The 72,089-nt window shown below is 36.8% G+C and overlaps 1 protein-coding gene and 3 long non-coding RNA genes across 4 annotated transcripts; all 4 read left to right on the forward strand.

Moving 5' to 3' along the window:
• The first annotated feature begins 6,373 nt into the window (after window positions 1-6,373).
• Window positions 6,374-8,008, forward strand: LOC113317001. The gene is made up of 3 exons (XR_003343172.1): window positions 6,374-6,756; window positions 6,971-7,070; window positions 7,251-8,008. It is a non-coding gene; the product is annotated as an uncharacterized LOC113317001 (long non-coding RNA).
• Window positions 8,009-8,712: 704 nt separating this feature from the next.
• Window positions 8,713-10,406, forward strand: LOC113317002. Its single transcript, XR_003343173.1, has 4 exons — window positions 8,713-8,787; window positions 9,065-9,155; window positions 9,693-9,838; window positions 10,050-10,406. It is a non-coding gene; the product is annotated as an uncharacterized LOC113317002 (long non-coding RNA).
• Window positions 10,407-26,497: 16,091 nt separating this feature from the next.
• LOC113316231 lies at window positions 26,498-31,611 on the forward strand. Its single transcript, XM_026564450.1, has 7 exons — window positions 26,498-26,723; window positions 27,013-27,246; window positions 28,314-28,319; window positions 28,601-30,248; window positions 30,631-31,068; window positions 31,170-31,224; window positions 31,320-31,611. Exons 1-7 carry the CDS (start codon window positions 26,556-26,558, stop codon window positions 31,609-31,611), a joined length of 2,841 nt encoding a protein of 946 aa, XP_026420235.1. The 5' UTR covers window positions 26,498-26,555.
• Window positions 31,612-42,700: 11,089 nt separating this feature from the next.
• On the forward strand, window positions 42,701-43,718 carry LOC113317003. Its single transcript, XR_003343174.1, has 3 exons — window positions 42,701-42,755; window positions 43,441-43,561; window positions 43,653-43,718. It is a non-coding gene; the product is annotated as an uncharacterized LOC113317003 (long non-coding RNA).
• Window positions 43,719-72,089: the final 28,371 nt, after the last annotated feature.

The following is a 72,089-nucleotide window of genomic DNA, read 5'->3' on the forward strand; positions in this document are numbered from 1 at the left end:
AAGTTGGTGTTCTTCCATTTCTAGTTGTATGCTTAGGAACAAACATAACCTAGAAACATGTCATTTGATTAGGACACAAGGTGGATCATAAGCCTTGGCTTACCCACCAATTCCCTTTCAGTCACTTATATTTTCAGTCCTGTGTGTTTTCAATTCAGTTATTTTCTTGCCTTTTATTTTCTTGCACTTTGTAGCTACTGTGCACTGAAGTCAGTGCACAAACTCACCTTGCCCTTGGCTTCCAAGCCTTGGTTCTTTGCTGATTTACCTTGTCTGTTATCTTTCCCTGCTGTGGTTCTTAACTGTTTCTTTATTGCTTTACCTTGCATCTTTGGTTCATGCCATTTCCCTTGCTTTGCTCACTGCCATAGTGCATTGTCACCATTGTTAGCCTAGGAAAACTTCTTATATGCTCCTCTCCCTGTGGACAAACCCCTACTCATCATCTTATTACAAATCTTGGCCTTGTATACTTGCAAGTGTTTTGTGTGCTTCCCATTGTCACACCAGCAGTCGTGTATTGCCATTGGTAAATGCCTAAAGTTTGTTAGCTTATACTTTTTTCCTTTTATTAGCATTTTCTGTGACATCTCAAAAATTTCCTTTGCTTAGCTTTCTATTCATCATTTTGGGAGAAGTAGTACATGAAAAAATAGAAACTCAACATGATCCATGTGCATTTCACTAATTTAGTTGGTGTTGGTATTCCTAAGGCTGCACAGGAACCGACCCGAAAAACCGGACCGTGCCGGAACCGGTGGAACCATACCTGTTTTTGTACCGAACCGACGAAGGGGGTACAGGTACCGGTTCTAAATATAAGAACCGAGGCTAGGGAGGTACAGGTACACGGACCTATTCAAGTACCGTCCCGTCCCGATTGTACCGAGCAATAATAACCCTTAGATTTAGGGATTAATCTGAGTATCTGATGGACGCCGATATATATAGAAAAATTACTAGGGTTTCTCTTTTTTTTTTCTCCATCTTCTTTGCTGCTCCTCTCTCTGAGCGAACACCACACCAGTTACAGGGTGGGGATTATTCTCTAAATCCACCTTCTTTGTTTCGATCATTTGATTCATTTCTCTAGAGTCTAGATCCATCTCTTAATTTGTGGGAGATCACCAGAATTCTTGGTCATGGATGATAAAGTTGTCTCACTAGTGAAGGAATTTGGAGAAAAGAATAAAGTCATCTCTGGCATTGGCAATGGGAAGTGGCTCTTGACTGCTGATGGTCTTTTAGAGGTAAACCTTATTTCTCTCCGGAAGTTTCTTCTTTCTGGGTGTTACTGAAGAAGGTAACATCAAATATTTTTATGTACATACTGAAATGAGGTTATTGTTGTTTTAGGGCAAGAATTGCGTAAGTGGCTATTCGATGAAACCCATTGTTAAGGTTGCTGGTGGTAAGTTGGTTGAATCAGCAGAGGCAATGGCTCATGAGAAGCTGTTGACAGAAACAGGATGGCCAGCACTACCAACCTTCATTTCAGAACTTATTAATCTCTTAGGAATTAGTGTGGTCTTCTGAATTACTTCTCTGCTTGTCTGATCATGAATTTGTAATACAAAGGCCTCCTTTGGTGTGTTTTAAGATAGCGCTGTATCGGCTAGAACACCAAAATGAATCTTAAAATCTGAAATTAAGAGGTGGATCATCTACACAAAGATTAAGAGAAAAATTAAGGACCGAGACTAGTACCGAATTGTCCCTGATACCGTACAGGTCCCGAATGGTACCGGAACCGAGGTACAAGGTACAGGTACCGGTCCAAAAAATAGAAACCGAGGCTAGGGAGGTACAGGTACTCGGCCTCGGCAAGAACCGAGCCGAACCGTACCGTGTGCACCCTTAGGTATTCCATTTCCATGCAGGATTATGGTCATCAGGTTAACTCCAAGGAGTTTACCTTTATTGCTGGCTTTCTATCCTTTACGTGGGGATCCAAAAGTACTTGCCGTATTTATATGTAATCACTGCTAACATCTACTGTAGTGCCCATTTCTGAATCATCATCTCAAACTTTTAATGGATACATCATATTTGATTTTAATGTTTAACACATATTTAAATATTTTAGCCCCTGAGAATATCAAATGATATATGGCATCTGTATTATTTGAATCCATTGTAGGTTGCGAGAATTTGGAGTCATTGGCTTTTAATCTTACGTTGGATTTTTATAGGTTTTTTTCTTCTTGAATTATCTTTCACCCAAGGGTTAGTTCTCCCACGTCAAAAAGAAGGATAATGCCTCATACAAGGGAAAAAGTTGGCTATTGTAAATTTGCTATAAAATAAAATAAGAATATGCAGAATGAAATGTGTAATAACTGTAAATTTAAATCACTTTCTTTTGATCTTTGGTCGTAGAACATGAATATTTAAATTCGTTTTACTTTGTTCTATGTAAGTTTGCAACTGTCTATTTATTAAGTGGTTTATTGCTATTAGTATCTTTAAATTTAATACATAGAATTTTTATTTTTTTGCAAAGTGTAAACAGTCTTTTTGCCTCAGAGTTTTGGATCGGGGAAAATTATTTCTAGTCCAAATAAAATATTTTGTATATCAAAAATTCATAATTAAGATTATATATATAAAGAACCCATAATTAGTTACAATAATATATGATTCCTAAAAGGTCCTTTTATATCTTATAAAGGAAAATAAATTTGGAAATTTTTTTTTTGCTAGAAAACGTGATTAATCACAAGTATAATTATCCCTAAATTTACTCCCAAGAAAAACTCTCCTAAAATAACGACATGTATAGAATTCAAAATTTCTAATTAGATTACTCCCTAAAATTACTCAAAAAAAAAAAAAACTCTCTCATAATAACTACTCCACAATAATTTCCGTAAGAAACTATTTTAACTAATTCCTAAAATAACTAAGGGATAGGATCCGTTGACATGGTAATATTGACATAATCTTCACATTTTAGCGCTATTTTTTTCTACTAAGCCCAACCTGCAATGAATTTCAAGCTTATTTTCTGGTGACATGTTCATTATATAAAACTCTACATTTCTACCAAAAAATAAGCTTCAAATTCCTAAAAATAAGCTAACATCCATCCACTTAAGAGATTTAGAAAACTTTCAACTTTTCACGAATTTGGATTTTCATTAGCTTGTGAAAATTCTAGTTTCATAAAATTACAAATTCTCACGAATTATATGAATATTTGGATTTTTATCGGCTTGTGAAAATTTTAGTTTTTCATAAATTTTCAAACTTTCATGAATTATAGAAATTTATTGGCTTGTGAAAATTCTAGTTTTCAGAGTTATATGAAAATTCGGATTTTCATAACTTAATGATCGGTGATAATTGCAATTTTTAACTTCACCTTATTACTTCTAGTGAATATCTCAATTGTGAAAACTCCAGTTTTCACTTGTAATTACGTAAATTGTGAAAATTTTATTTTATCAAGGGTGAAAATACATTTTTCACATGAATATAAAAGGGTGAAAATACAATTTTGGTGAAATATGATTTTTTCCACGTAAAAATCCAAGTGAATAAAGAATTTTTCACAATAAATGTGACATGTAAACCCAAATTTTCACTCAAAAAATAGGTGAAAAATAATATTTTCACCGACATATAATAGGGTGAAAATTCAGTTTTCCAGGGAAAAACATACGCATATCAATAAAATCCGTTGGAGACGAACCCACATCTACATGGCTAAAAATCATGTGCTCTACCATTTGAGCTAAGATAGCATTTGAGAGACATAACCCTATTCATGAACAAGCACTTTTTGGGGCGTTTCAACCTCACGGTTTACCTGCCATATCACCCATCAGATACGGAACTATCCATAAAAAATACCTTATGAAAATGAAATAGAATGTTAATATAAAGTAACAAATCAGCAACTGCTTTAACATGAATCAAAAGAAACAAACACGTTACAAAATATAAGGGTGCTTTTACATCGGCTTTTGAGCTAGAAAGATTTTGAATTTTTATTGGCAACAACTGGATGATTTCCAATCATGTGTGGTTGTCGGTTGACTAAGCCAACTTCAATACGCAGCATGTTTGCGACGAAAGATCCAAAAAGGAATTCATAAGTTGTGACGGAAACTCATATTTTCACAACTTTAGCTAATATTACAAACAAGAATGAAATAGGTTAACTAAACTCACCTTGATCCATGATTACCAATCAAAAATCACATAATTGAAAAATAAATTTCGAAAGAGATGACCTGAAAATGATCGATAGCAGTGTCGCTTTTCTTTTCTTTTTTTTTTTTTTTGTGCAGATTAGAGTTTAATCTGGAGAGGAAGAAGAGTACAAAGAGGATAATAGGCCGTAAAGGTTGGAATTGGGAAACAAGAAAAGAATAAAGTCTAACTTGTCGAAAATAATGGTACTCGAATTAGTGGTGGCTTTAATATCAGTAAATTCGCATTCTTATTCTCAATGAATGAGAAGGTAGAGAAGAAGAAAAAGTAACCATAATCACCTGAAATTACCGGAAATTATGGTATGAGATTAATTGAACGTAAAACTGGTAAATTCCAATTACAAACCCCACAAAATGCGCGCATGAGTATTTGACCGTAATTAACGGAATTTTATTAGAAAATATTTATTATTCGTACGTAATTACTTAAGGTTAAACTAGTCCATCTCAAAATGTGAACTATAAATCTAAACTAAAACTATTAGTTCAGATTATATTTTTTTGAGCTATGTATATATACTATCTTAATGATGTGTTTATAGATGAGAGAGGAATTAAAATTGGGTTCCTCATAAATTTTCACGTTTTGGATTTATCGGTTCTTTTAATTTATCTATTTAGGGATGATTGGTTTCAAAACTAATTAAAGATAAATCTGGAATAGAAGTGACTAAGTATTTGGATACTCAGTCATGTAGTGGTCTTTTTTAAGACAGTGACTAAATACAACCCTTATAAAATTAAATACAACCCTCTTTTTGAAAATAGATTTTTAATATACCTACCTAATGAGTGCCGGGCCTGATAGGGAAGCAGGCAACAAAAGCTCAGGGGCAACAAAAACCCTTTCAACAATAGGGGGTTTTCATCGAAAAAGGAAAATTTTGGACTGAACTATAAGTTACATTAATTTAAAGGGTTTAAAAAGTTTATCTATACAATTTAATTTTGAGAAGCAACGTTTTAATTTCTTTTTATCTGGTTCTTTCCTCTTCACCTCTACGGCTCCTCCTTTCTTCCCGGATCACGGCGCATATAGTTTTTTTTTCAATTCTCTTTCTTACAAACCCATAAAAACAACCAACCGGAATCTAGATTGATGCCCTAATTAAATGTTTCTATAAATGTAAAAGGTACTGATATTGTTTAGGGGAAAAAATGAATTCACTTCGGGGCAAATTTTTCTCAGGAACGGCCCTGCTAATGTAGGTAATCAAATCGTACCTTTTTCATCACCATCTTTATACTTTTGCTGCCATATTATTTTGAACAGAAACGTGATTTGATTGTCCTCATCGGCTATTGATAAGTGGAAAAGGAGTGCTCCTTCTCGGATGATTTCATAACCAATGCTACCAGATCTCCTCCACAATTGCGATCATCAACCAATAGAATTAAGTTTAGACAAATTGGGATTATTTAATACGTAGGATCAAAGAAAATAATTATCGACCTCAAACCAATTTTTAGTAATCTCTTGATTTTATCGTGAATGCACTAAAAACGGAAGCTAATTAAATTTTACTATATATTTATTTTAATAATTAAATTTTACAATATAGTTATAGATGAACAAGACTACGACGATGCGAATGTTAGATTCTTTTTCTATGTTTGTTTAAAACAAATTAGGATTTGGAATGGTTTTGATTTTTGTCCTTTGGATGAATTTTGTTTTTGTAGCTTGAAGTAGATGAAGAAATAATAGCAAGTTTATTCCAAAGAAAGCTATCACCGATCGACAACATCAATAATTAGAAAACATGGAAGATTAATGAAGATCAGCCATGAATAAACAAGTTCAACGGAAGGTTTTATCACCCACATAATTAAGCTTACCAAATTTGTTGTTATTAATTCGGGGTTGTATATATTCAAAACTAAGTTGTATTTAGTCACCGCCTTTTTTAATGTACGTACATTTAAGAGGCCCGGTGATACTTGGTCATCAATGTTATAAAAAGACGTGCACTTTAACTTTGATATTTATGTCATAGAACGGTCAGGATTTATTAGGGAGTCCCATCTTGCGGTCAAAATCCTCCAGATGAAAATTTTGGTTTTGTGAAGGGGTGGGGTGCGGGTGAATAGAAATAGGGTTGGGTGGGAATTGGTCATGGAAAACTTTATTTTCTTTATTTAGATTTCTCTTCCTTATTTTGCCTCCTGAAACTACTTCGAGCAGCTTTTCGTCTGTTTGATCCGTAGGCGTTAACATTGTTAAGGGTAAGGTGATGTAGTGCTTCAAAGAGGTTTGAAACTCGAAATAGTGGCAGCAACAAATCCTTCTCAAAGATAATTTAGTGAAAGCATCAATACCTAATCTTTCGATTGATTAGGGTTGACATATTGCAAAAACTGAAGATCTTACGATATTTAGGGTTTTTGATTCGTTGTTATTTTGAATTATTGGAGTTCCTCCTGTTTATTGGTCCTGATAAGATTCGTCCTATTCTAGGTTAGTGTTTTTTAGTCGGTTAGCTTCCGTGATTTCAGGTGATAAATTCTGTTGTGTTAAGCGGGATAGCCGAAAAAGGTAAGCATGCAGAAACCCTGTAATTGTATCCTTTCTTTGCTTTTTTTTATATATATATATTTAAATTCATTAATCTCATAACCATGTTTGTTTGGATTTTGCAGCCATCGACCCTATAATCCAAAGAGTATTCTTCATTAACAAAAAAGAAAATCACATCTTATTACATGATTTTGTTCAACTCTAAATATCCGGTTTGCTTCTGTGATTTCAGGTGATAAATTCTGTTGTGAATTGTGAGTTGGAATCCAATGGGAGTCGAACTAGGGCGTGTGATTCAGCATAAAGCAAAGTCATTTATTTGTCTAGACTTGGTATGTAGTGCCTAAAAATATTTGTTTTGTCCCAGCAGCCATTTATTTGACATTGGTTATAAACCCTTCATATATTGTAATTTATACAATGCTTCACTCTCTGATTTTGGCATGTTAACTTTAGTGTTTAGTTAAGTAAACCATATGAGCATTTGACAATATATACGTCAAATTTTGTAGGAACTGAGTACTGATGTCAGTTGGAAGAATGCCTCCAACCAATGATACGCAACCAAAAAACTAATAAGTACAGTCAACAAATTCTAGCTTGATTTTCGTGCTCCGTAAGATGAATCTCTTAGGCATGTATAAATGCAAATGATGCAGTTACCTTACGCCAAAAACTGGGTGAGAAATTGAGAGAGATATCAGAACGAGTTGGAGGAATGCATCCGCCACCCCACCCCCCTGACTACCACATTTGCTCTACGGAGAATGGAAAGGTCTTATGAGTAGCTGTGTTATTTGTTATCGTATCATGTGGTAATCCAGAATTTCAATTTTTTCCTATTTTGTGCCCTTTCAATTTGCTACGCGGTTAGGCAAATTTCTGAAACAATTGAGGCAGGCCTATAGTGGTGAAGGCATATGGTAGCAGTCTAACAAGAGCAGGAAAACAGTAGTATTCCCATCATAAGAAATGGCAGCACAACTGGATGTTATAGATGTACGCAACTGTGTATATATCTTAATTCTGATGAAGTTAATTTCCCTTCCATTAGTTATGGATTTCAGGAAAACGGAGGAAGATTCAAATTTAGAGCCTTATGCATTTGTGCAAATGCCCAACTGAAATTAATGTTTAATGTTCCATCATTTTCAACATCAACCGAGTTCGGTCCATCTTTTTAAGGTTAAGAATTTATTTATGTATTTATTATGATATAAAGAGTTACCAAACTAACCAATATGAAATCTCGGGGTATGAGATTTTTCTGTTGAGTTTTATGTGTACCTTAAACTCCATTTCTGTAATCGGTAATAGTATGAGATGAATTCAAAACAGAATATAATGTGCTTAGTCTACGCAAGATTAGTACACATTGGAATAGTACGTACTGCAGATGGCTACATATTGCTTTATGTTTTAGACTTCTTTAAATGTGAAAGCTGAAATTATGGCATTTTTAGGTGCTTGAAATGGATGATATGGGATGCTTTTATGGCGCAATGGTGATGGTTGAATAAATCATATCTGTTTTCTTCGATATCAATGAGTCTGAAACACTTGCGGTGATTGTGCGGTATTTAAATGAACGAGAAGTGGAAGAAAAATGAGATATACCTTCAATGAAAGAAAAATATGTGTATTTTTCATGGATCAAGCCTTCTTCCTTTTGTATGTATTTATCCACAGCTATCCTTAGTGGTTTTAGTGCACGCGACCAGAAAATATAGTAATATGACATGGATAATAACGAAAATATAGTAGTGCTCACTGTTTGAAGAAGTGTTTGAATTCTTTCTCATCGTTGCTGTAAAGTATCTCGGACCTTAGGGAAGACTGGCTTGGTTTTAGTGCACGCGACAAGAAAATATAGTAACAGGACATGGATAATAACGAAAATATTGTAGTGCTCACTGTTTGAAGAAGTGTTTGAATTCTTTCTCATCATTGCTGTAAAGTATCTCAGGACGTTAGGGAAGACTGGCTTCTAAATCTTGGAGACGGGAGGATTACAAATTAATGAATCTCGCTCATAGGGAAGATAAAAAGGTAGAGCTTAGCAGAAGCACCGATAGAAGCTGTTCTTTTGATTGCATACTACAATTACGGGTTATTTGTCCCATTAATATGCATTGTTTTTCAACCAAAATTGATTCATTTTCAAGGTGTGTTTTCTAAAAGGTTGTACACATCTTAAAATAAATAAAGTTGTACATGTTTTTCTCTTTGATCCACGATCCACTTTTATTGCTGTATTTAGTATTGGACTATGACACATCTTAAAACAGAGTACTTAAATTAATTTTAGCTTAAGTTCTGATTGCAGGTACTGGGAAAAGCTCAGAGATCTTGGCAGCTGAAGGAAACAGAAAAGAGATTTGATCTCCTGTAGTCTCCATTGCATGGTTGCCATGGAGGTAAGGGGGTTGTTTTCAGTCCTGTGATTTTTTGTGTTATTGAATACAACTTATTAGGTGGAATATATTCCAAAGAATTGAGTTTTGTTTGTTATTCATTACTCCTTAGTGTCACTTTGAAATTTGATCAGTTCCCTTTGAATTTAGATGTTTACAATAATTTGAAATCGTCTACTTTAATGTACATTTTCATTATCGGTGTTTACAATAATTTGATAATAATTGAATTTAGATGTTTCCTTGGATTTAGATATTCAACATAACTTAAAGATGAGCGAAATTTGCTGATATTCGCCTTCAGATAACAGTAACACTCCTAACTAAATTGGTTAGTGTTTATACATCTAATTCAGCTTCAACAGAAAGTATGGTTAGGTGTATCAACACTAACCCATTTAAGTTTGGAAGTAAAGATACTGCCAACTGTGTTACTGTGGAGAATTACATTGATTAATGATGTGCAACGCCATTGTAAATAGATAGCCCCATCGCTTAATGTAACACGTACAAGTTATGTCGGCTTTTTCTCAATCACAGCTGCACAAATCATGCGTCTTGGCTAAGGTTGGGTAACTGGGCTCAAAGGTGTTTCGCCGACTCAGCTAACAAGGGAAACAAGAGCCACGATGAATCAATAAAAATGCAGGGCCGTTAAGGGTTGGTTTTCTATCTTGAAGGATTAGGTAAAATTTATCATTTCTTTACTGTCGTCGTTGTATGATATACGCAGGATAGTTGTGTTTAACTAAAAACTTAGTATTGTGTTGCTCAAATTTTATTGGATCAGAAAGTTTATATAGGTTGAGTTTAACTAAAAACTTGCACTGCTCACCCTTTTTTTTTCTTATTAATTTGGTTTTCTAATTTTGACTAAAGATCTTTGTTCCTTGCCAGTCGCTCAACAGTTCAACGCTCATTCGATGGGTTGTTCACCAGTTTGTGGATCCCATCCTGAATGCCCCGTTGTTTTCAGTTTGCTCATTTGTTCGTCATTCTCCAAATGACCATACACCTGGCGGTTCTCAAAATGACCTTTTACCAGTTCGTCGACCATTCACCTGTTTGGAGATTGTAAGGATTTGAATAGTGGGTTGGAAGGTTATCTCAAAAAGTTTTAGTTCACTTTTTATAATTTCTTATTAGTAAGTTGAGTAAAATAGCTTCACTAGGGCGTTCCTGATAATTAATAAGAATGTAATTTTTGGGTTGACATTTGGGTATGGGGTTCACATGGGATGATCACGTTCTACCAGGTGGAAGTGTTATGTCTTATGATTCTCAAAATAAAACATTCCTACAATTTAAATATTTATCACTGATATACTTTATGTATGTAAACATTACTTTTGTTTTTCCCTTCTTTATGCATACTTTTCCCACGCTTTGCGTATCTGTAGTTCAGCAATTGTTAGATGTTTAGGATTGTGATCTGATACCTATTAAAACGTGGTCGGATTTGTTTGTTTTTCCTGCAAAATAGTGTGTTTGATGCTATAGTGTGTTGGTTAAACTTCAACATAGAAGTCACTAACAAGCTGGTTAGGACAAGATTAGGAAATTGATGTAATCCTAAGGGAATTAGAAGTCATCTAGTTCTAAGAAAAGGAAAGACATGTAATAAGGTAATAGGACTAGGAAAAGGAATTCATAGTTCTATATATATATGATCACCAAAGTTGTGGTTGATCATATGAGCAAGATTAGAGCTTGTGTTTAGTTTTGAGAGATTTTCTAAACATCAATAAAGAGAGTTGTCTTTATATAAGCTAAGTTTCATCTTGCAGTTGCCATTAATTGGTAACAGAGCTTGTTTCTGAGCCATGGAAAACGAAACCACCATTGTGGGTGCAAAACAGTTCACGCCACCATCAATACAAGTTCCAATCTTCAACGCCACAAACTACACAGTATGGGCCATGAGAATGAAGGTACTGACGAAAATCTTCAAAGTTTGGGAAACAATTGATCCTGGTACATTGGACCCAGACAAAAACAATGTTGCCATTGGATTACTCTTTCAAGCAATACCAGAATGTCTTGTTCTACAAGTTGGTGAACATGAAACTTCAAAGAAAATTTGGGATGCAATAAAGGCACGTAATCTCGGAGCTGATCGAGTTAAAGAAGCCCGTCTGCAAACCTTAATGTCTGAATTTGAAAGAGTGAAGATGAAAGACACTGATACTATTGATAGCTTTGCAGGAAAGCTATCAGAGATAGCCTCAAAAGCTGCGTCACTTGGACAATCCATTGATGAAGATAAACTGGTAAAGAAGTTTCTCAATAGTTTACCAAGATCCAAGTATATTCATATCATAGCTTCTCTCGAACAAGTCTTAGATTTAAAGAAGACTAGCTATGAAGATATAATTGGAAGATTGAAAGCATATGAAGAGAGAATCCTTGATGAAGAAAACAATGGAGAAACTCAAGGAAAGCTCTTGTACACAAACTCTTACCAACAAAACTCTGCGACAAGAGGAAGAGGTCGTGGAAGAGGTGGTAGAGTAAACAGAGGCCGAGGAATGGGAGGAAAGTTTAACTCACAAGATAGAACAACAAGTCAGAATGATCAAAACCAAGGGAAAGAAAAGAAGGATAGATCAAACATTATTTGTTACAGATGTGATAAACCAGGACACTTCTCCTCTGCATGCCCTGAAAGAATACAAAAGATGGAAGAAGCAAACAAGAATGAAACAAGGGAAGCAGATACAGCTCTTTTCATGCACGAAGTTGTATTCTTAAACGAAGGGAAACTAATACCAAAGAACTACGAATCAAAGGATGGAGAAGAAGAAATCTGGTATTTAGATAATGGAGCCAGCAATCACATGACTGGTAAGAGACACTACTTTTCTGAACTCAATGAGAAAATCAAAGGACAAGTGAAGTTTGGGGATGGATCTTCTGTAGAAATTGAAGGGAAAGGATCAATTCTATTTCAGAGCAAGACCGGAGAACAGAAGCTTGTCACAAACATCTACTTCATCCCAAACTTACAAAGCAACATTCTAAGTTTAGGACAAGCTACAGAAGTTGGATGTGATGTTAGAATGCGACAAGATTATCTAACAATTCATGACCCAAGTGGAAGACTTTTATTTAGAGTCTCACGCTCACAGAATAGACTCTACAAGATAAGTCTCATGATTGGAAGGCCATTGTGTCTGAATATGAGACTGGAAGATCAGACATGGAAGTGGCACGCAAGGTTAGGACACATAAGCTTTAGAACTTTAAAGGCAATGTCTCAAAACAAGATGGTTCGATGACTACCACAGATAAATGATGAAGCAAAAATCTGTGAATCATGTTTAGTTGGGAAACAAACTCGTCAAGGTTTCCCAAAAGCAACAACATTCAGAGCCTCAAAGCCATTAGAGCTTCTTCATGCTGATTTATGTGGTCCTATTACACCACAAACCCTTGCAAATAACAAATACATATTTGTTATTATAGATGGCTTCTCAAGATATATGTGGTATATTCTTATGAAAGAAAAGAGTGAAGCATTTGACAGATTCAAAGCTTTCAGAAATCTGATAGAAAAAGAGTTAAAAGAGGAGGTCAAAATGCTTAGAACTGATAGAGGAGGAGAGTTCACTTCCGTAGAGTTCAACAAGTTCTGTGAGTCAAATGGAATCAAAAGGAAACTCACAACACCATATACACCACAACAAAACGGAGTGGTGGAGAGGAGAAACATGACTCTAATGGAGATGATAAGAAGTTCTTTAAAGGCTATACAGGTACCTAATTATCTATGGGGAGAAGCTGTACGACACTCCACATACCTAATAAACAGGATACCTACGAAAGCTCTGAAAGACATGACTCTATATGAAAGTTCGCGAAAGAGAAAACCAAACATAGATCATTTAGTGTTTGGTTGCAAAGCATACGCAAAAGTTGATTCTGCAACTCTTAAGAAACTGGATGATCGATCTCAGACTCTTGTGGATCTAGGAATTGAGCCTGGATCCAAAGCTTACAGATTATTCAATCCAACAACGAAAAGAGTAATAGTGATTCGAGATGTGGTATTCGATGAAAAAGCAAACTGGAACTGGAAAGAAACTAATGATGGACCAAGTAGGGATCCAGGAATGTTTCACATGAGATGGGGTCAAGTAATTGATGAAGGCGAAGGACCCATAATCATCAATACCAATGGAAACAATGATGTTAATCAAGAAGAAGAAGAGAATAATGAAACCACTGAGAATAACGAAGAAGTAGAAGAAGAAGAAGAAGAGATCGATGAAATAAATCAACCCATTCCACTACGAAAATCAACAAGACAGATACAAAAGCCACAGTATCTGGAGGATTATGTTCTTCAAGCTGCATAAGAATGTGAGATAATGCTACTTTATGTTAATTATGAACCAAGGAATTTTCAGGAAGCAAAGGTCTCGACTAAATGAACACAAGCATGTAGAGAGAAATTATTTCAATCAACAGAAAAAAGACTTGTTTTCTAGTTGATAAGCCAGGTGGGGTAAAAGTGATTGGTCTTAAGTGGATCTTCAAAATAAAACGGAATGCTGATGGTACTGTCAGCAAATATAAGGCAAGACTTGTAGCTAAGGGATACGTTCAATAATCAGGCATAGACTTTGATGAAGTTTTTGCATCAGTTGCTAGACTAGATACAATTCGTCTCTTAATAGCAGAAACATCATCAAACTCAGGGGAAATTCACCACTTAGACGCTAAGACAGCATTCTTACTTGGTGAATTGCGAGAAGATGTGTATGTTGAACAACCAGAAGGTTTTGAAGTAAAAGGACAAGAGCATAAGGTTTATAAGTTATCAAAAGCTCTATATGGTCTAAGACAAGCTCCTCGAGCCTGGAATACAAAGTTAGATCAAATCTTAAGAGAAATCAGATTTGTTAAGTGCTCTAAAGAAACATCAGTATACAGAAGAGAACAAAAGGGAACACTTCTTGTGATTGCAGTCTATGTAGATGATCTATTTTTGACTGGAAACTCCCTTAAGGTGATCAATGAGTTCAAGAGAGAAATGTCATCAAAGTTTGAGATGTCAGACCTCGGAAAACTCACTTATTACCTTGGCATAGAAGTCCATCAAGGAGTAGATGGGATTCAGATTAAACAAGAAGCTTATGCAAGGAGAATTCTGAAAGAAGCAGGACTTGAAACTTGTAATCCAACTAAGATACAAATGGAGTTTGGACTTAAAGTTTCAAAGGCACAAGAAGAAGCTGAGATTGATCCAACGAGTTATAGAAGAAATGTTGGATGCCTAAGATATTTATTACACACAAGACCAGATTTGGATTTCTCTGTGGGAGTAGCAAGCCGTTATATGCAGAGTCCACGCAAGTCTCATGGTGATGTAATAAAGCAGATATTGAGATATCTAAGAGGAACAATCAGCTGTGGATTGAAGTATGGTCGAGGAGGATCAAAAGGAATTGTTGGGTACAGTGACAGCAGTCATAATATTGACCAAGATGATGGAAAAGGTACAACTGGTCATATATTTTATCTAGGTGAAGCATCTATTACATGGTGTTCACAGAAGCAAGACATTGTAGCCCTCTCATCCTGTGAAGCTGAGTTCATGGCCGCAACATAAGCGTCTAAACAATCAATATGGCTTCAAGAATTATTGGGTGAAATCAAAGGAAGAGAACCTGAAAAAGTTCTCATCAAGATTGATAATAAGTCTGAAATTGCACTCACTAAAAATCCAGTGTTTCATGGGAAGACGAAACACATTCACAAAAGGTATCATTTCATACGAGAATGCATCGAGAAGGAGGTCATTAACGTAGAACACATACCTAGAACTGAGCAGAAGGCAGATATATTGACAAAGGCATTAGCTCGGATCAAGTTTGAAGAAATGAGACAACTGATTGGAGTACAAGATATGTCACGGGTAAGGTTGAAGCTTAACGGGGAGAATGTTGGTTAAACTTCAACATAGAAGTCACTAACAAGCTGTTTAGGACAAGATTAGGAAATTGATGTAATCCTAAGGGAATTAGAAGTCATCTAGTTCTAAGAAAAGGAAAGACATGTAATAAGGTAATAGGACTAGGAAAAGGAATTCATAGTTCTATATATATATGATCACCAAAGTTGTGGTTGATCATATGAGCAAGATTAGAGCTTGTGTTTAGTTTTGAGAGATTTTATAAACATCAATAAAGAGAGTTGTCTTTATATAAGCTAAGTTTCATCTTGCAGTTGCCATTACAGTGAGCCTGTATAATATATAGCTCATCTGAGTTGCGAACTAAAATGAAGATATTTCTAGGTAATGTTTTTTCTCCTGTACCTGCTTATGTTTAAGCTTATTTTGATCTTTTTATTTAGATAGAATAATGGTGTGTACGGGTTAAGATTGAAATTTATTAGTATGATATAGTGATTTATGATTTAAGATGCCTTCAGTTTTTTTTTTTTGGAACAGATTGGTCGAGGAGAATCCATTGGAGATGCTGAACTTTGAGCGAATGCCACTGATAACTTGGAACTTCAATTTTAAATACTACCTCCGTCCCACCTATTAATTGACCTATTTTATAACTGAATTTAGTTATTATAAAGTATTACCTCCGTCCCACTATTAAGTGACCTAGTGTATAACTAAATTTAGTTATACACTAGGTCACTTAATAGTGGGACGGAGGTAGTAGGTCAATTAATAACGGGATGGAGGGAGTATCTTATAGTGGTCAGACTCTAGCTAGGACAACTTAGTTCTGCTTGATTTTATAACGTGTCTTTAAATATTGAATCACTTCACCTGGGAAATTTAAGGAATCTTAAGTGCTTTATATGTACTTGCAGATATATAAGTAACAAAACAGATATATATACAGAGCATGATATATACAGAGTATGATAACATGATTGTTTTCCCAAACCATGCATGGATCCGAAAAGCAAATAAATAATTTGGGGAATATTATTACAAAGATGAACAAAGGGTAAAAATTACAAGAATGTAGCATGTTGACATTCAGAACATCACAATAAAAATAGAATGTAAACATGGATAAATTTGGTATCAGATAACGTGTAATATTTTGAATGTCGATGTGTGTTTTCTTAGGTATATGCTTCTTTAGTTCCTCTATCGGAGTAGTTAGACATTTTCTTTCGTGCAAGATAGTATTCCAATGTTATACGATGCACAAATATAATGTCCATCACTGAGGATTTCACTGATCCAAGTAGAAGCATTTGTACATTAATAAGGTCAGGAACCAAGGATCTCAGTAAGCACATATTTGTCCCATCGCCTTTTAGTTTTACATAGGTGATGTTCACCAGCATATCTTACCCTGGCCACTTCTCTCAACCCCAACCAAAAACTTTGAATTGATAGGGTTAGTTATGGTGGCGAGGATAAGGTGACTCAACTAGATGATATATACACCAACAACCCTGGTATACAAGCGCACCTGATAGCATTTTAGACCGTGCAAGCCATGTGAAACAAGAATGTCTTCAATTCATACAAGAATGCACATCTCTAACAATATCGTGATTCAGTTCAAGAAAATACAGATTTCAATAGCACACATAATATATTAATAATATTCAATTTTAATAAACCATGTTTGTGATTCCTTTATTAAGCTCAATTTTAAGATTTTACAATAGTAGTTTTGAAATTCGATGCTCTAAACTAAATTTGATCAACGGGTCACACTAATTCCAAAATACCTAAAAAGATACAAAAATGCGTCAAACAATCTACAAAGTTTCCTGAAACTCTACGATTTCCAAAGTCAGTTATAATAGAAATCCAATTTTAACTTAGTTGTGCATTTTTTTGAAATCCAAATAAGAAAGAACTACAAATTAGATTCAGCGGCTTAAGTTATCCCAGGAAACCAATTTCCTTAATGGGGAAATTACTACAATTTAAATGATATGGAAATATTAATTTCCTTAACTAGGCTTCTTTAAAACCTATAAATAGGACACAAGACCGCAGACATAGGACATCTATGAAATACATTCTTGCAAGTTAAAGCACAAAACTCCCAAAGTGCGCTTCTCTTTTATTTTCATTTCATAAAATCATGGGATTGTATATCTTTTTGATACTTAATATCAAGGTTATGCTTAGTAAGAATAAAAAACTCTGTAACAGGTGAATATGTCAGGAGGAAATACTCCCAGCAATAACCAAGGTTCGAGATCATTCATTTGCGTTATAGTTATAATATTTTAACTTGTTGTCTGAATATTTACTTATTACATCTCTGTCTAAGGTATTATATGCAGAGAAAAGATTAGGAACATCTTGAACTACCCTCGAGATCATATACGTTCATATTTGTTGATTGGCGATAAAAATGATGATGTTGAAGTGGAAGATAAAAGTATAATTACAGAGCCACCTTCACGTAAATAAGTTATGGTAACTGGGAAGATATTGAATAAATATTTTATTACATGTAATGAAACAACAACATGAAAAACTCTTTTAGTGCTAAGAAACGACCCAGATGAAATTCATCAATTTCAAAAAAAACCAAGTCAATTAAGTCACTCTTTATCAAATTAGCATAACGTGGAACTTATTTTATATAATTGGAGAGTTATTATCATGAGGAACTTACATAAAGTTTTAAAAATATATTAATTTATAAATTTAGTGAATTATTAATTTAGCATGTTGTCCCCGACTCGGGACCGACAAAAACTATTATTTTAGCATAATTATTAATTTATCGCGGATTATCTATAGGGGGTTCTACTGTACAACCAAAAGAGAAGACAAAAATATGAGCTGACAAAGTTTAGACACTATTGTGAATGACATCACATTTAGCCAAATTTTAGAATTTGATGACACTGATGAATCAAGAATGCAGGAAAAAAAAGTTCTATAACTCATCTATTATCGAGTGACAGTAAATGCTTGAAGCTTATTTACCAGGGAATTTTTTTCAAAGAAGATTCAGAGTCTAATGAATGGTCAAATTAAAACGAACTATGGAGACATCTTTGCATTATTAAAAGAGGCTTCAGATATTGTTTTGAAGAAGAAAATACTAATAGAAAGAGACAGAGAAATGATTCTATTCACGGGAGAACAAGTAACATAATAAATACATAGAGAGCATGATAATATGAGTATTTTCACGAACCAAAGTGCAAATAGAAGAGTTTGGGAAATATTATTACAAAGATGGACGAAAAGTGAAAAAATAAATAAAACTAACGTAGGATGTTAACATTCAAAGAACATCTACAACAAATACAATGTTAACATGGATAAAATTGGGATCGAGAAAGAATGAAAATGCAAAAAAGGTATTATAATGTATAAATCTGAACAAAGAATATGAGATTCTAAGACATAGATTTGGTTTCAGATTAAATGACTAGAAGATATCAAATTGGATTAAAAGGTAATGTCATACTACGTTTTACATTAAACTTTATGGTTGTTTCCATGTTGTTTTTTAATCAACATATATTACTGCTTTCTTATTTTGGTTGAACGTGATACATGTAATAATGCAGACTATAGTAGGTATGAATATGTACCTATGTATAATTCTTTCTTTTTGTTTGGGATTATTGATTTACTCTTTTAGAAGGGTTACACTTTTTCATATGTTGTCCTATTTTAATGATATTTAATCCAATCTATTTTTTATAAGCAAAAACAATATTACATTATTTTTTCCTATCGACATGTATTTCATAAAAAAACTTTTTATTCTTTTAATATAGATGTGTTTTAGGCATGTGTTTCATGAAATACATGTGAACATCATGGGGGTCTTACTAATTAAACTAATTACTTAGTAGTCTTTTAAAAGTATTTGTATACTATAACTAAGTTGTGGTATGTTTTAATGTATGTACAATTATTATTAATACTATAACGAAAGGTTGAGCCGGGGCCTTACTACCTAGTTCCATGATAATATCTTATGGTACCTGGATTCATGCTATCATTTGAGACTGGAGTTATTCCTAGCATCTTCTTCTCCATTGAGTGAGACGAGGTTAGGATAACATATTTTTAGGTTGTTTAATTCATTTCTCGTAGACCATCCGGTGGTGGATCTTTCACGAATATTTCCACTACGGACGCAGTATCTGGGGAAGTGAGTTGAAGCAATCTTCTTCTTTATGTTGTGTGTAAAAGATGTTTTATCGTTTTTATTTAGTAGAACTATGAAGCATGTTAGTGATTACTTGGATTTTATAATGGTATCCACTGAGCCCCCTTTTGGGATGATGTGCTCACTCGTTCCCACTTCGGTTTCATTAATCAGAAGAAATGGTGCGCACGCAGATATATGTTTTCTTAGCTTAAAGCTTTATCGAACATTAGATATACTTGTATATCTTTTATTATGTGTATTATTCTTTATTCTGTAAAACAATACATATCACATTGAGAGACTTTTATTTATATAGTATCGGAGATTTTGGGTTTTGTTACTAGCACTTTATGTAAATTATGATTCTTAAAATCAATAATATAGGTTTGCTGCTTTAATTAGATTGTAATCCTATTGGCCAAGCAGGTTATATATTTGGGGCTTCACAGAAAACTATAAATAGAGCATCCCTGTCAATTGGGAAAATCAATCCCTGACACTTTGTGTCCTAGTTGATTCCAGAGTCGTCCTGATTGACATAAGTTTCCTCAGTGAAACGTTATTAGGTCTACGACTAAAAGACTTCTCTTTGGGGATTCGCGAATCCAGGTACGACTATCTTTACCTTGATAGTTCGTGAATCCTGATCTTGCTTTTCTGTTATCGAGGTTCTCGTAATCTCTTTTAGTCAAGATAAATAGTAATCGCAAAGTTCTCTTCATCTCAGACTTTGTGATTCCTCAAGATAGATATCTAAATACTGATCTTAGTTGATTTTTGGAAGATTGTTCTTGAGAGGTGGTTAAGAATCTAGGATGCTCTTCGGGAGTCGTAAGTTCCCGATTTGTGAGGTTTGATAACTTTGTCTATTGCAAACAGATTTTCATACCTTGATCTTTTATCTAAACATAAATCAATTAGGCTTATATGTTAGAGTCAGATTGGTATCAAAAGTCTTTACTTCAGCTGAAGCAACTCTTAGGTTGTATAGGATGCCAGTTAAGGATGCAAGTGCATAGAACCTTGCAAGGTTCAAGAGACGTAAGGAGCGCGACTGTAACTGAATCGCTTGGAGGATGGACTCGGTCTCAAATAAATTCCAGTACGAAGTATGATAGTAGGCTATTGTTTGTAGCGACTTAGTACAATACGGCGTTCAAGATGGACTAGGCACCGAGGTTTTTCTGCTATTGTGGTTTCCTCGTTAACAAAATTTCTGGTGTCTTGTGTTTTTCCTTTTCCGCATTATATTGTTTATCTTTATAATTGGATTTACACAGGTTTGTACGTATTCAATCTAAGTAGATACGTCCATTTAATTGTAATCGATTACAAGACTAGTTTCTTGTAGAATTCGTATCTTGAAAGATAGATAACAAGTTTAAAAACTTGGCAGAATTCTAATTGAATTATTTGGATACGCCTTGATTGATTTTTGAGATCGTCCAAGTACGTACTATGCTTAACAATCAGGTTCATGGACCTTGTGTCTATATACATACTGATTGAGTAGTGGTTGAGATATTAACTCTATATACATCTTTTCAAGGATCATTAAGTTGGTATACTTTTTGTTGTATTAAATTTTGTCTATACATGTTGCCGAATGTAAAAGTTGGGAGTATTTGGTATCCCTACGTTTTCAGGAGATCCCTTGGTCTAGGTTCAAAATGGAAAACTAAGTTGTGACGTATTCGCTAGATAACATTGAAGAGATTTTATCTTTCTTATTCCTATGATAAGAGTCTGTGATTTCTATCACGTAGGAGATTGAGATTTTCTCTTAATGATTGTTGTAGCTTAATCTAACTAATAGGAGAGCACCTATATGAGTGAGAAGTGGGACGCTTTTGTGATAAGGCTGGGTTAATGTAGATACTCATAAAATACCAAAAATATTCAAGACCGAAATGAACACAACCGAGAATTTGACGATTATAAGAAAATATAATGTGTGAGATTTATTGTATCAATTTACATCAACAGTTTACATCTTAAGACATCGTTCACTGATTGACTGGTAAATTCGGTAAATTTTGGTTCAAATCCAAAAGCTACAATTTACCGATGCATTGTACTTTTTGGTTGTGCTCTTAAAAGTTTCTAAGTTCTATTGAGTCGGTTTTTTTATTCATGTGGAGGACTATTGAAATTTTGAGTTAAGATTTATTTATGTGAGTGAAAATTATTTTCAAAGTTTAAAATCCAAGAGGTAGTTTAGGATCATCCCTTTTCACCATAAGATACCTAGTCATGAATAGGTGTCATAGAGGGTCACCATTAGACATGGTGAGTCACTTATGAATGAAGAGACACCTTGTATAGTCACCATTGACTATCTAAGTACCCATATATTGTTTTAGTTTTGAACATTTTTTTTACCAGTTTTTGAGAAGTTGAAAATAAGTTTTGAAGTTAAGAGTCAGAGTCATATTTAAGAGCGCAATAATTGTCAACATTCGCCAGTGAAGTAGTATTATAGTGTTACTTACTACAAGGCGTGGTCATTGTATCTTGGGAGACGACATCCGTGAACTGTGAGCACCGTATACAGAGATGAATTGTCTTTAAGGAAAGAGGATTACCTTGCCTCGATCAACCAATTCAATAAACATTTATATCTTTCTTATTTACTAGTAGTTTATTTGTCGCATGAATATGATTTCCGAATGTTGGTGGTGGATTTTTAACAAAGATCATATTCGTAAAATCACATTGGAAATTATGTATCTCTGACCACATCAGAATGCATAAGAGGTTATTCTTCACTTTCTGCAAGAGAAACGAATCGCAGTTCCATGACCTCGATACATAATGGCGATATCAGAGCCTCTTGATTAAGAGATCCCGATATTCCATGTATCTCACACTGAGGTTATATCTTCTCTTTCCACAAGATAAACAAATCGCAGTTCCATTACCTCGATACATGACGGCGATATTAGAGCTTCTTGCTAAAGAGATCTCTATATTCCATGTATCTCATATTGAGCAATTCAGTATCCATTTCAATATGTGCAATGCATTTGAAAGATGTCTGGCGCTACAACCATGCCCAGAGTAATATTCAGAATAAATATGATACTGATCACATCATATCTGAATCAATTAAATACTCCTAGACATATTGCATGCAAGTATAGAGCGACTAATTAATTCTAGTTGCCGTATTCATCGGTCGAATTCTTTAAAAAAATACACTAATACTCACTTACTCAGGATCCATGGCTTTTCTCAGCTCAATTCCATGGAGCAGTAATGAATATTTACCTTTCGGGCATATATGGCACCCACGAATAAGCCCCGAGTAAAAGACGCGGGTTCCTTTAATAATAATGCTCAAAGAGCATCCAAAAACATGGAAGAGAAAGGATAGGGAAGTTTGATCAAAGGGAAAGGTAAGAGATATAAATGTATTGTTCTCAGTCAAATTACAATCAAGATCCAGTAAGGAGGAGTGTATTAGAGTTAGGCAGGGAAGATTAGACGAATTAAGAGAGGAAACTAGACGAATTGAAAAGAAGAGATGAAGATAATATGGTTCAGGTGAACACAGCCGTAAAAAGAAGTTCATTAATCATGCTTACCGTCTCACTCTATCTATTACAGGTTAAATACCAACTAACCAGAATCCCTAAAATCGACCACTCTAAGATAGACACGCGACAATATCTGCTAGGCCAGCCAACCATCTAAATGGACCAATGACTAACAGATACATAGGTACCCAGAATAGTGCTTTGGGAAACTCAGGTACATAACATTACTCCTCCCTTAGAGAATTATCCTTGTCCTCAAGGATGAAATTTGGATAATGAGCTTGGATATTCAACTTGTCCTCCCAAGTGGCATCCTCAGGAGCAGAGTTAGTCCGTTGGATGAGTAGCTGAGTATATTCCTTCCTTATTGTTGTGAGTGATTTGGTAGCTAAAACTTATTAGGCATCATAATAACCTCTCCTGCATGATCAACTACAAGAAGTACTGGTGATGGTATATGAGCCTTGCCAATTTGCTTCTTCAACTGAGAAACATGGAATACGGGGTGTATTCTAGCATTGGATGGCAAGTCTAACTTGTATGCTAGGGACCCAACCTTCTACAAAATGGTGAAAGGACCATAATATTTAGCTGATAACTTGAAGTTCTTGTGCAATGAGACTGAAGCTTGTCTGTAGGGCTGTAATTTTAAGTAAACTCTATCTCCAACTTCAAAGGACCTATCAGTCCTGTTCTTGTCAGCAATGAACTTCATTCTCTCTTGAGCTTTGTGTAGACTCACTTTAAGCAAGTCCATCATGGCATCTTGATGAGGTTGTCAACCTATCAATAATAATTCTCTTAAGCTACACAATTATATAAAAAAGTAGTGAGGCAAGTCGAGTTCAAGTCCACAAGGAGGTGTGAGTTTTAAGTTATTATTTGTAACAAGTTTTTGTTGTCGAAAAAACAGAAATTCTGAAAATTGCAAAGATTGTACTTCAAATTATGATATGGAATTGACTAGAGATTCATTCGCCACTACCAAACAAGATATTATTAATCATACAAGTTCTATATTCAATAAATTTTGATTGTTAACAACTTTTAGACAAGTTATAAGTTCAACTAATCTTTAGATTCCTTAAATCACCGCATATACTAAGTTCTCTAATAGATTCTAATCAAGTGAACCACCTAGAATACACTAGTGGAAAATGGGTGTTTACCGACCCACATCAGAGACCCCCACTAACGGTAGTTGGACCGCTGACCCGTAAAAGCGGTCTCTGATATAATAAAAAAACGGAAAAATTCTGGGAGGTTAATTAGCTGTCTCTGAATAACAAAATTTATGTACCATTTTACCCTTCCGGGAGCTCCGATTGAGAGACCCCCGCCGTGAGCTGCAGTTCTGATAGTTTTGTTGGGCGCGAAATTTGGCGCCACTTCCCACGGTCAAGATCTTTCTAACTATGAACGGCTAGATCTCAACTTTGTTTTTATCGATCCTATATAAATCCCCTCTCATTTTTATCTCTCTTCACTTCTCCTTCCCTAACCTAGCCGCAGCAGAAAAACACAGCTGCAAGTCCAAGATTATCCAAAATCTACTCCACCATTAAGTTTATCTAATTAGCTAATAGAAAGTCGATTAACCTTCCACGTCTGTGAATTTAGTGCTTTTATGGTTTGATTTTCTAAACAAAATCAGGTACAGTAATTAGGGTTTGAAATTGAGTTTTGAAATTTTTGATTTTGTTTTAACTTGTTTTGCTATTTGTTTGATTATCTTCATTGGGTTCTAATTATTTATCGTTTTTTTGTTGATTTCGGTTTGATCTCTTAGTTAGGGTTGGAGTTTGTTCATCAGGTACATGTAGGTTTTAATTTTTGTATCTTCTTTTAATTGGAATAGATTTTTGGTTGATTATCTTCAGTGGGTTCTAATTATTTATCTTTTTTTTGTTGATTTCAGTTTGATCTCTGAGTTAGGGTTGAGTTTGTTCATCGGCTACAGGTAGGCTTCAACTTGATTTTTTTTTTTTTTAATTTCTTTTAATTGGAGTAGCTTTTTGATTTTGATCATATAATTTTTCAGTGGGTTTTAATTATTTATCATTTTTCTGTTGTTTTCAGTTTGATCTTGAACAGCTTAAGTTGCAGGAAGATCTTCACAGGTATAATGAATTTGATCTCTCATCTATTATATTTTTGCAAGGATAAACTATGAATCACCCCGTCTATCCAAAGCCTGCCTAAAATGGTGTTTATGGGGAACAACCACCACCTGTACCTACATATATAAACCCTTCAAACCATTGAGCCTGACTTATATCTTCAATCCAAGTTGACTAAGATTTGTGTTATGTTGTCCTGTATACAGATATGTTTTCCTGTAATAGCTCATGTTAGTCGGATTTGTTTATTTAATCCAAGTTGACTAAGATTTTGTGTTATGTTTTCCTGTATACAGATATGAGAATTCATGTTGGAGGTACCAGCCGATTCCGTTCTGCAAGTACTAGGTCTGCTAGTACTAGGTCGCCAAGTACTACTCCTACCTCAAATGAAGTTAACTGGCCGAGGGGTTTGCTCAGTTCACAAGGCTCTCCATCAACTAATGGTGCAAACACAACTGCAAGTCCAAGTGTAGGGAGTCGACGTTTGTCTTTGTCACATGGTGACCATTCTCCAACCCAAGGTAATGGGAATCAACCCGAAGGACATGAATGGCATGAGGCTTTTCATCAGGCAGATGATGATCCTGGCGAAACCGAGGAAAGCATGAACGGTATAATATGCAACTCTGTTTTTTCAGTTTCCTTTATGTGATATATATGTTATGTTATAAATTGACATTTAATTTGTTGTGTTTTCAGTAGATGATCAACTTCCAGAAATCCCATTCAACTCCTTGGGCCAACTAATAGAAGATATTTCTAAGCCATATGCTTCCAGACTTGGGGTGATAGCCAGGAGTGTCGTCTCACCACATTAGAGGATTGGAGGATAGTCCCTCTGGAATATAAGGAAGAAATTTGGAGGAGCCTTAAGAATGAGTACAATGTACCTGAAATCATCAAGGCAAAGGCTTTAAGGATGGCAAATAAGTCATGGAAAAATAGAAAGACTAAACTAAGAAATTGGTGTGATAAGTTTGATACTATTGCTGCGAAAAAGCACAATCGACCAGTAGGTGTGAGGAGAGAGCATTGGGAAGCCTTTGTTGATATGTATGCTTCTCCCAAGGATAAGAAACTAAGGGAAATAGGGAAGGAATCAAGAAAGCAACTGAAAGTTCTGCATACTACTGGAAGGGATGGCATTGCTCGTCGGCGGCATGTGATGGAGCAACAAAGTCCAACCGGCAGTGTATCAAGATCTGCTGTATACTTGGCAACCCATGTTTACCAAGAAATCCCCCAAGAAGACCTTGATTTAATGGACCCAAATTGTTATGAAATAAAATGCAGAGAATATGTTGTAAGTCCTGTGATTTTTCTTTGTTGGTTTTTGATTGACTTAAATATATTTGTCTTTTGGTTTTATTTGAAATTTGTTTTCCACTTACATATCATCTGATTAACTTTCCAGGCAAAGATAAGGGAGTTGAACGAAATTGAGCAGTATAGAGAGGAAACCAATTTGGACAAAGATGCAGTCGCCACGGTGGGTGCATATGATTTTGTATTGCAGTTTGCAAAAAAAAAAAACTTGTCAGTTGCTAGATAAATGATTTTTTTTTTAATTCCTCGTAGGTGCTTGGAATTGATAATAGAGGATTTGTTCGAGGAATGGGAGGTGGGATATCAAAGACTGAACTGATTGCTTCCGCAGTTCCTAGGGAGAAATTACGTCAACAGGAGCTGAAGACTAGATCTGTCGAAGATCGTGTTCGTTCTCTTGAGAGACTAATGGCTGGTTTAAGCTCCAATCCTAGCACCAGCAATGCTAATGCTCAGGTAGAATTCTATAACTAGTTAATGATCAATTGCATAAGTTGCTTTTTGATTGATTGTTGTTTTCAAGAACGTTTGTTCAATACTGTTTTGTTATTTCATGTTTGATTAACCAATTAATAGTGAACTAGAATCTTACTAGGTTTTCATAATTAGTCTGTGTTTCTCTTATGATTTGTTTCTCTTATAATTAGTCTGTGTTTCTCTGTGTTTCATAATTCCTCTGTTTGCACTGTTTTTATTATGCACCTGTAATTGTTATTGCCATAATGGATGTGTTTATGATCTGCAGGGAATGAATGGTGGTGGTGGTTATCAAACTAGAAGTCAGGGGGTAATTTTGAGAAATATGAGAAAGAGATGTGTTGCCTTGGGCCATATAGATAGGAGTAGGCCTCTAGTAAATGATGAATTTCATTTGGTCCAAATTGATGAAGTTTGTCTAGAATCTGAGGCTCTCTGTGATGGCGATGGAACTTTTAAGGATGTTATCATAGGCCAAAAGATTTTGTGGCCGCAACACTCTGTTAGTCTAATTGCCACTGATGGTGTTGGGTTTTAATAAAGTTGGAGTTCTGGTTTTTTGTGGAGGTACTGACTTTTTGGGATTTGTTTTTGGGTATATATACATGGCTGGTATACATGTAAGTTTTTCGGATATGTATTTAGGTACTGGGTTAGTTTTTCGGATATATATTTAGGTACTGGTTTTATATATGTAACTATTTTGGGCAAGCTTAACTTTTAGATGTAACTATTTTGGGATTTCTTGCAAGTTTGTATGGTTTTGAGTCTCATCTCTTTTTTTTTTGTTGTAAAGAAGAAGATACTCAAAACATGTAAAGAAGTGTCTTGCAACTTCTATATGAATATGTAGCTTCAGCATGTTTTGGAGCCATGCCTTATCTAACGATATATATATTATTAACTTTCATATTTTTTTACATCATTTCAGTTTCAGTATTGTTAATAACTTTTAACTTGTTGTCTATCCTCAAATTTCAATCCAGCAAGACCTATTTTTCTTTTCCAAAATGAAAATACTTGTTGATACTGCATACTTAACCAATATAATGAACTAATACCAAAATACTAGATCACTTGAATTATACTGAACTAAAATCTTCAAAAATATAAACAAAAAATGAGCAAAACAAAGAAAAAACCCAGATCAAAGTTCTTAAAAAGACAGAATCCATGACTGGAAAAGATAAAATCATTCTCACTTCAATTTCTGAGCTTATATCTTAACCCCAAATAAAATCTGACTCGTTTAGAGGCGATTCAGCCCATTCAGATGAGTCAGTTATCAATCTGACTCTTTCTACACCATAATTTCCTTATCCATCCGAGAATAAAAAAGAAAGAAAGGAAATATATTCTCTCTCTCGTAATCTAATTCAGATGAGTTGACCAGAAACTTATTCAGCAGAACCAACTCTTTCTACACCATGATTTGATTTCAGAACTCAGATCTCCAGCTCACCAATTTATTAGGGTAAGTACTGTTTTCTAAGTTCAAATTTGTTAGGGTTTAGCCTAATTGATTTCAGTTTCAGTTGGATATTGAATTTGTTTTTTTTTTTAAATTAGGTCAAAGTAAGTAGTGTACTTGTAATCAATGAGTGATGTTCTTTCTTTCATACTTTTGTATGTGGATTTTTGTAATTGTATCTGACTTTGGGTACCATTGATTTATGTGAGTAATACTGGTTTCATTTATATTGGTTCTTTTGTTTTTTGTTAATTGCTTGATTTGATGAGTTCTTTCCAGTTATGATTTGGATTTTGAATAAGATTTGAATGTTTACAGAATATGTTTGTTGAATTGCCTCAATGAGTTGGTTCTGATTTATATATGTATATCCTTTGTTTTTCAGATGTCTCAACATCTAACTACTCCAAATAAAGACTGGATGTTTGCACGCAAGGGTTCACCTCCATGGATTCAAGGTGTTCAATATTTCATCCAATTTGCAACAGAGAGTCTTGGTGAAGGTATCAAAGAATTTCGTTGTCCTTGCATGAAGTGTAAGAATTACAACAGTTTACCAAAATCTCTAGATGATGTACATGGGGATATTCTTGATTATGGGTTCGACAGGCAATACCGAACATGGATCCATCACGGAGAGCAACCTCGTGTGAATAATGTTCAAGCTCGTTCTTTACCTGCCAATAATGCTATGAATCATGGAGATGCTGCATCTTTTCCGAGGATATTTGACTTGTTCAATGAGACACTAGGACGTGTAGGTGGTATTGATAATCCTGAAGACCATCCGGGTACTGCTGTTGAAGACGGTACTGCTGTTGAAGATGGTACTGTTGTTGAAGCTGGTACTGCTGCTCAAGATAAGGCTAATGTGAATTGCAGGAAGAGGTTGGAGGATGCAGTCCAACCCTTATTTCCAGGTTGTGATGCTGATCATACAAAACTATCAGCAACAGTTGAGTTGCTTAGTATGCAAGCAAGGTATCAATGTTCTGATGTTTTCATGACTGAATTATTTGGATATTTGAAAATTATTTTACCAGATGGGAACACATTGCCATCTAATTGTCGTAAAGCAAAGGACATGATTAAGCCATTTCAGTTGCCGGTCCATATCATCCATGCTTGCATTAATGATTGTATTCTCTATCGCAAGGACTATGCTAATGAAGAGAAGTGTCCTAAATGTGGTGAAAGTAGATGGAAGAAACCACCCGAAGGGAGTAATCCATCAACTAAAAAGGTTCCAGTGAAGAGACTGAGGTATTTTCCAGTTACAGAAAGGTTGCAGCGTATGTATGGTACAACATGGATAGCTGAGCTGATGACATGGTATGCTAAGGTTGAAGAAAGTGCTACACATATGAGACATCCGGTGGATTCGTCACAATGGAAGTCAATAGACATGAAGTGGCCTGAGTTTGCTGAAGAGAAACGAAACGTACGTCTGGGACTAGCAACTGATGGTTTTAACCCTTTTGGAATGATGACCTCGCATAGTACTTGGCCTGTTATGCTTACTTGTTATAACCTTCCGCCATCTGAATGCACGTCAAAGGATTTTACGATGTTAACACTGCTGATTCCTGGTCCACTTGGTCCTAACCACAACATAGATGTTTATTTGCAGCCCTTGATCGACGAGTTAATTGATTTATGGACAGTCGGTAAAGTAACGTACGATGCGCATACAAAGACTTCCTTTACAATGAAAGCAATGTTATTGTGGTGCATACACGACTTTCCCGCATATGCTCATGTTTCTGGTTTGCGAACTTCTGGAAGATTTGGTTGTCCTGTGTGTGGAGAAAATACAGAGGCGTTCAGGCTAAAATGGGGTTCTAAGTATGCTTATATGGGTCATAGAAGGTTTCTAAGAGATAGGTTTCACCCTTATAGACTGAAAACATCTGAGTTCAACGGATTTGAGGAGACAAGGGGTGCACCAAGACGTTTGAGTGGTGCCGAATTATTCGACAAGACAGCAACCGCAGATAAAGAGTTTGGGAAGCTGGTCAAGCGGCCGGTCGTACGTGAGTCTCCGTGGTCGAAGAGATCGATCTTTTTTTGTCTACCATATTGGAAGGTAACCTCCTTTCTAACTTTATGTCATCTCATCTCATCAGTTACTTGTTATATATATATATTAATATTTTGATCTCCATAGCTTTACTTGTTATATTTGTTTTGCTCGGCATAATTTTACTTGTTAGAAGCTTTATATCTACCAGCATGCATCCATGAATCCATTTCTCAGAAACAGGCCTCATCATAGTTATAGTTATGTTTGTTCTGTTTGTGCTGAAACAGTTACTTAAATTCAATTCAATATGTGTTGTTTGAAATTCCTTTCTAACATAATATCATCTCATTAGTTTATGCAAATCCGGCACAATGTGGATGTCATGCATGTAGAAAAGAATTTTACGGAGAATTTGTTTGGAACTTTTATGAGCCATAAGGATAAGAACAAGGATGGGAAACTGGCGCGTAAAGATTTAAAACTGCTAAACTTAAAGCCTTGCTTGTGGTTGACGGAAGAGAATGGAAAAGTAGAGATGCCTCATGCACCTTATTCTTTGTCTAAGGAAGAAAGGGAAGTCATCTGTAAAACTCTTAGCACACTTAAAGTTCCAATTGGTTACAGTGCGAATTGGAAACGGAAAGTATGCTTGAAAGACTTCCAATTGAAGGGTTTGAAGTCTCACGATTATCATATTCTGATGCAGGGGTTAATGCCTATTTTTATGATGCATTGTTTCAAAGAACATAAGCCTTTGCGTGAGGCAGTTCGACACTTATCGTTGTTTTTCAAAGTACTAACTTCCAAGGTTATTGATCGTGCTGAGCTTCGTATAATGCACGAACGTGTGGTGGAGTCACTATGTGTGTTTGAAATGTATTTCCCGCCTGCTTTTTTGTTAGTATGACTCATGTTGTCGTACACTTGGCAGAAGAGGCACATCAATTGGGGCCTGTTCAGTTTAGGTGGATGTACCCTTACGAGAGGTATAAACAATTCTTTAGTTACTTATGATCCCTTTAGTTTATTCTTTTTTGAACTTAGCGAAACTTATATCTTTGTTTACTAACTACATGTGCAGGATGATGAGGTACTACAAAGTACTTGGTCGCAACAAAAATTATGTAGAAGGCTCTATTACAAAACAGTATGAGATTAATGAAGGAGCGCGCCATTGCGTCGAGATACTTCCTGAAAAGAGGCGAAAGTCTCTTAAGTGTCGTGGAAAGATATCAATGCCCAGTGATGTTTATGAAGGTCCATACCCACCTAATTCACAAGGAAAGCCACATTCATTGACCAACGTAGAGCATGAACAAGTTCGTTTGTGGATATTGAGACATTCAGATGAAAATACTGAATGGGAAGAGTAAGTAAAGCCTACGTTGATTTCTTTTTAGATCATTTCATCACACTATGCATTGGATTTTAAGTTCAAAGACATGAATGTACGATCAGTGATAGATCTTAGTTTATTACTTTATCACATCTAATGAACTTATACCAGCAGTTAACTACCCACATGCTACAACTGAAAGTGTCTTAAACTAGCAGTTCCATTTTGTTTATAGCTGTAAAATCAGTTTATACTCTAATGAGGTTCACTCGTCAAGCTTTAGCATACTGTTTTATTTTTAACTGTGCAGTTGAAACATTTTAGTTATCATGACATGAGTTTAAGCTGAAATCTAAGTTGATTTTTGTTACAATATGACATCTTCTAAAATCTGTGTGTGCTCACTCGAAACGAGGTTAAGGGAGTAGTACTACTTGATTATGTTTCCTGATTTGTAAGTTAATGCTTATATCACTTGTCACTTTCTGTGTTGTTTGACAGGAAGTACGAGATATATGTTCGTAATTTGAACCAAACTCGTACGGGAAGGATAAAACCTACAGACTACATTGAATGGCTACAGAAACAACTTGAAGGCACTCCTATGACAGATTTTCGTAGGCTGGCAATTGGTCCTACCTTCGCTACAATTTCGTATAACTCATATTTTGTTAATGGCTATCTTTTTTACACAGCCGATGCCGAAAAAAATTTAACTACACAAAATAGTGGAGTCACCATGGATGCTTGCACCAGCTTCAGAGCAAGTTCCAGAGATACTAACTTGGTCGATGACGATACTACGTACTATGGCATTCTACAACACATACTTGAACTGGATTATGGATTTTGCTCAGAAATTGTTTTTTACTGTGATTGGGTGCGAGTCGAAGACAAAGTACATGGATCCTATGTGGATCCGGATACAAAGTTGAGGTTTGTCAACTTCAGAAAGTTTATGAGAAGCTCAAAAGAAGTCGACGAGCCATTCATCCATGCTTCTCAAGCTAGACAAGTTTTTTACTGCAGAGATGTGACAAGGGAGCACTGGAATTTGGTTTTGGAATCTCCAATAAGATCAGACCCCAATAAGAATGCTTTGGAAGATCCATTTGTCTTCACTGCAAATGCAAATGAAGCTCCATCAATTTTTACAGTTGTTGGAGAAGATGAGTATTGGAATGAAGAAGCTCAGGTAAGGTTTCATATGTCTCTTCCTAGTAGATTCCATATTTGTTATATTAGCTCTTTTATTTTCTTTTTAATTTCATTTTGTATAATTGGTTATCTTTCCAGGGGGTGAGAAACAGGGATACACGTGAATGAACTTGCACGAGACCTTATAATTCCATTGGTGGAAATCATGTAGATCCCCTTGCGCACATGTGAGTTGACAACATACCCTGAACCTCCTTTGTGATTTGATTTTGGTACTTATTTGGGTCAGATAGCATGCCGAATCTTGGGTTATATTCTGCACCTGTTATATTCCACTATATATATATATATAACCTGTTGGCTGTTGATACGAGCTTGAACATTATTCCACTGTGAATTAGTATTTGCATACCAAAAGCATTCCACAAAAGTAATTCCCTTATAGTGATTTTCTTTTCCTGAATTACCTGCTTTCTTCATTTATGTTTTCACTCTTGTTGCATGATTGTATACCTGCTACTGATGAGCCAACTGTTGTTTACATGACCTAGATCTAGGTTTAATCTCTCAAATTACCTCACACGTGCTTCCAACATTAAAAGAAAGAATACAGAGATTGTTGATTTAAGGAGCTTCGTCATTGCAAGGTTTTTTGTTGAATTTGGACTAGGTTAGGATTTTTGTTTTTGTTAAACCTGTACCAGGTTAAGATTCTTTTTAATTGGTTGGTGTCAATTGAGATGCTAGACGCGTTTTAAATTCAAGTCATAGGTACTACCATATAACGTTTTACTACTTAGAGATGTGTCCCCCATTACCGTGCGATTCTTTAACTTGGTGTGTTACTTGAATGTAGATGCCTCTTAATACAGTTGGAAAAGTGTCTAGCACTGATGATACTCATTACTCGAGTTTAAAACTCATTGGTACTTCAGTGAATATTGAATCGTCAAAAATCAAATGAACTAAAAACTGGTCTTGTTAAATTTAGGTCGCATGAGTATCTTATGCACTGATAAATCTTGTAGATGAGTTTGCAGCATCCCTTTGAGCACTTTTCTTTCAGCAATGCTGGTTGTCTTGCCTTAAGCTTGCCGTCTAGGATTTATTCATCTATATACCACTATGTGACCGTGTATTTTGAACTGAACGAAGTCATGGTGCTGTTGTTGATTTTCTTTGCAGGAACGACGTTCTTTGTCGTATGTGAACCAGGGACACATCACATGGATGCTCTACTTGATATCATTTACGAAGTATTGGATAAGTTTATCGTCATCTGAGGAGCTTATCGTTTTGTTGTTTAACATGTTGCTTTTAGCTTATTTTCTATTAGTTTGAACTTACTTACTAGCTAGCTAGCTTGGACATGTATTGTCTTGAACCAGAATTTCATCTTTTTTGTGTAATTTGAAACTCAATGGATAATATGAATGTATGTGGAATTCTCAAGTTTTTGAGTTTAAATTTGAATTTTAGTTTGGGTTTAATTTGAGTTCCATTTGAATTGACTTTTCCTTGAGTTTGACTTGACTTGACTTTGATTTGAGTTCCATTTGACTTGACTTGACTTTGATGCAGTCAGATTATTCAGATTCAGCCATTCAGATTCAACAAATCTGAATCGATATATTTTTTTTATTATAATTTAAATCTGAGACTCACGGCTGTGGGTCTGCACCTTGTTACCCTTAAAATCAGTCGTTATTGTGAGACCCACGGTTAGGCGTTGTACCAAATAGAGACGCTTTATCAGAGACCCCAACAGAGACTGTTGAAAATTGTCGTATAACTCGTATATATGACTTTTCCTGACAGTCGCGGAACTTCTGTTTTCCACTAGTGATAATCTCTCTAGGTGTAATTCAATCAATTGCATTAATATTTGTGAATCAAGTTGCTCCTAGCCACATGTTCGTAAGTTCGACACGTTAACCTAGGATTTATCTTTTACACACTATTGCATACAAAATCCCTTTGCGACAAATAGTGTACCGCTACTTATGTAAAGATTACTCTAACAATTACGGATTAAAGTTCTCAATACTAGCATTAGAATTGCATACGAGTTACCTAATTGCGACTTAGATACCAAGCATACTTCTCATGATCATAAGATCGGTAAAAGACAATCAACAAAAGATCTTTATCGACAGAATAACTTGCAAGAATTGATTAATAAAACATGTTCGGAGTTTCGAAATCCTCCCCAATCAATAAAGTTATTAGCTGCTCATATTCTTAATACTAAAACACATGACTTAAAAGATGTTCAGAAAAGCAAACAGTTGAGATGAAAATCCTGGCAGCAAACCAAGCTGCTGCTGATAATGCTTCTTCTGTCAAACACCTGATGCGCCGTTTCCTGTGGTAAAAGATATAGGTTTTGTTCTGTTTCTGCGCCTCCTATTTATAGCTCTTCTGCCTTGTAAAATCGTGACCTGATCAACACCCCAGTTCCCTCATTCAATATGAACTCTGCCAGCTTCCAAATCTCAGCCATTCATCACACAAAACTGACGGCCAAGACAACACCTCTAACTATATTCACGGAAATAAACTCCTTCCAAAACTGAGGTAAATTTGTGCCCAAGTCTCCATATCCTGTTGGCTGCTAAATTGGGTCCTAGCTGCTTCCAACCAACCTTCGTACTCAGGCTTGGAACCATGTCTAACCAGCTCAGAACTTAGTCCATATTTCCACTATAACTCAACCTAAACTATCACTAGTTCAAGTTACTTTCTTTCTTTCCTTATTGTACTCAGTCTTCTCACTAAACCCTTGTCAGCACCTGCTGTTAACTGTGGTCTTGTTCTTCTCATAATTGACCCATAGCTACCAACACAGACTTGGTGCAGTCGAACAACCTCTACTGGTCATGGTCTTGCTTCCCAGAATTTCACCAAATCCTCACAATTTTACATCTACAGCTCCCGTGTCTTTTTATCCATCCTGGACTCTTCTCCATTGAGTTTTAGTTCTGAAACTCCACCAGACTTGCTGCACATTCGAACCATATCTCTATAATCTTCTCGAACTGGAACCATCAGTATCATAACTCAATTTCAGTATATTCTCTATCTCCCAATAACCCTCATATCTGCCTGCACAGTCAGCACTTGATTCAAAACACATACCACCATCACCAGCACCATTGGCTATCAGTTCCAATTCCCGTGTCTCAGCACATCAACCAAGCTTCTAACAACTGAAAAATACACCTCCTTTACTACATACAGAGCCATGGATCATAGCTGCACATAACTGGTGATTTCATCCCTTCTTTATCACTGCCAAGGCTGCAAATAACCCCTAACTATTTCACCTGACCTTCACAACAACATCAGCTCCCATGCTTCTGTCCCATGCTTCTGTCAGGAACAACCACCACTTTATATCATTGTTGATCTTGAATTATTCTCTTAACCCTTGGCAGATGATCACACAAAGTCCATGGCAAAGATGGTAGAAATTAATAACATGTAATGTAAGTGTCCAAGTGATTGTGTGTGTAGCACGTGCGAGTGCAAGAGATGAATTGAGTCGAGAGAGAGTGGTGTATATATTCTCTTCACAGTCCTGTAAACAATTATCTTTCTCTTAATCAATATTGATTCAAACCGTCAGCAATGTAGTCATAGGATTTCCTGTGTTACTCTGGTATCATCGAGGAGGGAAGCTTAACCGCGTCGATCCTTGGACCTGACCTGTAATTCCATCACCACAACCACCATTAAATCGATCTTCTCCTGCTTCTGTTTCAGTTCTTCATCAATTTCTGTTGCTGCTTCATCGAAAGTTGATTTCTCAGATATAATTAGGTTCATAATTGAGTAATTATCAAAGATCTTTTATATTTTGCCATTATTACAGTTGTTCATGAAGTTTGATTGGAGATTCATGGAGTATTTGGTATGGAGTATGTTCTTGGAGGTTTTTTGGTCGAAATTAGTTTTTTTTTACACCTGCTACATCGTTGTTGATGGTGGTTTTTAGTTCAAGGGCTAAAATCGTAAACCCTGTATTTAATGCGCTGTCATCCTGCAAAGGAACAGAAGCCATTTAAAAGCAATGAGTGCTTAATCCTCTTCGCTCACATATGCATTGAGCAATTCAATATATTTGTATATATGAAATTTATTCAGAATGGTGCGTGCAACAACAATCCCAAATATTCTGTGAATTTTATCTTCCACCGGCATTATTCGCTAATGCATTACTTGCCTAGTATTTTCCTATGCTATGTTCCCAGCCGAACTCTCAATATTGCGATGACATGACGATTAAATTTTCACTCTCAGCAGAGTAGCATGAGTCTCCCGAAGTGTCATTATTGAGATCTACATGGAAGTACCCACATAGGATGCATCACCCTCTAGCAAAGAGAATTTCGTACCGACACACTTTTAAGTTAGCTCGATCACGCTTAAAATTCTTGAGGAAAATCTAGACTGTCCATATCAGTCTCAAAAAACGATCACGGCCACACAATTTGGCCACACGATCCAACAAGCATAGCCTACTCCTAACAGAACTAGGTAATCACCGTAGTGACCACCGGTGGGCCCACTAATGCCCTAGTCGATCGAGTCCTATTTAATTAACTTCCAAGCACTCCGAACGTCAACCCTAATATGGGTATTCGCGTTATTCGAAAATAAGCTCAAACGAGCTAAGACCGTCAAAAAGGGTCTTAAATACATCATGACCGTTCAAATTAGCCAGCCTAGTTGGACGGCTGAGATCTTCCTTGGAATGATCAAAGAGGCGCTGACATGCACATTGGCGGACCAACTGCTCCCTTTCCCGATCGACCTACCCGCGACAATCCTGTACAACAACAAATCGTTTGCCCAAACTAGGGCAAACACGCTATTTTCAAAACCCTAATTTGGGTCGCGGCAGTATACAACTATCGCAAATCGATCGTGTCCTTCCAACTTAGCTAGCCTAGTTGGACGACTTAGATCGTGTTTCGAGCGATCAAGGAGGTACACATAAGTTCACCGTCGTCCCAATTTTATTCCCACTCGATTTACTTGCCCGTGGGAAGTCAATGATGTATCAAATTGCTCGATTGAACTAGGGTAGACACGACCGTTTTTAAAACCCTAATTCATATTTACGGCAATATGCTACTGTCGCAAATAGATCGTGACCACTCATCTTCGCCAGCCGAATCAAGTGGCTTAGATTTGATTTTAGATGACCCAGGAGATGTCAAGATACTCACTAGCGGATCGTCTTCACATATGGACGATCGGCCTATTTGAATCAGTGCCTGACGTTTGGATTCGATCAACCAAAATAGGGTAGACGCGCGGCTACCAAATCCTAAATCAGCGACAGCTGACAGCTGCCTCAAAATCGTCTCGTCCGTCCATCTTCGCCGGCTTGGTCGGACGGCTTAGATCGAATACTAGACGATCGATGGGGTGTAACAATGATTACCGACAACCTCTCCTTCACAGGAAGTGATCGGCCAAGTGATAACTCACCCATACGGTTCTCAAATGATACCCAAAGGTGATCGATCATGCTTCCCTTTTAAGACGCCCAATCCGCAACTTATTCAATCGAGCTCTAAAACAACGATGCTTCATGCACATCGAATATTTTGAGATGCTTAAAGTCGATGCTTTGCGTGCATCGAATACATACGATATTTCATAAACAACTTAGTTGTTTAACCTAATAGCACCATATGCTATTCTTTGCGGCAAGTCCCCACGACTTGACCCACTTACTCGAGACATCAAACACGTCACAAACTGGGGGATACATACTGGGGTATTAGTCTGGCGGTTTACAGCGTGCGGCGTGCAACGCGCCCATTACGTTAACGTGTCAGGAAATGACGAACAGTTAACAACGATGAGAGTAGTGGGTGAAGGTGTGACCACGTGATGATCACCACCTCTTACACAACCCCACTACTCCACTACTTAATCTTCCCCACTTCCTACGAGATCAGGATGGCGCTCAAATGACTTGTATAAATAGGTTTTCAACCTATTTCGACAAGAACAACAAGTGTTATCAACTAAAGTAGCCAGAAACCATTTTCTGATACAAATTATAAAATAGCCACACCTTCATAATTCAACATTCTGATCTCAAACACCTTCTTCGCTTCCCTCCCTAAGATCAACCCTTCTCCTTCACTTTGTGACCGAATTGAATCTGGAACGACCATTTCTTGGTTTAGGCCAGAGTCTTACAGATTGATCCCTCGAATATAAAAGTACTCCCATGCAGTGCATTTGTTTAGGGTTTAAATTCGTTTCTCATCAACACACCCAAATTTAGCAAAAACACCAGAATAAGTTTTTACCCCAAAATAGTCGTCAAGAGGATTAACCATGTCTTTTGAAACTAAAATTCAGTTTTAGGGTTTGAGCTCTTGGTTATTTCAATTTCATGTTTGGTGTTTGGATTGAAATCTATTACCTCATCAACTATCATCCGAGTTTTTGCTGGTAATCTCCAAATTTATCTTTAGATTACTTTGGTTTTAACCTCATGTGTTCAGCTTCTACATCACTACCTCAACAACAGATAATTCTGTCTTCAAAAGTTGTTTTCATCATAACTAGTTTGTGGCAACTAGTTCTTTCATCAAGTCCTACTTGTGCTGATACCTGGAGTTATTAGGATTTGCGCATGCCTATCTCTGCTGCACATTGTCTAGATTAGAGAGAAGCTTAATGTTGTTTCATTTGATAGTGGGGAAAATCTTCTCTTAAGTCGCAGATGTACATTGGTGAGTGTATGAATTGAGTGTTTGTTGCACTATATGTGCTTAGATTGATTATTTTTCATTTCATCCCATTGGTGTTAGTTTTGGTACAGTCCTCGTCATGTGAGAGATCACGAGTGAGTTGGTTTGCGAGTTTAATGATGAAACTGAAGATGATGTTCTGGGATTGAAATTGGTGAAATATATAAGTACAAGTTGTGGTTCTCCTTGATGATTCCGCACTCAACTCTGAGTGTAGCCTGGTTTTCCTTTATCTTTTTCAGTTTCTTTTCCTTTCCTTTAGTGCATAATAATGGGTACTCTCATGAGTATTGCAATAAAGTTCTTCAACTGTTGCAATAAGTTGTTGTTTGGTGGATATTAATTACAGTTCCTGGATAATACATCTTGATTCAGCTCAAGCTTGTTGGCTAAGTGGTAACATGTTGGAGGAGAATACTTTGGTGCTTAATTTTTCTTCTACAGTAGGATTTATAGTGGTCTTCAGATTTGTATTTTAAGCTTCTGTTTCTAATGGTTGCATTGGTTCTATGAATGTTGTCCTGGTGCTGAGCATGAACTTGTCTTTCGAGTACTGGTGATGGTGTGTACTTCATATTTTTTATCATTCAGATTCTATGTTGCAGAGACCAGTATTGTTGTGAGTGACTGAATATTATAAAAGGCAGTTTCATTCTTATCTTGCAAACGTACGAGCTATTTGTGCACAGAATTCAGTGATCTGGATTAATGCTTTTCAAAGCTACTACTGAGATGAATTTTCAATGTAGGAATTACCAATAGGTATCATTATAGTGTTCTTAGTTAGTGGCAGGTCCACCCATTAAAGCCCAGTAATCAGAGGTCCATAATTAAAAGAAAACATGAAAATGGACCAAATTTTTTAGCCCAGGTCCTGCACACGTGCGAGATCAGGTATACGTAATATGAAAATACCAAAAATAACCTTTCCTATTTAATATGTTAAAAGCATGAGAAATATTTTTCACATTTCATATTCATTTTCTTCTTCTCTTTCCTCTCACCATTGTTGCAGATGAAGATGAAGATTTGTTTTTGTTCTTTCTCGTTTCTACCGAATCAGATGATGAAGATTTTCCACTGTAATGTTTCTTTTAAGGTTTTGGCGTTCTAATCATTGTTGTGCTTGATTATGTTTTCGATCTCCATGGTTAATTTGTCGACTATATATTAGATCTAGATGAATAATCACATTTTTTGTTCATTTCGTTGCTAGATTCGATTATGCCACTTCCATTTTAGATGTTTTAGACGTATTTTCAGTTCTTTTTTGTATATGAATCAAACAGTACGTATATCCCGTACTGATAGAAACTTAGTTTATTTTGAGAAGAAGAAGAAGAAGAAGAAGAGCATCGTTATGATTTACGACGAGAAGATTGTTTGTGTTTCCAGGTATGTTATTAACAATGATTTTCGGTTTCCATTCTATTTTTTTCCTAGATTCGTTACTAGTTTTTCACATGCAGCTGAAGTTTAGATTATGAATCAGCAGTACATATATGATGTACTGAAAAATTATGCTTTAATTTTGTTATTTTTGTAGTTTTTGATATTTTTCTTCTTCGATCTAGAAGTATATATATGGAATATTGAAGAAAAAAAAGTGTTTCGATTCTGGTTTTTAGAGATTCATTACTTGGTTTTCACATGCAACTGATTTTAGTTTCATTTTGGTTGTTTTTGATATGCTTTTAAGTTGTTTTTGTGTATTAATCATCGGTACGTATATGATATACTGGTGGATTTTGATGGAACAAGTTCATATTTAAATAAACAATCATGTTTTGTGTTTATTTCATTAGTAGATCTGATACTTTTATGGTTTGTTTTTCAGTTTTCTTTTGTTATTATCAATTGTTGATAAACATCACTGTCCAGAGTTCGTCCTAAATTTAATACTTCTCTTGCTGTTTTAAAAGTTTGTGGGGATATAGTTGATGAAAAGAATGTACACAGTTGGGTTTTGCTTAGATTTGTTATAGACCTTCTTTGATTCATATGTGTAGTATTTGAATTTATGTTTGTTAGTGATGTTGTGAAGTGTTTGATGAATAAGTGTTCTTGAAATGCATTAGAAGCGTTGGGTATCTTTAGAGAGAGAAATTGAAGGAGTTTAAATTGGAATTGCATGACTGTATCTTACTCATTGCTGGTGCTCCACTTGGTGAAGAATTGAAGGGGATTTTGATTCATGTGTATGTGCTCTTCCTCTTATGTGGTCTTCATCTTTTCTATATTTCCTTTTAAGATTCATGATACAATTTGTATCTTATCTATCACGGACAGGTGAAGGTGGGAACCCGTTCTGCGTTACTCAACTTTGGATCACCAGTGGATGCATCTCAGCTATATAAATTACTCCATTCCCTTCATCCACATCCTCATTAGAAGAAAAATTAGCAGGCAGAGGTGCACCTGGAACATGTATGTTGCTCGGATTTTGTTGCTTTTGTCATACATACCAAAATAAATAGAATAGTAGCTTGGTGCAGTTTCATTCTTATCTTGCAAACGTACGAGCTATTTGTGCACAGAATTCAGTGATCTGGATTAATGCTTTTCAAAGCTACTACTGAGATGAATTTTCAATGTAGGAATTACCAATAGGTATCATTATAGTGTTCTTAGTTAGTGGCAGGTCCACCCATTAAAGCCCAGTAATCAGAGGTCCATAATTAAAAGAAAACATGAAAATGGACCAAATTTTTTAGCCCAGGTCCTGCACACGTGCGAGATCAGGTATACGTAATATGAAAATACCAAAAATAACCTTTCCTATTTAATATGTTAAAAGCATGAGAAATATTTTTCACATTTCATATTCATTTTCTTCTTCTCTTTCCTCTCACCATTGTTGCAGATGAAGATGAAGATTTGTTTTTGTTCTTTCTCGTTTCTACCGAATCAGATGATGAAGATTTTCCACTGTAATGTTTCTTTTAAGGTTTTGGCGTTCTAATCATTGTTGTGCTTGATTATGTTTTCGATCTCCATGGTTAATTTGTCGACTATATATTAGATCTAGATGAATAATCACATTTTTTGTTCATTTCGTTGCTAGATTCGATTATGCCACTTCCATTTTAGATGTTTTAGACGTATTTTCAGTTCTTTTTTGTATATGAATCAACAGTACGTATATCCCGTACTGATAGAAACTTAGTTTATTTTTGAGAAGAAGAAGAAGAAGAAGATGCATCGTTATGATTTACGACGAGAAGATTGTTTGTGTTTCCAGGTATGTATATTAACAATGATTTTCGGTTTCCATTCTATTTTTTTCATAGATTCGTTACTAGTTTTTCACATGCAGCTGAAGTTTAGATTATGAATCAGCAGTACATATATGATGTACTGAAAAATTATGCTTTAATTTTGTTATTTTTGTAGTTTTTGATATTTTTCTTCTTCGATCTAGAAGTATATATATGGAATATTGAAGAAAAAAAGTGTTTCGATTCTGGTTTTTAGAGATTCATTACTTGGTTTTCACATGCAACTGATTTTAGTTTCATTTTGGTTGTTTTTGATATGCTTTTAAGTTGTTTTTGTGTATTAATCATCGGTACGTATATGATATACTGGTGGATTTTGATGGAACAAGTTCATATTTAAATAAACAATCATGTTTTGTGTTTATTTCATTAGTAGATCTGATACTTTTATGGTTTGTTTTTCAGTTTTCTTTTGTTATTATCAATTGTTGATAAACATCACTGTCCAGAGTTCGTCCTAAATTTAATACTTCTCTTGCTGTTTTAAAAGTTTGTGGGGATATAGTTGATGAAAAGAATGTACACAGTTGGGTTTTGCTTAGATTTGTTTATAGACCTTCTTTGATTCATATGTGTAGTATTTGAATTTTATGTTTGTTAGTGATGTTGTGAAGTGTTTGATGAATAAGTGTTCTTGAAATGCATTAGAAGCGTTGGGTATCTTTAGAGAGATGAGAATTGAAGGAGTTAAATTGGAATTGCATGACTGTATCTTACTCATTGCTGGTGCTCCACTTGGTGAAGAATTGAAGGGGATTTTGATTCATGTGTATGTGCTCTTCCTCTTATGTGGTCTTCATCTTTTCTATATTTCCTTTTAAGATTCATGATACAATTTGTATCTTATCTATCACGGACAGGTGAAGGTGGGAACCCGTTCTGCGTTACTCAACTTTGGATCACCAGTGGATGCATCTCAGCTATATAAATTACTCCATTCCCTTCATCCACATCCTCATTAGAAGAAAAATTAGCAGGCAGAGGTGCACCTGGAACATGTATGTTGCTCGGATTTTGTTGCTTTTGTCATACATACCAAAATAAATAGAATAGTAGCTTGGTGCATCTTCTCGATGTTGTTTACTGCTCTGGAACTGTTATCCTCAACTGGATAGATAGACCTCACCCTGTGTAGTTTCTTAAATACCAAATGACCTAATGTAGGCTCATGGGCATGCGGATAAGTAAAAGGTTAGCCTAATATTTATAGTTAGATAATGTGATTTTGTTAACTGATACTAGTTTTTGAAAGCTTTATCGTTCTCCCAAAATCATGTAGACCTCTGAGGCAGAACAATTCTTTTTTCTACCACAAGTTTCCTGACTACCTGCTCCTGTGCGATATTGCTGTCTCACTGGAATACCCATTTCTTGCTTCATGCTACAAACAGACACCACCTGATACACAACTGTTTTTTTCACCCTTAGTCACTATGTGGAAATGATAATCTATAGAGTCACAAGACTCATAAATTGTTATTATCAATTGTTTTTCAGTTTTCTTTTGTGTATTACCTATCAGTACATATATGACGTTTTCTAATTTATTTATCATTGATTCTTACAGATTTGTACTCTACCTGGAAGCAGTGCAGCAAATATGTACTCGAATTTGTAAGCATTCAGATATATAATCGGAATTGTAAGCAGTACGACAGATATGTACTCAGATTTCTAAGCAGTGCGACAGATATGTACTCAAATTTGTAAGCAGTGTAGCAAATATGTACTCGAATTTTTAAGCAGTGTACCAGATATGTACTCAAATTTGTAAGCAGTGTAGACACACACGTTTGGTAGTAATGGGCATTATGGACATTTCCATGTTTTAATTAATTTTGGACCTCCGGATAAAAAAAAAATCCGGTTGGACCCTACTATAAATAACTATATGGGCCTAGGACCAAACAAGAAATTTTCCATTTTCAATACACTGCACCAATTCTTTATGGTTTGTTGTCTAAATTATCTGCTCCAACTGTTGCTACCTGTAGGCTACGCCAACTACTGCTGCAACATCAAGTGCACCTTATTTTCACCTGCTACATTACTTCTTAGTTGCAAAATGTACTACTGACTCAACTAATGCTGTTGCTTGCTACCTTCTACGGCTTTCTATGGACTGCAGCATCACCTATCTCTCATTATGTCCTTGAACAGCTGACCACACTGTCCTACAGTGCATAGCTACAAGATTAGGCTTCTCATCTACCTCAGTTCTTTACCTCATTGATTCCCCTGTTGCGGACTAAATTGTTAGAAGTGTACACTGGGTGTATGATCTGCTGTTGTTGTTGCGCTCAAATTCTATAGATGATACTTCTTGGTCCACTTCCTCTCTTGTTACTTCAGTGTGTGTTGGTGAGCTTTCTCAGCACTTGGTGGAGCATTTACTTCTCATCTTATGCACATTGGAGGCTTTGTATGGTATGAACTTCAACTACTACTCCTATCTGCATATCTTCTGACTGCAACACCTACTCTCAACTGTCAGTTTGGCTGCATTATTATTCTTTCTGCTGGTGGTAAGCTGCTACTTTTGTCAAAACTCTGCGATTAGATTTCACATCAACAATATCTCCAATTCAGGCCTTGGTTTGTCACTACTACACCAATTCTTCTTTTTGCTGCCCTGAACACTTCTGGTTTGTCATTTCTATATCACCATATATGGTTAGTTTGGTTTATACGCTGTTGCAGTTTATGCTATTCTATCCTGTTGTTGTTCATTTAATGTAAATGTGCAAGTGATTGTGTGTGCAAGCTCAAGTCGCCTATTCAAGCCCCCTTGAGCTTGAGGGAGGGTAATAACATGTAATCTTAGTGTCCAAGTGATTGTCTGTGTAGGTTGAATGTGTGTAGCACGTGCGAATGCAAGAGATGAATTGAGTCGAGAGAGAGTGGTGTATATATTCTCTTCACAGTCCTGTAAACAATTATCTTTCTCTTAATCAATATTGATTCAAACCGTCAGCAATGTAGTCATAGGATTTCCTGTGTTACTAGAAATATGTTAGCATTGGCTTAGGCTTTCTGTCAAACACATTGTGTGTAGTTCAACTGTTGTCTTTTGTTCTCTCCTCTTGGCTCCATTTCTTCCCAAATTCGAGTTCCCTGCAAAGCATAACACAACCCCATAGCTCCATTCATTTACTGTCTGTTCTTCCTTGTCTTCACAGCACCTGTAATCTGTCCAGAACAATCAGCTAAACTCCACTCAAGTCTTCTCCCAATTGTTGTTTGAGAATGACCCAAGTTCCTTCTTCATTTCCAGCTACCAATTGTTCATCTCGAGCTTCTTTTTCTTCAAACACAGACATCATAACCCATTCATTCCACAATCTCAGATCCCCTTTCAATCTGTACGGCAACAATAAGATGAGATTTCGGCTGAGCTGATTTCTAACCTAAAACAACCCCAAATTTGATCCCTAGACAGCTGCAGACTTGTACCATCTCTTGGATCTTCTTCTTGGTCTCTGACCTTCATCAAATCATCATGATTCATACCACAACTGACAGCAGCAACCTCACCTATTCAGCCGTGACTTCCCAGACAGAAATTTAAGCCAAACTCTCCATTTACTCGAACACCAGAACCATCTCCTTGTTGAACGACCAAAATAACCATGGCCTGAGCACCGGAAAACTAACCTGCAGACTCAGTTGGCAGCTACAACACACTTGGGTCTTCTTCTCTGCTACTTGAATTTGGCTTCAAAGGAAACTAATTTCATTTCTTTGTATTGTTTCCCCACCAGCACAAATGTGCAATGCCCATAAGTAAACTCCACTGAAATTGTGTGAAGTCCATTTCTTCTACACAGTGAAGAATTTAGCCTAGCCATTGGTATTGTTAAGCCCATTAAAACTGGCCAACAAGTCCAGCACCCAGTACAACCACCACACAAGTTCCATTTTGGTGTAACCAAATTGAAACTATGATGGGTACATGTCTTGAGAATTTTCCTGATATAAAACATTTAAGAGAAAGAAATTAGTGGAGCTTTTCCTTCCTTTTCGCAATTTCGAGACATTGTACCTAAAAACATAGAAAATAAGCGTAATATACAAAATTCCAAGAAAACTAATAAGGAAAAGTGTAAGAAATCGTTATCAAAATAGGGTGTTTTAGACACCTATCACATCTCTTTGCTTTAAATACTTCTCCATTGCTACAACAAAAGTGATTGTTGTGGTTGGAAATGCAATATGAGGAGGATTGTAGCCATATAAGACCTTGAATGGGGGCATTTTCAGGCTTGTGTGATAGCTGGTTTTGTATCACCATTCTGCTAGTGCAATCCACTTGAACCACTTGCTAGTTTGATGTCCTATGATACATCTCAAGTAATTTTCTAGACAGGCATTCACCCTTTCAGTCTGCCCATCAGTTTGGGGGTGGTAAGTTGTGCTTAAATTCAGACTTGTACCCAGAGCTTTAAAGAGATATTGCCAGAAATTGCTGGTAAACACCTTATCTCTATCTGATACAGTGGAAGAATATGGGTGAACTACCACTTGGTCGATCGCTCCCTATGGAGGAGGGGTGGCCGGTGATCATGGTGTCACCTTGTTGGCCCTCTAGAATCCGATCTAAACCATCCGACCAAGCTAGCAAAGTTGGTCGGACAAGATAATTTGCGGCAGTTGTATGCTGCCGCTGATTGTATTTTAGGGTTTGAAGCCGTGCGGCCACCCTACCATTGGGCCAAACGATTTGTGGCGTTTGCCGCTGATTTGGACAGATCGATTAGGTATATGCACAGATGGGTTGTTGGTGAGTGTGCAAGCATCTCGTTGGCCTCCTGAAATTAGATCTAGGCCGTCCGACTAGGCTGGCGAAGATAGACGGTCGTGATCGATTTGCGGCAGTTGTGTAATGCCGCTGACTCAATTTAGGGGAGCGCGCGATCACCCTACTTTGGGCAAGCGGTTTGACGCGCTCTTGGATTGCTATGTATAGTTCGATCGACCAGGTATGAAGTTGGGCCATCGGTGAACGCATCAGCACCTTTTTGATCATTCGAAGGAATTCTAAACCGTCCAACTAGGCTAGCTAAGTTGGGCGGTTGTGATGAATTTGAGACCGTTATGGTCGGTCTTAGCTCGTTTGAGCTTTCTTTCAACATTGCGATCACCCCATGCTTTGGTTAACGTTTGGAGGCATTGCGGGTGAAATAAATGGATTATGACCGGCTGGGACGTTAGTGGGTCCGTCGGTGGTCATCATTGATCACCCAGTTCCGCTAGGAGTAAGCTAGGCTCGTTGAATTGTGTGGCCAAATCATGCGGACATGATCGTCTTTTAAGACTGACATGGGCAGTCTAGATTTTCCTTAAGGAATTTAAACGTGTTCGATCGCGCTAAATTTTAATTAAAAAGTGTGTAAACATGCTGATCTCTTTATCAGAAAGTGGTGTAGCCTACGTGAGTGTTTTCATGTAGGTCTCAATACTAACATTTCGGGAGATTCATGCTACTCCGCTGCGAGTGAATATTAATCGTCATGTCATGCCAATATTGAGAGTTCGACTGGGGAACATAGCATAGGAATATACTAAGAGGGCTCCGGCATTAGTAATTAATGCAGCTAGGAGCTTAAACACTCATTAGGCTCTATACTAGTGAACAATTCATCTAGGAGCTTGAGTTTTAATATAATATGAAGAGAGACATAGACACTCATCATATTCTGATATATTCTCCAAATTCCCTGAGGAATATAGATATATCAAGGTCTACTACTTTTACAGTTTTCTCCCTAAGCTAAAAACCACCATCAACAACTATTTATGTTGTAAGAACCTCCTTCAGTTCATTAATGAAAATTAAGTTGTCAATTTAGAGGCTGCATTCCTTAAGAAGCAGATTTACTTTCTGGGTTTTCTCGATCCTTTTGTACTGAGTACAGTACAATTGGCATCAGAGCCATCTAATTTTTTTTTTCAATGGTCCGATCCTAAATCCGTTAAAGATCTTCACGACCTCTTCTCAAAAGATAGACAACACACAAACGATCGACTCAAAGGTGTAAAGAAGGAAATTAAAGAAACTTCAGCACTTTGCAAGGAAACAGCAGTGCTGTAAAGGGTCTCACAGAGAAGATGGATTTGTTCTTCAGATCTGCCTCCCCAAACGGCAAAGCTCATGTTCATGACTCCGGTGGCCATTCTGGTGCACGCACACCTGAAAATCCACCTATTTTTGGTTCATTCCTCAAAATCAGTCGAACCCACCCTTCAATCGCATTCCTAAACTCGATTTTCCCAGATTTGATGGAGAAAACCCTCGTGGGTGGATTCAAAAATGCGACAGGTATTTCTTTCTTCACAACATTGAAGAGCATAGGAAGGTTGATATAACAACTATTTATCTTGATGGTAAGGAAGATAAATGGTTATTAAATTTTCAAGTTGGTCGTCCTCGTATGTCTTGGTATGAATTTGCTCAAGGTATTTGCGTTAGATTTTAAATCCTATTGATGAAAATTTTGTTAGTTCTTTTAATAAATTGATGCAAATTAACTCTGTGGAAGAATATTATGAGCTATTTGAATCTCTAAAAGCTTTAATGCTGGCTTACAATCCTTCCTTAGATGAACGATACTTTATTATGAGTTTCATCAGTGGTCTTAAGGAAGAAATACACAATTATGTGCATATGTTCAACCCTGCTACACTTAGTCGGGCATTTTTCTTAGCTAGAATGGAAGAGCAGAAATATCAACTGCTATATAAGCCAACTATCCAAAAACCCACTGCCTTCACTTCCACTAGACAATTCTCTTCTTAAAACTTCTCCCCTAAACCTATCATCACCTCTTCCTCTACTTCTAAATTCACACCTACAACACCCAAATCTTCCTCACCCACTATTCTTAAACAAACACCTTCCACCCCTATCATCAGACGATTAACACAGGAACAAATGTGGCAAAGAAGAGAAAAAGGGCTCTACTACAATTGTGATGAAGTTTATAGCAGTAGGCACATCTGCAAAGGCAGACAACAATTATTTATGGTCCAAGCAGATCACACATACACTCAAGAAAATGACACTAAAGAGGAAGTTTTTGAGGAAGCCGTTGACTCACCAGTTGAGTCAGATATGGAAATCTCATTGCATGCTCTGATTGGTAATATTGCAGGGGATACAATTCGAATTCCTGGATTATTAAACAAGCACTCCATTTCCATCCTCATTGACACTTGGAGCACTACAAGCTTTATTGAATCTGCATTAGTTGTTAAACTCAACTGCAAGGTAGAGCAGACTCCTCCCATGTTAATTACAGTGGCAAATGGTGAGAAGACTGTTAGCACTGGCAGTTGCTCACAGCTTTTCTGGATTATGCAAGACCATAAGTTCACTGAAGATCTCAGGATACTTCCACTTGGAGGCTGTGATATGGTCTTTGGAGATGATTGGCTCAGAAATCTAGGTGATGTTGTTTTCAACCTCTATAAACTTAGTATCTCATTTTTTCACAATGGCCACCAAATCACCTTAACTGGCACTAATACCAAGCCTTCCTTACTCATGATGAGTAGTTCAGCTATGAAGAATTTCTTCACCAAAAATACACATGGCCTTATTGGCCACTTATTTTCTGTCACCTCCTCAACTCTACCACCTCTTGTTCCTTCACCATTATTACCACTTTTGGAGGAATATAAGGATATTTTTGCAGAACCAACTTCACTGCCTCCTCATAGGAGTCTGGATCACTCCATATCCATTAAAACCTAATTCTCAACCTCCTCATCAATGACCTTATAGGTGTCCATACATTCAAAAAAGAGTTGTTGAACAAATAGTTAAAGATATGCTCCATTCTGGTATTATTCAACCTAGCCACAACCCATTTGTCTCTCCAATTCTTTTGGTAAAGAAGAAAGATGGTTCTTGGAGATTTTGTGTAGATTATAGAAAGCTCAATAGTATTACCATTAAAGACAAATTTCCCATTCCCTTAGTGGATGAACTGTTAGATGAATTGAAAGGGTTCTTTGTTCTTTCAAAAATTGATCTTAGGGATGGTTATCACCAGATTTTGGTACATCCTGCTGACATCTTCAAGACTGCATTCAAGACACATCATGGTCATTATGAATTTAAGGTTATGCCCTTTGGCCTTACTAATGCACCTGCAACTTTTTAAGCCCTTATGAATGAAGTTTTTGCACCATACTTGAGAAAGTTTATTTTAGTTTTCTTTGATGACATATTAATATACAGTTCTTCCATGGATGAACACATTGAGCATTTGAAGATTGTTTTATCATTATTACGATAGCACCAACTCTTTGCCAAAGTGTCCAAATGTTGCTTTGGTCAATCTTAGTTGGAATATTTGGGCCACATTATTACTCCACCTTGGGTTTGTGCTTCCCCAAATAAAGTAGCTGCTATGCAAAGCTGGCCACTCCCTACTTACATTAATTAAGAGGGTTTCTGGGACTTACAGGATATTATAGAAGATTTGTGAAAGATTATGGTGCCATTAGTAAACCTCTTACTGATCTTTTAAGAAAAAACTCTTTCAATTGGTCTCCAGTAGCTACTACTTCTTTTGAGCAACTGAAGACTGCAATGTCCACCACTCTAGTTCTTGCACTTCCAGACTTCTCCAAGCCATTTACTGTGGAAAGTGATGCAAGTGACAACTTCCTTAGAGCTATCTTAACTCAAGAAGGAAGGCTTATTTCTTTTTTCAGTACACCCTTGGGACTAAGGGCAAGAGCATTATCTACTTATGAAAAAGAGTTCTTAGTTGTTGTTAAAGCAGTTCAAAAATGGAAGCATTATTTACAAGGTAATAAGTTCATTATCCTTACTGATCATCACAGTCTCCAATACTTCCTAGAACAGAGAATTACTACATTTTTACAACAAAGGTGGGTTATGAAACTCTTAGGCTTTGAGTATGAAATAAGATACAAAAAGGGTAAGGAACACATAGTTGATGATGCACTGTCCAGGAGGTCTCATGATTCTTCTCAGTGCAATGCTTTATCCATGTCAAAGCCAACTTGGATGTCCGAACTTCTCCACAGCTATATTGATGACCCCAAGGCTCAGCAGCTCATTGCACAACTTGTCATATCAGCTGACTCAACTCATCCATTTACATATAAAGATGAAATTTTGAGATACAAATCCAGATTCTATGTGGGCACTAGTAAGGGAGTAAGGTCCTTTATTCTGAGTACATTACATAATCTTGTTTTGGGAGGACACTCTGGTATGCAAGCCACTTATTTCAGGGCCAAGAACTACTTCTACTGGCCTAAGATGAAGCAATACATACTCCTCTTTGTTGCTGAATGTGATGTTTGTCAAAGAAACAAGGACAGCATACATTCCCATCTGGGTTATTACAGCCACTCACAATTCCAAAGCATGCTTGGCAGCATATCACAATGGACTTCATTGAAGGCCTCCCTCTAAGTGATAGAAAAAGTGTTATTTTAGTGGTGGTTGACAGGCTGACTAAATACAACCATTTTATTTCCCTTCACCACCCTACACATCTGCTTCCGTAGCCATAGCATTTTTGGATCAAGTCTTCAAACTTCATGGATTGCATGCATCCATAGTTCTGATAGAGATAGAGTCTTTACTAGTAATTTCTGGAAAGACTTATTCAAGTTATTGGGTATTAGTTTGAATCTTAGCACAACATACCACCCTCGAACTGATGGCCAATCTGAAAGAGTTAATTCATGTTTGGAGACCTATTTGAGATGTATTACTGGCCACAAACCAAGCAGATGGAGTCAGTGGCTTTCTCTTGATGAATGGTGGTACAATACTAGTTATCACACTAGTTTGAAGATGTCCTCATTTCAAGCACTTTATGGCTACTTACCACCTCAATGGCTTTTCCCTCTGCTGCAACAACTTCAGTAGTTGTTGTTGAGTCTTACTTGAAAGAAAGGGATGTTATGCTAGACATTTTAAAGGAATCTCTTCACACAACCCAGGAAAGAATGAAGTTCTTTGCTGATCAATCTAGAACTGACAGAAATTTTCAGGTGGGAGACATGGTCTACTTAAAGCTTCAGCCTTACAGACAAGCATCAGTTGCCTCAGAAAGAACTTCAAGTTAGCTGCTAAGTATTATGGACCCTTTCCATTGTTGCATAAAATTGGTCTTGTAACCTACAGATTGCAGTTACCTTCTCATGCCAGAATTCATCCAGTCTTCCACATTTCCCAGCTAAAGAAGCAGATTGGCCAAAAGTATATTCCCTCTCTTTCTTTGCCTATTGTTGATCATGAGGGTGAGATCATTATGAGACCTGAGAAAGTACTGAAACACATAACCATGCTTATTGGGAAGCGGCTGGCGAGACAGGTCTTAATTCAGTGGGCTAATTCAACTCCTGAAGACGCTACTTGGGAAGATCTTTCGTCCATCAAGTTACCGCAACTTTATCCTTGAGGACAAGGATACTGTTTATGGGAAGGAAATGTCATAGTCCATCTTAGTCCTTAAGGGCACCATTTCTGCCCTTAGTCCCTTGTATGGTGTTATTATAACTAGGTCATCATAGGTCGATTAGTGAGCCTCTCTTTTAGTGACACGTGTTCACTATCCAGCCGTTGGTTGCTAGGTTAATCATTTGCTATCTGTTATTTATGTTGTAAGAACCTCCTTCAGTTCATTAATGAAGATTAAGTTGTCAATTTAGAGGCTGCATTCCTTAAGAAGCAGATTTACTTTCTGGGTTTTCTCGATCCTTTTATACTGAGTACAGTAAAATATCTAACCAAATTAACACTAATCATTAATATTAATTACTAATTAAATAAGATCATTTTTGCAATGATGAGAAATGACGGGATAGGGGGCACCACACAAACATTATCCAATGACCTTGGTTTTTTCCTACTATGTATGCCTAAGATTTTTTGTATATGCCCCAAATGATGGTTCTTTAACTAGGCGGACGAATTTGATTATTTGGTATTTTTAATTTCACAAGGTACCGTGTAACAATTATGTATTTCGAACTGACACCTAATAAAGATGGTTGCCCTCACAACGTGTTCACTTGGAATAGAAGTCTCTAGTGCTCGCACTTCCCTTGCTTTAATTGGATTGAGTTTTGAGTTCTACTAAAGACGGTTGTTGGTTGATGGATAATATGTGTTGGCGTATGAGTGGTGTTTGATTCTTGTGTGCTGGTTGGCTCTCCGCTCTGTGCGGCGAATGACAAACCCGATTATCTCTGAGATAGTTTCCACCCGCGAACTCGTGAATTCATGATCCATACGGGGAGATGGTTAACACCCTCTCCCCATGCCGGAAAAGTGAACCCATGGCATGTAAAGGGCCAAAGATTTAATCTGCATGTGGAGTTTCGTCCTGCACAGCATGTCCTCGGCCAGAATAGAAGGATAAGGTAGTGACAGACTTGGCGAGGCGAAAAACTCAACCATATCATCATGAGATGAAACCCAAAAGATAGAGTGTTGGGGCGTTACCCTCTTTGCGACGCTTTATACTGAAAAAGCGAGGTGAAACTCTTGGTTTATATCTTACTTTACATTTCTAGCATACCCATCTTCTTTGGGACTAAAGGCTTAGTTTATGAGGCCTGTTAATGATGGAACAACGTAGAGTGCAAAGAAAGTATATCTAAAGAAAGGATATCGAAAACGGTCATTGAATAAAACTAGAATCATATTATTGGGACTTGAACCCAATAGGATTTTGGGGGCCTAATGTGATTTGGGTAGCTAAATGTATAGGGGGAACCATATGTGACTGAGAATTTAGATTTGGCCTTTCCTAATAAAATTAATTAAAACCAAAACCTAATCCTAAATCAAAACTAAAAATCAAAACCATTTTATCACATCAAATTACTCTTTCTTTTCTCTCTTCTTCTTCTTCTCAAAAACACTCTCTAAAACCTATCTCCCTCTCTTCTCCATTGATTCTTCAAACAACTCAAGTCGATTAGATTCTACAAGTTGATTCTTAAGATGGTAACAATATCAAGAGTGACAAGATCCGGCCGATTAAACCCTGATTCTGAAACTGGGCAAGTTATTGATGTTCCATTTAATGGAGATATGGTGAACCAATCTATTCAAACACCAACGAATCCTACACAAATGGCTGCTACTAGGTAAGAATCGAAAAACCCACCAGTTATTTTAGTGTTACATTGGGAAAATATGATCGATTGATAATTTTAGGGTTTTCATAAAAGGTTTCCTGAGACGTTCACGGCTAGGAGTTCATATCGTCATAGCCGTAATGTTGTGTTAACGGTTAGGACATTAAGAACTCCCACCCGTAATTGTAGAAAAACGGTTGGGAAAATTCGAGATCCAAACCATGTGTTTGTTCCATGCATCGGACTTCCCAACCGTAAGTAGTTATGTGTCTGCAAAAAATATATTTGGGTGATGATTTTTTCGGCTGGAAACTTCCCAGCCGTTTTTTTCGTTTCTAAGCCGAAATGTTATTTACGGTTTAATTCCCGACCGATTTGTTGTCTTACGGATGGGTCATATGTTGTTTCATAATCGTAAATATATTAGTGTAAGTTGAATTGTTTCCCTCTTCTCATATGTTTTGCACCACTCTTAGGAACCAAGAAAGTGAAAACAAGAAAGAACCATATGAACTAGCAATGTGTGATATTATTAAGATGATGGTACGTACCCTAACTTCTTCATTTTTCATTTTTTATAAGTTTTTCAAATTATGTACAACTATTGATTGATGGATGTGAACTTGATATGAAAATAGGTCGAGCGAGCTAAGTGGATGGCCAGGGGCCTGACCCGTAATATTGAGGAGGTTTTATATTTGGATTGCGATCAACAAAAAACAATGCTTCTCAGGCTTCAGAAGTTACATAATCCAACGAAGGATGATATCTATACTAACGACAAGGATGATTGAATCAGTGGTTCCCGGACTCCCCATAGCTCTTCATCATCTTCTGAGGATGTTCCTAATAATCTTGGTCGTAGTGAATGAGTGGTTTATGTGTACTTGTGTAAGTCATTTCATCTTTTCATTATGCACTTAGTTTTAGTATGTTTTAGGGTTATGGATTTGGGTGGATTTCGTTTGTTTTAAGTAATGGGATATTAATTTACCTTGAATGAATGGATACTAGTGTTTTGATTTATCAGACTCTTATTTAAGTATAACAGAGTGAAAATATGATAATGACAATCCATAGTAAGTTACGCCAGGTTAACCCTTGAATAACCCAGCCGTAAAGCTAAATCGGCTGAAATGACATCCATAACATAATTTACGGCTAGCATTCTTAGACATAACATAACTTGCGTCTAACATTAATAGCCATAAATCTGACAGTTTTCATAATTACGGGTAGCATTTGAAGCCGTAAATCTGCCAAAACTCAGAACTACGGATAGCATTTCAAGTCGTAAAACCGTGTACATCTAGGTTTTGCAGACATAAATCAGCGAAAAGCTTATTTTCCTGGTCATTGAGTAATTACGGCTGGATCGTGTCGGCGTAAACCTATCCGTAAGTACCTCTAAATAACCAATATCTTTGGTTTTCTAAAAATATAATAAGAGCAACTTAGATTGTTTATTTATAATGAGTGATTCAAAATACATAGGTTCACTTACAATCACCATCCTTAAAAAAAAAACGTCAAAAAACATTGTTATCGTATTATCACAACCTTCACACCACATTTACTCATAGTCATCCTCATCGGAAGTCTCATAGTCATCCTCATCGGAAGTCATTAGTACACACATACCATCCCACGATAATTGTAATACCGACCACAATTGAAATCTTTCCTCGAACCTATTACACCAACCCATTGGTATTTCTCCATCACCATCGTCTCCCTTCCTTAATGGAGGTAATGGGAATCATTCTTTCAATTAGAGGCCGATATAATGGTTCACCTTCACAAACCCCATGATGACTATCCTTGGTGATTATTCTTCGGTAAAAATACGTCTTGTTGGTGCGTGTGTAAAACTATGTTCATAGGAGATGAAAATAATAACACAATAGAATGAGTGGGCGAGTAGATAGCCACATGTTGGCATTCTCATCCAATATTCACTTGTCAATCTAGTGTTGCCCCTTAAACGTTGTTCAAATGCTTCAAACTTCTCATTTAGCACCGCCTCCGTTTCTTCTCTTTCACATCTCATCATTGGCTTGTAGAAATCGAGGAAAGTACGTAGTTCAAGAAAATAATTTTCCCTTGCATAAGTAATTTGGTCTACATCCCAATCTTTTGCATCCTCGAAAGGTCCAAGTTGATCTACGAACACATGGTAACCATAATTTCCGTCGCCCTCAACATCGTCGGTGGACTTAACGTACTCATGAATAAAATGTGGTAAAAAATGCAAGTAATTTTTATATATTGTGTATGTAGGTCGGTTATAATTGCGTTTCTCATCTATAGGGGGTGATTTCATCGGACCTACTTCCATATGAGTCGTCTCTTTCTCACCACTAACAACTCTTTGCGGGGTGATTTGCGATAGTTCGACCACTGGTGCTCTTCCTTTGACATCATTACCTTGGTTTCTCGCTAATTGCTTAATACCAACTCCATTACCAACTTTCCTTTGGACTCCACTACCTTCTTTTGTTGTTGAACCTTCTTGGGATGGAACAATCGGGGTTTTAATTTTGACTCCACATGAAACTTTTCTTGTTGAACCTTCTTGGGATGGAACAACCACCGTCTTCTTGGGCCCTTTTACCTTCACTTCACTACCTCGGCTTGGTCCGCCTTTTTCAATTTCCTTCTGTTTACGTTTGTATGTAGTCGTACCGTTCGCTTCCTTGTACATCTCGTTCAACTTCTAAAAATCCGAACAATCTCTTTGATTTGAAGGCGTCAATTGTGGACCCTCTTGAACCTTTCTCTTCGCTTCCGCCCGTTCCTTTTTCCTTGTAGTTTTGTTCGGAGGCCTACCCTTGCCCTTCCCCTTGGTTGGTTCAAAAATTTATTCTCTAGTGAATGGACGGTTGAATTTCTGCAATTCACACAACCAAAGTTATCTTTGCGCCGGTAGTAAAGAAGCATACTTCTCAAAAAGTTCCTTATGCGCATCCGTGTCGCAAAACACTTCCACGAGACCTTGATTGGGTAATGGATTGCTAAATGATAGTTGTTTCCAAAATGGATCTATATCTTCGATCTGAATCATCTTTGAGGGATAATTGGCTACCGCATGCTTATATGGGAGGCCCAATTCCGACATGATGGGACAATTACATCTCATTCCCGGTGGAAAATTTGATTTCTCCCAAACCTCCACTTCCGTCATAATTTTTAGGATTGCCCATTGGGAAGCGTATAAATTTATTCCCCATAGCCAAAGGCTATCCAAATAATCAACGAGCTTTCTCGATCGTCTCTTTTCAAAATCCCCTTTAATTTTATCGAGATCATGCTTCAAATACTCGACCATAGGTTCAAAAACAAAAATAAATCCACCATCACACCAATTTAGCTTACTTTTGAACCGATAGTGAGACGACTCCACCGTGCTTGTGGCTTGGTTGTCATAATGTCTATAACGGTTTACCCATGCACTAACGAAATTTTCTTTGTGGGGATCCAACAACTCGTTCTTCAAATACGCTATAACATCCGGGTAGGTAGCCCATTTTTCCAATACAAAACGCTCCCTTTGAAAAAAAAACTTCTTCTTTGAGCGACCATATTAAGGCTTCCCAATCTTGTTGAAAATCTTTCCATTTCAACTCGGCTATTTTATCATCGATCTCAAACTTATCTTTCTCTTCTTGTTGTTTCTCCGACGGTAGTTTTTTAACCCTCTCCATCTCGGTTTTCCTTGCTGGCCAAATAACCCTCTTGCAATTAGTTTGCACATTGTTCCATATATGGAACTTGCAAAGATGATGGTGCGCGTCGAGAAAAAACGTGGTATGGATCACATCAATGCTTGCTCCTTATCTGTAATCAACACCTTTGGAGTATAACCTTGTTGATACAATAACTTCACCTTTTGCAATGTCTACATATAACTTTCCTTCGTCTCGTTTTTCAAGAAGAAAAAAACTCAACGGTAAATGTCGACTTGGTAGATGTTTTCCCAACAAAGTTCAATATCGGCATGTTGCACTTGTTCGTTTTATACGTGCAATCCATAAATAGAACTTTATGAAAGCATCTTGCCAATTGTACACACTCCGGATTCACGATGAAAAGATATTCCACTTTATTTTCTTCATTCGTGTCATAGGCGGTAGAGTACTTTGCCTCCTCAAACAAAACAATAATTGTTTCATAAGAACTCTCTCTTGCCATGTCTCATTTCCAAATTTTTCCCTTTTTTTATAGACGGTTGCCAATGAAGATGAGTTTTGGGGGTTTAACACCTTCACGCCACTAAGAATATCAATAAGTCTTGTGTGTCTTTTACTCAACACGTGTATTAACTCCTTTTCTAAGGGGTTGAGCCTTGCCGGATAAGGATGGTTGATCAAACTCTTCGGAATAGGATGATTATGATAACCCGAGACGACTTTAACCATAAACCATACTTTCTTCTCCTTGTTAAATTTAAATTGGAGCTTAAAAGGGAATATGCACTTCTTCGTATTATGATGTCCCTTCTTCCTCGTGCTTTTTGGCGTATACTCACTACCTTTTTTCCAATGGCTCTCATACTTTCTACTACACTCGTAAACCATTTGAAAGGTGGTGTATGTAACTTGTTTATTCTGGACTATTATGCATATCTTTTTCAGCCCTTGAGATCAAGCCCACTTCTTTGCCTCAGCCTTATCTTTACACTCATAGTTTTTTTCATAGTGAGAACTTTTGTCCTCGAAAATTTGCACGGGTGGGGGTTGGTCACATGTTGGTCTTCCATAACCACCTGTTGGTCTTCCACCGAAATGTACGGTACAATCTATAATAAAATGAAATATGTCACATGTGTTAGAGCACTGCTCAACGAGATATGGCGAAACTACCGTGTTTTTTTTAATTCTAACACCTGAGCTATGTGCTTTTATGAATAGACTCTTTAGATGTTTCCATCTAATCAGATTGGTTCCTCAACTCTTACAACAAAGATGTTCCCATCCACTTAGATTGGTTAGTGCCAACCTTAATAAGAATAAATTTCTAGGCTTTGGAGTTTATTTATTGCAAAAAGCTAACCAAAAAGTTTCTTCCCCACCCCCAAACTTAAATCTAACATTTTCCTCAATGTTCTAAAGAAGAAATTAAAAGCATGAACAAGAAGAAATTGTTACCACTTGATGGATGGAAAAAGAAATAAGGAAGGATATTACCGTAAGCATGAGCGTGGGTGCCTCCCAGGAAATACTAAATTTAAAGTCTTTAGCTAGACATCAAATACCTAAAAAATGATTGTCACCTTCCAAAGTCATATACCAATAGTCGAAACAATTGTGGGTTTATAAGACCAAATAGAGCTGACACCAGTATGAGACAACTGTACTGGTTCAGAAAAATGAAAAGAAGGAGCACGTCCTCATCTAAGGTTTCTGTCAAGACAACTGGGTTTATCTGCGGCGCGTAATTGAACTTCATATGTGTGTCTTGGAAAATAGATTCATCCGAAAAACGGGTCTCTAATACCTGGGTTACCTCCTGGACAGCATCAGGAGGATCGGGTAGTGGAGTCTGAATAGGCTCAAGTAATATCTCAGACACACAAGGCTCGAGTCCCAAGTTAGGGACTCTAATTAGGGATATGTGACAATCACAAGAACCATCACTACCCCCAAACTTAGGGTTTTCATTACTCAAAGACAAACCTCTAACTATAGCTTGAATTTCCGGATCTTCAGAGGCCTTAAAATATTCAAGAGATTCTTTTAGTTCTCTACCCCCAAACTTAGGGTCGTCATTACTCTCAGACAGACCTAAAACTATTGCCTGAATTTCTGGGTCCATATAATCTTTAAAATACTCAAGAGCTTCTTCTAAAGATTGATCACACATCTGATCTAAGAGAATGTTTCCTCAAAATCATCTAGAGAATCTACCAGTAAAGTGTCAAGCCATTTATCCTGAACTAAAGTGCTATCATATTCACTTCTTCTAAATCATCGTTCTCAGAAGGTTGTCTAGTAACATTAAAGACATTTAGTTCAGTGGTCATATTACCAAAGGATATGTTCATAAGCCCAGTCCTACAATTGATGACAGCGTTAGCTGTGGCTAAAAATGGGCGACTTAAAATCACTGGGATTTGAGCACTTGGGTCCTGAACAGGCTGGGTGTCTAGAACAACGAAATCCACTGGATAAATAAACTTATCAACCTCAATCAGAACATCCTCTATGACACCACGAGGAACTTTGACAGACCTATCAGCTAATTGTAGTGTCATTTTAGTCGGGTTCAACTTACCAAGACCTAGCTGGGTGTATACATGATACGGGAGTAAGTTAACACTATCTCCTAAGTCAAGTAAAGCTTTATCGACCATGTGATTACCAATCGCACAAGATATGGTGGGGCATCCAGGGTCCTTATATTTAGTAGGTGTTTGATTCAGAAGAATGGAACTTACTTGACCAGCTAAAAAGGATTTCTTTTGGAAATTTAGCTTACGCTTTCGTGTACAAATATCTTTAAGGAACTTGGCATAAGCAGGCATCTGCCTAATTGCTTCTAACAATGGAATGTTAATGTTCACCTGCTTAAATGTTTCCATTATCTCGTTGAAAGTCGACTCCTTCTTTGTTGGGGCTAACAACTGTGGGAATGGGGCTCTGGGAACAAAATCGGGCTCAGCAGGACCCTCATTGGTCTCTTTGGAGACTCTATCAGTCTCCTCATTTTCGGTCTCAGAAGGGTGAACTACAACATGTTCACTATCAGGCATGACAACCTTATTATCAACTTTCTTTCCACTCCTAAGAGTTGTAATAGAATTCACATGATTGTACGATTTCTCTCCTTTGGGATTATGATAAGTATGACAAGGGAACCTTCCATCTTCTCTATCAGTGAGAAACTTAGCTATTTGGCCGACTTGAAGTTCTAATTTAGCAAGAGACTTGGAATTATTATTAAAACTCTTCTTGGTTTCTTCTTGAAAATTACCCTGGCTCTTTACTAACATTTCCTGGCTCTGTGATAGCATATCCTGGATCTTTTTTAGTATAGCAAGAGATTCCTCTAAGCTAGTCATTCTATTTTCAGAAGGGTTCTGGAACTGAGCTTGACCCGAAGAATTTTTATTATAACCAAAACCTGGGGAGGCTGAGAATTACTAGGTTGACCTGGATTCTGGCCCTTAGACCAAGAAAAATTAGGATGGTTTCTCCAACCAGGGTTGTAGGTCTCTGAGTATGGGTCAAACTTCTGATGGTTCTCAAACCTAGCATTGTTATAGACAGCATGGGCTTGTTCTTCACTAACCTGACCATCCCAAAACGAGCTATTGGGTTCTACTCCAGAACTAGAGACTTGAGAGGCTCTAATCCTATCATCAATTTCAACAAGAGACCTATGTTTAGGCTGATTCAATTTCAAAGATTCTAACCTTCTAGATAAAGCAGCAAACTTAGCATCTGACCCGAATCTTGTATCTACCATATTGGTGCTACTTCTATTGACCAAGAGTCTTTTAGGGGGTTCAACACAAGACTCCCACTGTTGGGATTTTCAGCAATAACTCCTAAGAAGGTAAAAACATCATCGGCATTTTTACTAGTCAATTCACCAGAGCACATAGACTCGACCATGGTTTTGGTCGAATAGTCTAAACCATCATAAACAATTTCTACTAGTTTCATCTTATCAAATCCATGGTGAGGGCACTGGGATAGGAGATCATTAAATCTCTCTAAAAACCTATAAAGAGACTCTCCCTCTTGTTGCACACTGGAACTAATTTTCTGCCTAACAGCTGCAGTTTTATGCTTAGGGTAGAATTTCATATAGAAAGCAGCAACAAGTTCCTTCCATGTTTCATGGATTCAGATGGTAGGTTGTTCAGCCATGTCTTGGCTTTATCTCTCAAGGAAAAGGGAAACATCTTAAGTTTCAAGACTTCATCAGTAAGGTCTTTTATTCTAATTGTCCCACAAATTCCCTCAAAGTCCCTAATATGAAAATAAGGGTTCTCATCATCTTTCCCTAAGAATATAGGGATCATCTGAAGAATACTAGGTTTTATCTCGAAATTAGCCGTAGTGGCTGGAAATTTAATGCAAGAGGCTCAGGTAGACCTAGTAGGGAACATGTAATCTTTCAAAGTTGCCATCACTGGCACAACAGAAGTACTATGGGTACTTTCCTCATGAAGAGACAGATTCTCAAAACTAAAGTTTCCAAAAACATGGCTCTCAAAAGAAGAGTCTTCGAGCTCCTCGCTTTCACAAGAAGAACTTCTAGGCTCGTCACTAATCAAACGGCCAAAAGTATTTCTTTTCCAAGCCCTTTCGGGCATGCACTAGAAAAAAAAAATCCTAAAGGAAGGGGGTTCGAAGCAAACACACAACAGGCTGACTCCACCAAAACAAACCTAAAGATTTCTAGCAAACAAAAAGCATGATGGCTCCACTTAGATTGTTTCTAGACCAGCTTCTAATCTTTCGAAAAGGAATTCGTTACAATCTGAGCAAACCTCTCTGGAATCAATCCGAGTTTAAGTAAGTTGAATTGAGATGAGGGAAGCTGCGAGGAGCTTTGATACCCAAGGTCTCACCTGTATTATAAGGCGGCGCAGTCACGCATTCAACTCGCAGAAACCATCATGAACTTCAAAGTATGCTCAAAATAGTAACCAATATTTTTCGAACGGCTTTCCTATTAAGCTCGTTACCCTATAGGTCTCGTTCTAGTCAAAATGTTAAACTTAGGTTCGCGTTTGGTTTCGTTTTCCTAAGGCGGGCAAGAAGGAAACGGTGATGAAATCTGAGTCCTTATCTTAATTTGGCCAGGCCTTGCCCTTTACTAGGAAATTAAAACAACCGTATTCAAATCCTCATCATATATTCACCTTAAGGCATACAATAAACCCGCTAACAGGGGATTCGCGGGTGTTTCGAAAGCTTACCTCCCGTACCAGACGGGCGAAGAACCGCTGAAGTCGACTCGGGCCACGACTCCTATGTCATGTGCGAACCCGAGGGGCCGAGACGATATTGTAATCGTCGTCCTTCCCTGCAAACAGTTTTATATTTAATGTACCCTTCCTTAGGGTTTAAAAAAAAATTGTCCAAGTCCAAAGTCCAAATAAAGTGCAAAAGAAAAGAAATAAAAAATTAATAAAAAAAAAAAAAAAAAAAAAATTCTCTCTTTTTTTTTAATTTTTCTTTCCTTTTTTTTTTTTTTTTTGCTTTGTCTTTTTCCTTCTCTTTTAGCTTTAAGCTTTGATTCCAAGTCTTTAATATCCAACTTCAAACCTGTAATACAAAGACACACCCAAAAAAACGTAAAAAGAACAAATGAAAATAAAAAAAAACCTAAAAATTCTACCTAAGCAAAATCCGCGTCGGCGGCGCCAAAAATTTGATGTGTTTCAAAAGTTGTTGTAGTAGTAGAGTTGTAAAAGTTCGTTCAAGACTTGTGAAGGTTCGATTTTTAAATTTAATAAAAATAAATATACAAATAATGTTAACAAAGTGGGCGAGAGGTACTGGGACTAGGATTCCACCAAATATTCAAATTCATGCGATTCACCTATTTATTCTAAACCATTATAGCTCATTCAACAAGTATTTTGACTCTATTTCTTTGCCTAAGGTAGATTCTTAAAATATTAATTGTAAATCTAAGCATGGCATATCAAAAGAATTAATCCTAAGCATAAACCATCAAACGAAATGACAATTAATTAAGATTTTTTTTTTAATTTTAATTTAATGCAAATAGTCAAATAAAGAATTAAATGAATTTACCGCATGATGAATTTTGGTTTCCTCCGTCGTCCCAGTGTTGGGTTTAGCTCATCATGATGAAAACACGCTCAAAAGATTTATTTATAGCTCAAATGGTGTTTACAATGGTGAGAAAATGAGAAAATGGTGTGAAACTGTAATCTGCAACGTACAAAAGGCGTCACAGAATAAACGATAAAGCCTAGGTGTTGTAGTCAATATTCCGCTGTCGCTGAAGAACTACCGCAATTGAAGGTGAACTACGAAAGTTAATAAACGACTGTCTCTGCAGGTCCGTTCTTCGTGTTCTTCATGTTCATCATCATCATCAGCAGCAGAAACCGAGTTTGAGAAAACTCGAATTTCTTCTTCTCTGGCTCTCCTCATCCCCCCAAAACTCTCGACCCCCTTCCATGATACCTTGTGAACATATTTATACGTGATTGCGACATTGAATCTCCTCCATTAACTCCAAATAATTTTCATTTACTCGGGTTATTTTCTTTTCATTTTTATCACTGATATTGATTTTCACCCGTTCTGAAGCTTCCATATTGCCATATTTAACTTCTTCACACTCCAAATAGTGGTTAAGTTCTTCCAAACACGAGCATCACACGTCTAACTCGCTGTAATCCCGTGAATATCTTCTTCCGTGTACGTGCTGCCCTGTTTTCTTCTCACGGATTTTTCAGCCAAATTTGATCGAAACAAACACCCATACCAGCTTTGTTATGACATATCACGTCTACCCATTAAGTTTCAGCCCTTTCGTCTACCCAGAACTCCTTCAAGAATCGATCGAAAGTTACACAATATTTTCCCGCCAAAACGAATTTTTGAAATGTTGAAGATGGTGTCCCTCTAACCAAACTGGGGGTGCGAATAGCAGGTGCCCAACTGAGGTTCCCCTTATCCAAATTTAGGATGCCTTTAGTACTTTTCTCTGGGAGTCCAAATAGCACTTTTTGAGCAACTTTTTCCACACAAGTGTATTTCTCCAAAAACACCTACAAACACACAAAGCATCAAAATTAGTACAAAAATCGAGCACTAACAATAGAGACATTGAGTACAATTTAGACACAAAAATGTGTCTATCAGTCTGCAATCAAGAAAAATGTTGTGATGAGCCAATTCTTGATTATTATTTTGAGACAAAAAACGCTTACAATCGTAGAAGAAAGAACGTCAAATAGAGAACTGACTCTTTAAATTACTCTGAGAAGAGAAAAAGTCATATGAGGAAAAAAAAAGGTTCAAACTTTTTTTCTCTCTCTGAAGAAAGCCTTGAATCCAAGGTGTCTACTCCAGACTTCATTCATATCAATAATCGAGTCTCGGAGCTCAAGACAAGTACAAACAGACTCAAACGGAACATTAAGAAGGCAAGGAAAGCAGCAGTTTCAGGTATTCCTTGTTCTCCCCTGTTTAAATCTCTTTCTACTAACCCTATTGATTTTTTCTGAAAATCTTCATGAAGGAAAGAGAGAAGAAGTCAATATTCTTGATGGGCAAAATGCTCATCAAAATACAACTTGACTGCTCAATGCAGCATCCTCCTTGTAACTGTGGGAGGATGCTCATAATTCTCAAGAAGATATTTTCTTGAGAAAGTAGTGGTTGTCATATTATTCCTTTCAGTATCTTTTCCCCTTACGTAATGATGATCATAAAACTGTTGAGCCTTGCTCCATTACATTACATGGTGTAATATTTATGATCTTTCACTCTTGAGAACATTTCTTTGTTGATTGCCTTGGAGGATTTTTGTCCTCTTCCCATTGACCAATTAGTTATTGTTCATCAACAATTATCTTATGTTCTTTTGAACTAAGGTTGTCGTCAATTTGTTTAGAATGTGTCTCTGAGTTTTATCAAGACTACTTCTAAATTTGGCTCCATTACTCTCTTGGTGTTTGTACCAATTTTATAACCATAAGTGCACGTACACCTGACCCGTATAGAACATACACGAGTAACCCTAGGGTTTCCTATGAAACACTCATATATATATATATATATATATATATGTATGTATGTATGTATCATGCTCTTTTTGATACATACACGTTGCGTAACATCAAAAAGTTCCCCTGAATTTTTTTTTGTGTGCACAATGGATGGATGCAACAAGGAAGACGAATTTGAGAAGGGCAAGGTTATCGAGTTTCACGAGAACCTTGTTTTCATAACCTTCTATCATGTTGTTGATCATTAAAACAAAATACCAGTTCAGATGTCATCACAACTGGTATTATGTAAGGTATAACTGTGAAAAGAGGGTAAAGTCGAGCTACAAGAAAAATTCGCGCTGCTACCATAGTAGCAGCGTGTATAAGAGCTGAAATAGGGGTAGGACCCTCCATGGCCCTTTCCCTTCCCCCATCGAGAAATAGAACCGACTAATCCTAAGGCAAATGGTCGAGCTGAAATAGGAGAAGAGCCCGACTCGGTATTGTGAAAAAAAGAGAGAAAGCAGAACAACTTGGAATTGCAACAAAGAATCTTGAATTTCTGAAAAACGAACTGAAGAAAGCAACTGATGAACTCGTCCATGTTCGCTCTCTGGTTGTTGGCCATGTCTGATGTTTTTTGAATTACGTTCTCTAAGAGTTGTCATATAATGTTGTTGATGGTGGATTTTTGGCAGAGGCTAAAATCGTAATCTTACATATTCCTGATCCAGTAGTCAGATGAATATTAAGACTTATGTCTCTCATTAAAGCATGAAAATTCATACCACAAGAACCTCTGACTAAATATATTGTCTCTCAGAGCATACATGAATATGCAGTCTCCCAATTGATGTGACGACACATTTCATAAATACTGAACAATTTCAGTAATCACTTTTATATAGAATCGAACGATTGGACGGCTCCTAGACATCTTTCCTGCTAGTATATAGCGATAACATCTCAGCATGTAACAATGTTTTCCCTGACTATATATAAGACATGTGTATAGAATCTTAATGATTAGACGGCTCCTAGACAGCTTGCCTGCTAGTATAAAGAGAAAATGTCTTAGGATGTAACAATGTTTTGCCTGACTATATAAAAGACATGTGTATAGAATATTAATGATTGGACGGCTCCTAGACAGCTTGCCTGCTAGTATAGAGCGATAACGTCTTCAGGATGCAACAACGTTTTCCCTGACTATACATAATAAATATGACGCTTCAACTAGCTCGCTCAATTCTCGAATAATTAATGCTCCTAGACGACGTGCTAGTATAGAGCCATCAATTAATTATTTCTAGTCACTAGATTCATCAATTGAATTCCTAGAAAATATTCTACGTTCTTCATAATATTTCATTACTTCAATTCATGGCTTTTCCCAGCAGAATTCCATGGTTTAGTAATAAATATTCAACGTACGGGCATCTGAGCCACTATCTAATAAGTCCCGACAAAGTGGTGCAAGTGTACTCAGCAATAATGCACTAACGAGCACCTGAATGCACGAACGAGCATTCAAAAAATACGAAGGAACGATGAACCTATGCAAAACAGGGGGAAAAAGTAATAATAATAAAATATTAATTGAGGCGCCTTGGGGACTGGGCCCACCGGCCGGCCGACCATGCCCTTCCCATATTTTATCTTATTTTATTATTTTCCTTGATCTCGTGAAAACTCCTTCATTTGAGCAAAACTCCTTCGTATGAGGAAATTCCTCATTTTCATGACATTTCTTTCACATCAAGGAAATAATATAAAATTAGAAAAGGTATCACGGGATCGGGCCACTAGCCGGCCGACTATGCCCTAGCCATGGCCGGTCTCAAATCTTGCGACCCCTTATTTTATTACTATTATTATTATTATTATTATTATTATTATTGTTTCCTTCATCTCAAGGAAACTCCTTTGTTTTAAGGAAACTCCTTCGTTTCAACAAACTCCTCAACTTCATGATGTTTCCTTCACATCATGAAAATAATATAAAATTAGGAAAGGTATCATGGGACCGGGCTCATTATCCGTCCGACCATGATTTAGCCATGGCCGGTCCCACACCTTGTAATTCCTTATTTTAGTATTATTATTATTATTATTTCCTTCATCCTATGAAGTTTGAGAAAAACCCTGATTTCTTCGTATTTTCTCAAATGTTGCTCAAACGCGCATCAGAAAATATCAAAATTCTCAGGACTGAGACACGGACACTATGGTGACATGGACATGTTACCTTGACCGACCAGGGTCGTCCCTTTGGCTTGCAAGAAGCCGGTCCCACATATTTTCATAATTTGACCTAATTTGTTCATATTAGGTTCAAACTATTCCAAACAACTTGGAATTCCATTAAACGATCGTCAGTCGGTCCCATGACCAACCAGGGACGGTTCCATGACTTCTTGGTCGGTCCTTCACTCCGTCATAATTAGGTTTTATCACCTAAGTATCATACGAGCATTATTTCAATAAATGATTAAACCAGCATTTAATCATCCTTTCACCAATGGTATTCAAGAGACTTTGGTGTTGGATCACTCGAGCATTTGGGCGCTACATGTAGACTGTCCTTCCTTTATTTTGTGGTTGATTTTCATTAAATCATCAATTGATCAACAATTGATCAAAAATTAGGATTTTGAATCCAAGGCTCTGCAAAGCATAATTGAAAAAGCGGGGGTCTAACAACACCACCCAATATTTCGCTTAGCAATCTGTATGGACTAACTCCGAAATACTTTGCTAGAGAATCAACTAGACAGTCAGACTCAATCAAGATAAAAGTATCTCAAGGAGTTAATATCTCTCTCTTGATTTGATTTTTACTCAAGCTAAAAACAATAGCGAGTCTTTATCAAATACAAGGAATACTTGGACGGTACCAAAGACCAATGTCCAAGGATCAATCAATATCAATCAACAACCAAAGGTTGGATTTCCAATTGATGATCACGAACACACAACCTGTATTATTTCAATTATATAAAATATAATGCGGAAAAGAAATAACACGGACACCAGAAATTTTGTTAACGAGGAAACTGCAACTGCAGAAAAACCCCGGGACCTAGTCCAGATTGAATACACACTGTATTAAGCCGCTACAGACACTAGCCTACTGCAAACTAACTTCGGACTGGACTATAGTTGAACCCCAATCAGTCTCCTACCGATCCAAAGTACAGTTGTACTCCTACGCCTCTGATCCCAGCAGGATACTACGCACTTGATTCCCTTAACTGATCTCACCCACAACCAAGAGTTGCTGCAACCCAAAATCACAGACTTGATAATAAACAGATCTGTCTCACACAGAAAAGTATATCAAAGGATAAATCTGTCTGCCACAGATAAACCCTAGGTTTTGTTACGTATTTTGATATAAAATCAAGGTGAACAGGAACCAATTGATAATACGGTCTTATATTCCCGAAGAACAGCCTAGATTAATCAATCACCACTCTACAATCCTTCCTGACTATACAAGCGGATTGCCGAGGAATCACAAACAGTGAGACGAAGATGTTTGTGACTTCTTTATCTTGCCTATCGGAGAACTCTCACGATCTCAAGCTAATCAATCGATTTTAATCGTACGATAAAAGATGCAAGATTAGATCACACAACTACGATAAAGTAGTATCGGTATGGCTTCACAATCCCAGTGAAGTCTTTAAGTCGTTAACCAGATTTTAGAGAAGAAAATCAAAGGTTAATGGAGATCGACTCTAGCGGGCGCACTAGTGGAACACAGACGTGTGGGGACTAGTTTTGCACAATGCTAGATGTCTCCTTTATATAGCCTTCAAATCAAGGTTTTGCCTTAGTTACAAAGCAATCCTTATTCATCGTTAGATCGAAAACTTAGCTTGTCACACACACTTGGGTAGACATTTACTAGGTTCGTGAAAACCATTCCCAAACGTGTACGTGTATGTTGGTTCAACATAGTAACCCAAAAGGTTAACTATATGAGCATTTCATATTAACCTTGTTCTTCTTCACCATAACTAGTTCAATTGACTCAAATGAACTAGTTAAAGAGTTGTTCAATTGCTATGAGATCTTATGTAACTACACAAGACACAATTGAAACAAAGATGATTCGACTCGATTGAATCGGCTCATGAACATTATAGCCACGGTTTGCATAAAGCAGTAATTTAATGTTTCATGTTCAGAGCACATCTTTAGATCATAACCTCTTAAGTTCATAAACACGTTCGCAGACTTAAGTTAATCGGTTGAGTTTTCCAAACTCAGCAGAAATTCTCGGAAAGAGAACTTCCGCCAGTTCGCGGACTTAGCACACAAACGAGTTTTGGAAAATCCAGCAGAAATTCTCGGTCGAGAACTTCCGACAGTTCGCGGACTTGGCAAGCCAATTCCACAATCCTCCTGATGTCTCTTGATCAAAAAAGTTCGAAAACTTCGTTTCAAGGAATACATGGTTATGTAATCTAAACTCTTATTTCAATCATTGAGACATTCTCAGAGGACGCTATGTAGCCGTTATTCACAGACCGATTCACGTCAGAGAAATTCTCAAAGTGATTGAAACTTTTCATGACTTTCGTCACTAGGTGAAGATAAACTTGATCAAAGCGAAACGCTTTACCAACACACGATTTCGAGATAAAAGATAAGCAATGAATGCTCAGCTCGAAATATCAAATATGTATGATCTAGTCTATATAGCATACGACTCTTGTCTCATAAGAAGTAGGAGATAGAAGAGATAGACTTTTGAGTGATAGATAAGTTCAAGTCTCCACATACCTTTTTGTTGATGAAGTTCCATGGTTCCTTGTATAGATCTTCGTCGTTGTATGATGAATCACCATGAAGTCCTTGAGCTTAACTACACTTTTCTATCCTAGTCCGAGACTTAGCTATGTAGGCTAGAAATCAAGACTTATAGTTTTGATCACTAACATTGACAAACATGCTTGAGATAGCAACGCATGCGAGGTTGACCGATCTATGCTCTAACAATCTCCCCCTTTGTCAATTTTAGTGACAAAACTATTAATACATATGGAATACAAAAAAAAAATAAACTTTAGTGGCTCTTATTCCATAGTCTAATGTTCAACGTTCCTTGAAATCTTCGTCCTTCCAAGTACTCCAATGATCCCAAAGGTTGTAAGTTTAGCACCATCGTTGTTGAATATCCGTAGCTATAACAATGAGAGAAATCGAGATTCTCGATCATTATTATACAGTGTCATAGTATTATTATATAACATAAAAGTCCAATTGTATCACGACTTTAACAATAATACTAAGGTGATATGTATCACTCCCCCTTAGTCAATACTCCATCTCGATCATGGAAACCACTCCCCTTTACTCAATGATCCGAAAACCATATGTATTTGTAGTGTGAACTACAATATTTCTCCCCCTTTTTGTCAATAAAATTGGCAAAGGT

The sequence above is a fragment of the Papaver somniferum genome, chromosome 10 (genome assembly GCF_003573695.1).
Source record: "Papaver somniferum cultivar HN1 chromosome 10, ASM357369v1, whole genome shotgun sequence".
Classification (NCBI taxonomy): Eukaryota; Viridiplantae; Streptophyta; class Magnoliopsida; order Ranunculales; family Papaveraceae; genus Papaver; species Papaver somniferum.

What these genes read in the sequence shown, in the direction of transcription:
- LOC113316231 (XM_026564450.1), top strand. Translation starts at nt 26,556, where the DNA reads ATGGGAGGTGGGATATCAAAGACTGAACTGATTGCTTCCGCAGTTCCT. An exon ending in CCAGCAATGCTAATGCTCAG is followed by an intron (nt 26,724 to 27,012) that starts GTAGAATTCTAT and finishes TATGATCTGCAG; the next exon opens with GGAATGAATGGTGGTGGTGG. An exon ending in TATTGATCGTGCTGAGCTTC is followed by an intron (nt 31,069 to 31,169) that starts GTATAATGCACG and finishes TACACTTGGCAG; the next exon opens with AAGAGGCACATCAATTGGGG.